This window comes from Engystomops pustulosus, chromosome 9 (assembly GCF_040894005.1).
Source record: "Engystomops pustulosus chromosome 9, aEngPut4.maternal, whole genome shotgun sequence".
NCBI lineage: Eukaryota > Metazoa > Chordata > Amphibia > Anura > Leptodactylidae > Engystomops > Engystomops pustulosus.
Genome location: NC_092419.1, coordinates 30,646,428 through 30,718,516, shown reverse-complemented (window position 1 = coordinate 30,718,516; position 72,089 = coordinate 30,646,428). Strand labels below are relative to the sequence as shown.

Sequence of the window (72,089 nt, the reverse complement as noted above, 5' to 3'; positions counted from 1 at the left end):
GTGAGACAACAACAACTGAAACAACAACTACTACACCATCAATACCAACAACAGAAACAAGTACTTTAGAAACAGTCCTTACTGAAACAATGACTATCACCACCAGCTACACTACATCAACACCTGAAACAATTGCTACAACATCAGAACCTACAACAGAAACAAGCACTTTAGCAACAATCCTTACGGAATCAACAACTACAATTCCCATCAGTGATTCTTCAACATCAGAAGCAACAACTACTACACCATCAGAAACAACAGAAACAAGCACTTTAGAAACAATCCTTACTGAATCAACAACGAACCCCACCAGCGACACTACATCAACACCTGAAACAATTACTACAACATCAGAAACTACAACAGAAACAAGCACTTTAGCAACAATTCTTACTGAATCAACAACTATGCTACCTTCTAGTGACACAACAACATCAACAACGGAAATAACAACTAGTATACCATCAGAAACAACAACAGAAACAAGTACTTTAGCAACAATCATTACCGAAACAACAACTGTCCTCACCAGTGACAATACATCAACACCTGAAACAACTACTACAACGTCAGAATCAACAACAGAAACAAGCACTGTAGCAACAATTCTTACTGAATCAGCAACTACCATTCCCATCAGTGATACAACAACAACTGATACAACAACTACTACACCATCAGAAACAACAACTGAAACAACAACTTTAGAAACAGTCCTTTCTGAAACAACGTCTGTCCTCACCAGTGAGAATACATCACCATCTGAAACAACTCTTACAACGTCTGAAACAACAACAGAAACAAGCACTTTAACAACAATATTAAGTGAATCAACAACTGCACTTCCCATCAGTTACACAACTACATCTGAAACAACAACTAGTACACTATCAGAAACAACAACAGAAACAAGTACTTTAGCAACAATCATTACCGAAACAACAACTGTCCTCACCAGTGACAATACATCAACACCTGAAACAACTACTACAATGTCAGAATCAACAACACAAACTAGCACTGTAGCAACAATTCTTACTGAATCAGCAACTACCATTCCCATCACTGATACAACAACAACTGATACAACAACTACTACACCATCAGAAACGACAACTGAAACAACAACTTTAGAAACAGTCCTTTCTGAAACAACGTCTGTCCTCACCAGTGAGAATACATCACCATCTGAAACAACTCTTACAACGTCTGAAACAACAACAGAAACAAGCACTTTAACAACAATATTAAGTGAATCAACAACTGCACTTCCCATCAGTTACACAACAACATCTGAAACAACAACTAGTACACCATCAGAAACAACAACAGAAACAAGTAGTTTAGCAACAATCCTTACCGAAACAACAACAACGATTCCCATCAGTGATACGTCAACATCAGAAGCAACAACTACTACACCATCAGAAACAACAGAAACAAGTACTTTAGAAACAATCCTTACTGAATTAACAACTAACCCCACTAGCGACACTACATCAACACCTGAAACAATTACTACAACATCAGAAACTACGAAAGAAACAAGCACTTTAGCAACAATTGTTACTGAATCAACAACTATGCTACCTTCTAGTGACACAACAACATCAACAATGGAAACAACAACTACTACACCATCAGAAACAACAACAGAAACAAGTACTTTAGCAACAATCCTTACCGAAACAACTGTCCTCACCAGTGACACTACATCTACACCTGAAACAACTACTACAACGTCAGAATCAACAACACAAACAAGCACTGTAGCAACAGTTCTTAGTGAATCAGCAACTACTATTCCCATCAGTGATACGTCAACATCAGAAGAAACAACTACTACACCATCAGAAACAACAGAAGCAAGCACATTAGAAACAGTCCTTACTGAATTAACAACTAACCCCACTAGCGACACTACATCAACACCTGAAACATCTACTACAACGTCAGAATCAACAACACAAACAAGCACTGTAGCAACAATTCTTAGTGAATCAGCAACTACAATTCCCATCAGTGATACAACAACAACTGAAACAACAACTACTACACCATCAGAAACAACAGCAGAAACAAGTACTTTAGAAACAGTCCTTACTGAAACAACGTCTGTCCTCACCAGTGACAATACATCACCATCTGAAACAACTCTTACAACGTCTGAAACAACAACAGAAACAAGCACTTTAACAACAATATTAAGTGAATCAACAACTGCACTTCCCATCAGTTACACAACAACATCTGAAACAACTACTAGTACACCATCAGAAACAACAACAGAAACAAGTAGTTTAGCAACAATCCTTACCGAAACAACAACTGTCCTCACCAGTGACAATACTTCAACACCTGAAACAACTACTACAATGTCAGAATCAACAACACAAACTAGCACTGTAGCAACAGTTCTTACTGAATCAGCAACTACCATTCCCATCAGTGAGACAACAACAACTGAAACAACAACTACTACACAATCAGAAACAACAACAGAAACAAGTACTTTAGAAACAGTCCTTACTGAAACAACGACTATCCCCACCAGCGACACTACATCAACACCTGAAACAATTGCTACAACATCAGAAACTACAACAGAAACAAGCACTTTAGCAACAATCCTTACTGAATCAACAACTACGATTCCCATCAGTGATACGTCACCATCAGAAGCAACAACTACTACACCATCAGAAACAACAGAAACAAGTACTTTAGAAACAGTCCTTACTGAATTAACAACTAACCCCACCAGCGACACTACATCAACACCTGGAACAATTACAACAACATCAGAAACTACGAAAGAAACAAGCACTTTAGCAACAATTCTTACTGAATCAACAACTATGCTACCTTCTAGTGACACAACAACATCAACAACGGAAACAACAACTACTACACCATCAGAAACACCAACAGAAACAAGTACTTTAGCAACAATCCTTACTGAAACTACAACTGTCCTCACCAGTGACACTACATCAACACCTGAAACAACTACTACAATGTCAGAATCAATAACACAAACAAGCACTGTAGCAACAATTCTTACTGAATCAGCAACTACCATTCCCATCAGTTATACAACAACAACTGAAACAACAACTACTACACCATCAGAAATAACAGCAGAAACACGTACTTTAGAAACAGTCCTTACTGAAACAACGTCTGTCCTCACCAGTGACAATACATCACCATCTGAAACAACTCTTACAACGTCTGAAACAACAACAGAAACAAGCACTTTAACTACAATTTTAACTGAATCAACAACTGCACTTCCCATCAGTTCCACAACAACATCTGAAACAACAACTAGTACACCATCAGAAACAACAACTGAAACAAGTACTTTAGCAACAATCCTTACCGAAACAATAACTGTCCTCATCAGTGACACAACTTCAACACCTGAAACAACTACTACAATGTCGGAATCAACAACAGAAACAAGTACTGTAGCAACAATTCTTACAGAATCAGCAACTACCATTCCCATCAGTGATACAACAACTGAAACAACAACTACTACACCATCAATACCAACAACAGAAACAAGTACTTTAGAAACAGTCCTTACTGAAACAATGACTATCACCACCAGCGACACTACATCAACACCTGAAACAATTGCTACAACATCAGAAACTACAACAGAAACAAGCACTTTAGCAACAATCCTTACTGAATCAACAACTACAATTCCCATCAGTGATTCTTCAACATCAGAAGCAACAACTACTACACCATCAGAAACAACAGAATCAAGCACTTTAGAAACAATCCTTACTGAATCAACAACGAACCCCACCAGCGACACTACATCAACACCTGAAACAATTACTACATCAGAAACTACAACAGAAACAAGCACTTTAGCAACAATTCTTACTGAATCAACAACTATGCTACCTTCTAGTGACACAACATCAACAACGGAAATAACAACTAGTACACCATCAGAAACAACAACAGAAACAAGTACTTTAGCAACAATCCTTACCGAAACAACAACTGTCCTCACCAGTGACTCTATATCAACACCTGAAACAACTACTACAATGTCAGAATCAACAACAGAAACAAGCACTGTAGCAACAATTCTTACTGAATCAGCAACTACCATTCCCATCAGTGATCCAAAAACAACTGATACAACTACTACACCATCAGAAACAACAACTGAAACAACAACTTTAGAAACAGTCCTTTCTGAAACAACGTCTGTCCTCACCAGTGACAATACATCACCATCTGAAACAACTCTTAGAATGTCTGAAACAACAACAGAAACAAGCACTGTAGCAACAGTTCTTACTGAATCAGCAACTACCATTCCCATCAGTGATACAACAACAACTGAAACAACAACTACTACACAATCAGAAACAACAACAGAAACAAGCACTTTAGAAACAGTCCTTACTGAATTAACAACTAACCCCACCAGCGACACTACATCAACACCTGAAACAATTACTACAACATCAGAAACTACAACAGAAACAAGCACTTTAGCAACAATCCTTACTGAATCAACAACTACGATTCCCATCAGTGATACGTCAACATCAGAAGCAACAACTACTACACCATCAGAAACAACAGAAACAAGTACTTTAGCAACAATCCTTACCGAAACAACAACTGTCCTCACCAGTGACACTACATCAACACCTGAAACAACTACTACAATGTCAGAATCAACAACACAAACAAGCACTGTAGCAACAATTCTTACTGAATCAGCAACTACGATTCCCATCAGTGATACGTCAACATCAGAAGTAACAACTACTACACCATCAGAAACAACAGAAACAAGCACTTTAGAAACAGTCCTAACTGAATTAACAACTAACCCCACTAGCGACACTACATCAACACCTGAAACAATTGCTACAACATCAGACACTACAACAGAAGTAAGCACTTTAGCAACAATTCTTACTGAATCAACAACTATGCTACCTTCTAGTGACACAACAACATCAACAACGGAAACAACAACTACTACACCATCAGAAACACCAACAGAAACAAGTACTTTAGCAACAATCCTTACCGAAACAACAACTGTCCTCACCAGTGACACCACATCAACACCTGAAAAAACTACTACAATGTCAGAATCAACAACACAAACAAGCACTGCAGCAACAATTCTTAGTGAATCAGCAACTACAATTCCCATCAGTGATACAACAACAACTGAAACAACAACTACTACACCATCAGAAACAACAGCAGAAACAAGTACTTTAGAAACAGTCCTTACTGAAACAACGTCTGTCCTCACCAGTGACAATACATCACCATCTGAAACAACTCTTACAACGTCTGAAACAACAACTAGTACACCATCAGAAACAACAACAGAAACAAGTAGTTTAGCAACAATCCTTACCGAAACAACAACTGTCCTCACCAGTGACAATACTTCAACACCTGAAACAACTACTGCAATGTCAGAATCAACAACACAAACTAGCACTGTAGCAACAGTTCTTACTGAATCAGCAACTACCATTGCCATCAGTGATACAACAACAACTGAAACAACAACTACTACACAATCAGAAACAACAACAGAAACAAGCACTTTAGAAACAGTCCTTACTGAATTAACAACTAACCCCACCAGCGACACTACATCAACACCTGAAACAATTACTACAACATCAGAAACTATAACAGAAACAAGCACTTTAGCAACAATCCTTACTGAATCAACAACTACGATTCCCATCAGTGATACGTCAACATCAGAAGCAACAACTACTACACCATCAGAAACAACAGAAACAAGTACTTTAGCAACAATCCTTACCGAAACAACAACTGTCCTCACCAGTGACACTACATCAACACCTGAAACAACTACTACAATGTCAGAATCAACAACACAAACAAGCACTGTAGCAACAATTCTTACTGAATCAGCAACTACGATTCCCATCAGTGATACGTCAACATCAGAAGTAACAACTACTACACCATCAGAAACAACAGAAACAAGCACTTTAGAAACAGGCCTAACTGAATTAACAACTAACCCCACTAGCGACACTACATCAACACCTGAAACAATTGCTACAACATCAGAAACTACAACAGAAGTAAGCACTTTAGCAACAATTCTTACTGAATCAACAACTATGCTACCTTCTAGTGACACAACAACATCAACAACGGAAACAACAACTACTACACCATCAGAAACACCAACAGAAACAAGTACTTTAGCAACAATCCTTACCGAAACAACAACTGTCCTCACCAGTGACACCACATCAACACCTGAAAAAACTACTACAATGTCAGAATCAACAACACAAACAAGCACTGTAGCAACAATTCTTAGTGAATCAGCAACTACAATTCCCATTAGTGATACAACAACAACTGAAACAACAACTACTACACCATCAGAAACAACAGCAGAAACAAGTACTTTAGAAACAGTCCTTACTGAAACAACGTCTGTCCTCACCAGTGACAATACATCACCATCTGAAACAACTCTTACAACGTCTGAAACAACAACTAGTACACCATCAGAAACAACAACAGAAACAAGTAGTTTAGCAACAATCCTTACCGAAACAACAACTGTCCTCACCAGTGACAATACTTCAACACCTGAAACAACTACTACAATGTCAGAATCAACAACACAAACTAGCACTGTAGCAACAGTTCTTACTGAATCAGCAACTACCATTGCCATCAGTGATACAACAACAACTGAAACAACAACTACTACACAATCAGAAACAACAACAGAAACAAGCACTTTAGAAACAGTCCTTACTGAATTAACAACTAACCCCACCAGCGACACTACATCAACACCTGAAACAATTACTACAACATCAGAAACTATAACAGAAACAAGCACTTTAGCAACAATCCTTACTGAATCAACAACTACGATTCCCATCAGTGATACGTCAACATCAGAAGCAACAACTACTACACCATCAGAAACAACAGAAACAAGTACTTTAGCAACAATCCTTACCGAAACAACAACTGTCCTCACCAGTGACACTACATCAACACCTGAAACAACTACTACAATGTCAGAATCAACAACACAAACAAGCACTGTAGCAACAATTCTTACTGAATCAGCAACTACGATTCCCATCAGTGATACGTCAACATCAGAAGTAACAACTACTACACCATCAGAAACAACAGAAACAAGCACTTTAGAAACAGTCCTAACTGAATTAACAACTAACCCCACTAGCGACACTACATCAACACCTGAAACAATTGCTACAACATCAGAAACTACAACAGAAGTAAGCACTTTAGCAACAATTCTTACTGAATCAACAACTATGCTACCTTCTAGTGACACAACAACATCAACAACGGAAACAACAACTACTACACCATCAGAAACACCAACAGAAACAAGTACTTTAGCAACAATCCTTACCGAAACAACAACTGTCCTCACCAGTGACACCACATCAACACCTGAAAAAACTACTACAATGTCAAAATCAACAACACAAACAAGCACTGTAGCAACAATTCTTAGTGAATCAGCAACTACAATTCCCATCAGTGATACAACAACAACTGAAACAACAACTACTACACCATCAGAAACAACAGCAGAAACAAGTACTTTAGAAACAGTCCTTACTGAAACAACGTCTGTCCTCACCAGTGACAATACATCACCATCTGAAACAACTCTTACAACGTCTGAAACAACAACAGAAACAAGCACTTTAACTACAATTTTAACTGAATCAACAACTGAACTTCCCATCAGTTCCACAACAACATCTGAAACAACAACTAGTACACCATCAGAAACAACAACTGAAACAAGTACTTTAGCAACAATCCTTACCGAAACAATAACTGTCCTCATCAGTGACACAACTTCAACACCTGAAACAACTACTACAATGTCGGAATCAACAACAGAAACAAGTAGTGTAGCAACAATTCTTACAGAATCAGCAACTACCATTCCCATCAGTGATACAACAACTAAAACAACAACTACTACACCATCAGAAACAACAACAGAAACAAGTACTTTAGAAACAGTCCTTACTGAAACAACGACTATCCCCACCAGCGACACTACATCAACATCTGAAACAATTGCTACAACATCAGAAACTACAACAGAAACAAGCACTTTAGCAACAATCCTTACTGAATCAACAACTACAATTCCCATCAGTGATTCTTCAACATCAGAAGCAACAACTACTACACCATCAGAAACAAAAGAATCAAGCACTTTAGAAACAATCCTTACTGAATCAACAACGAACCCCACCAGCGACACTACATCAACACCTGAAACAATTACTACAACATCAGAAACTACAACAGAAACAAGCACTTTAGCAACAATTCTTACTGAATCAACAACTATGCTACCTTCTAGTGACACAACAACATCGACAACGGAAATAACAACTAGTACACCATCAGAAACAACAACAGAAACAAGTACTTTAGCAACAATCCTTACCGAAACAACAACTGTCCTCACCAGTGACTCTATATCAACACCTGAAACAACTACTACAATGTCAGAATCAACAACAGAAACAAGCTCTGTAGCAACAATTCATACTGAATCAGCAACTACCATTCCCATCAGTGATACAAAAACAACTGATACAACAACTACTACACCATCAGAAACAACAACTGAAACAACAACTTTAGAAACAGTCCTTTCTGAAACAACGTCTGTCCTCACCAGTGAGAATACATCACCATCTGAAACAACTCTTAGAATGTCTGAAACAACAACAGAAACAAGCACTTTGACAACAATATTAAGTGAATCAACAACTGCACTTCCCATCAGTTACACAACAATATCTGAAACAACAACTAGTACACCATCAGAAACAACAACAGAAACAAGTAGTTTAGCAACAATCCTTACCGAAACAACAACTGTCCTCACCAGTGACAATACTTCAACACCTGAAACAACTACTACAATGTCAGAATCAACAACACAAACTAGCACTGTAGCAACAGTTCTTACTGAATCAGCAACTACCATTCCCATCAGTGATACAACAACAACTGAAACAACAACTACTACACAATCAGAAACAACAACAGAAACAAGCACTTTAGAAACAGTCCTTACTGAATTAACAACTAACCCCACCAGCGACACTACATCAACACCTGAAACAATTACTACAACATCAGAAACTACAACAGAAACAAGCACTTTAGCAACAATCCTTACTGAATCAACAACTACGATTCCCATCAGTGATACGTCAACATCAGTAGCAACAACTACTACACCATCAGAAACAACAGAAACAAGTACTTTAGCAACAATCCTTACCGAAACAACAACTGTCCTCACCAGTGACACTACATCAACACCTGAAACAACTACTACAATGTCAGAATCAACAACACAAACAAGCACTGTAGCAACAATTCTTACTGAATCAGCAACTACGATTCCCATCAGTGATACGTCAACATCAGAAACAACAACTACTACACCATCAGAAACAACAGAAACAAGCACTTTAGAAACAGTCCTAACTGAATTAACAACTAACCCCACTAGCGACACTACATCAACACCTGAAACAATTGCTACAACATCAGTAACTACAACAGAAGTAAGCACTTTAGCAACAATTCTTACTGAATCAACAACTATGCTACCTTCTAGTGACACAACAACATCAACAACGGAAACAACAACTACTACACCATCAGAAACACCAACAGAAACAAGTACTTTAGCAACAATCCTTACCGAAACAACAACTGTCCTCACCAGTGACACCACATCAACACCTGAAAAAACTACTACAATGTCAGAATCAACAACACAAACAAGCACTGTAGCAACAATTCTTAGTGAATCAGCAACTACAATTCCCATCAGTGATACAACAACAACTGAAACAACAACTACTACACCATCAGAAACAACAGCAGAAACAAGTACTTTAGAAACAGTCCTTACTGAAACAACGTCTGTCCTCACCAGTGACAATACATCACCATCTGAAACAACTCTTACAACGTCTGAAACAACAACTAGTACACCATCAGAAACAACAACAGAAACAAGTAGTTTAGCAACAATCCTTACCGAAACAACAACTGTCCTCACCAGTGACAATACTTCAACACCTGAAACAACTACTACAATGTCAGAATCAACAACACAAACTAGCACTGTAGCAACAGTTCTTACTGAATCAGCAACTACCATTGCCATCAGTGATACAACAACAACTGAAACAACAACTACTACACAATCAGAAACAACAACAGAAACAAGCACTTTAGAAACAGTCCTTACTGAATTAACAACTAACCCCACCAGCGACACTACATCAACACCTGAAACAATTACTACAACATCAGAAACTATAACAGAAACAAGCACTTTAGCAACAATCCTTACTGAATCAACAACTACGATTCCCATCAGTGATACGTCAACATCAGAAGCAACAACTACTACACCATCAGAAACAACAGAAACAAGTACTTTAGCAACAATCCTTACCGAAACAACAACTGTCCTCACCAGTGACACTACATCAACACCTGAAACAACTACTACAATGTCAGAATCAACAACACAAACAAGCACTGTAGCAACAATTCTTACTGAATCAGCAACTACGATTCCCATCAGTGATACGTCAACATCAGAAGTAACAACTACTACACCATCAGAAACAACAGAAACAAGCACTTTAGAAACAGTCCTAACTGAATTAACAACTAACCCCACTAGCGACACTACATCAACACCTGAAACAATTGCTACAACATCAGAAACTACAATAGAAGTAAGCACTTTAGCAACAATTCTTACTGAATCAACAACTATGCTACCTTCTAGTGACACAACAACATCAACAACGGAAACAACAACTACTACACCATCAGAAACACCAACAGAAACAAGTACTTTAGCAACAATCCTTACCGAAACAACAACTGTCCTCACCAGTGACACCACATCAACACCTGAAAAAACTACTACAATGTCAAAATCAACAACGCAAACAAGCACTGTAGCAACAATTCTTAGTGAATCAGCAACTACAATTCCCATCAGTGATACAACAACAACTGAAACAACAACTACTACACCATCAGAAACAACAGCAGAAACAAGTACTTTAGAAACAGTCCTTACTGAAACAACGTCTGTCCTCACCAGTGACAATACATCACCATCTGAAACAACTCTTACAACGTCTGAAACAACAACAGAAACAAGCACTTTAACTACAATTTTAACTGAATCAACAACTGAACTTCCCATCAGTTCCACAACAACATCTGAAACAACAACTAGTACACCATCAGAAACAACAACTGAAACAAGTACTTTAGCAACAATCCTTACCGAAACAATAACTGTCCTCATCAGTGACACAACTTCAACACCTGAAACAACTACTACAATGTCGGAATCAACAACAGAAACAAGTAGTGTAGCAACAATTCTTACAGAATCAGCAACTACCATTCCCATCAGTGATACAACAACTAAAACAACAACTACTACACCATCAATAACAACAACAGAAAAAAGTACTTTAGAAACAGTCCTTACTGAAACAACGACTATCCCCACCAGCGACACTACATCAACATCTGAAACAATTGCTACAACATCAGAAACTACAACAGAAACAAGCACTTTAGCAACAATCCTTACTGAATCAACAACTACAATTCCCATCAGTGATTCTTCAACATCAGAAGCAACAACTACTACACCATCAGAAACAAAAGAATCAAGCACTTTAGAAACAATCCTTACTGAATCAACAACGAACCCCACCAGCGACACTACATCAACACCTGAAACAATTACTACAACATCAGAAACTACAACAGAAACAAGCACTTTAGCAACAATTCTTACTGAATCAACAACTATGCTACCTTCTAGTGACACAACAACATCGACAACGGAAATAACAACTAGTACACCATCAGAAACAACAACAGAAACAAGTACTTTAGCAACAATCCTTACCGAAACAACAACTGTCCTCACCAGTGACTCTATATCAACACCTGAAACAACTACTACAATGTCAGAATCAACAACAGAAACAAGCTCTGTAGCAACAATTCTTACTGAATCAGCAACTACCATTCCCATCAGTGATACAAAAACAACTGATACAACAACTACTACACCATCAGAAACAACAACTGAAACAACAACTTTAGAAACAGTCCTTTCTGAAACAACGTCTGTCCTCACCAGTGAGAATACATCACCATCTGAAACAACTCTTAGAATGTCTGAAACAACAACAGAAACAAGCACTTTGACAACAATATTAAGTGAATCAACAACTGCACTTCCCATCAGTTACACAACAATATCTGAAACAACAACTAGTACACCATCAGAAACAACAACAGAAACAAGTAGTTTAGCAACAATCCTTACCGAAACAACAACTGTCCTCACCAGTGACAATACTTCAACACCTGAAACAACTACTACAATGTCAGAATCAACAACACAAACTAGCACTGTAGCAACAGTTCTTACTGAATCAGCAACTACCATTCCCATCAGTGATACAACAACAACTGAAACAACAACTACTACACAATCAGAAACAACAACAGAAACAAGCACTTTAGAAACAGTCCTTACTGAATTAACAACTAACCCCACCAGCGACACTACATCAACACCTGAAACAATTACTACAACATCAGAAACTATAACAGAAACAAGCACTTTAGCAACAATCCTTACTGAATCAACAACTACGATTCCCATCAGTGATACGTCAACATCAGTAGCAACAACTACTACACCATCAGAAACAACAGAAACAAGTACTTTAGCAACAATCCTTACCGAAACAACAACTGTCCTCACCAGTGACACTACATCAACACCTGAAACAACTACTACAATGTCAGAATCAACAACACAAACAAGCACTGTAGCAACAATTCTTACTGAATCAGCAACTACGATTCCCATCAGTGATACGTCAACATCAGAAACAACAACTACTACACCATCAGAAACAACAGAAACAAGCACTTTAGAAACAGTCCTAACTGAATTAACAACTAACCCCACCAGCGACACTACATCAACACCTGAAACAATTGCTACAACATCAGTAACTACAACAGAAGTAAGCACTTTAGCAACAATTCTTACTGAATCAACAACTATGCTACCTTCTAGTGACACAACAACATCAACAACGGAAACAACAACTACTACACCATCAGAAACACCAACAGAAACAAGTACTTTAGCAACAATCCTTACCGAAACAACAACTGTCCTCACCAGTGACACCACATCAACACCTGAAAAAACGACTACAATGTCAGAATCAACAACACAAACAAGCACTGTAGCAACAATTCTTAGTGAATCAGCAACTACAATTACCATCAGTGATACAACAACAACTGAAACAACAACTACTACACCATCAGAAACAACAGCAGAAACAAGTACTTTAGAAACAGTCCTTACTGAAACAACGTCTGTCCTCACCAGTGACAATACATCACCATCTGAAACAACTCTTACAACGTCTGAAACAACAACAGAAACAAACACTTTAACTGCAATTTTAACTGAATCAACAACTGCACTTCCCATCAGTTCCACAACAACATCTGAAACAACAACTAGTACACCATCAGAAACAACAACAGAAACAAGTACTTTATCAACAATCCTTACCGAAACAACAACTGTCCTCACCAGTGACACAACTTCAACCCCTGAAACAACCACTACAATGTCGGAATCAACAACAGAAACAAGCACTGTAGCAACAGTTGTTACTGAATCAGCAACTACCATTCCCATCAGTGATACAACAATAACTGAAACAACAACTACTACATCATCAGAAACAACAACAGAAACAAGTACTTTAGAAACAGTCCTTACTGAAACAACGACTATCTCCACCAGCGACACTACATCAACACCTGAAACAATTGCTACAACATCAGAAACTATAACAGAAACAAGCACTTTAGGAACAATCCTTACTGAATCAACAACTACAATTCCCATCAGTGATACATTATCATCAGAAGCATCAACTACTACACCATCAGAAACAACAGAAACAAGTACTTTAGAAACAGTCCTTACTGAATTAACAACTAACCCCACCAGCGACACTACATCTACATCTGAAACAATTACTACAACATCAGAAACTACAACAGAAACAAGCACTTTAGCAACAATTCTTACTGAATCAACAACTATGCTACCTTCTAGTGACACAATAACATCAACGGAAACAACAACTACTACACCATCAGAAACACCAACAGAAACAAGTACTTTAGCAACAATCCTTACCGAAACAACAACTGTCCTCACTAGTGACACTACATCAACACCTGAAAAAACTACTACAATGTCAGAATCAACAACACAAACAAGCACTGTAGCAACAATTCTTAGTGAATCAGCAACTACCATTCCCATCAGTGATACAACAACAACTGAAACAACAACTACTACACCATCAAAAACAACAACTGAAACAAGTACTTTAGAAACAGTCCTTTCTGAAACAACGTCTGTCCTCACCAGTGACAATACATCACCATTTGAAACAACTCTTACAACGTCTGAAACAACAACAGAAACAAGCACTTTAACAACAATATTAAGTGAATCAACAACTGCACTTCCCATCAGTTACACAACAACATCTGAAACAACAACTAGTAAACCATCAGAAACAACAACAGAAACAAGTACTTTAGAAACAGTCCTTACTGAATTAACAACTAACCCCACCAGCGACACTACATCAACACCTGACACAATTACTACAACATCAGAAACTACAACAGAAACAAGCACTTTAGCAACAATTCTTACTGAATCAACAACTATGCTACCTTCTAGTGACACAACAACATCAACAACGGAAACAACAACTACTACACCATCAGAAACACCAACAGAAACAAGTACTTTAGAAACAAACCTTACCGAAACAACAACTGTCGTCACCAGTGACACTACATCAACACCTGAAACAACTACTACAATGCCAGAATCAACAACACAAACAAGCACTGTAGCAACAATTCTTAGTGAATCAGCAACTACAATTCCCATCAGTGATACAACTGAAACAACAACTACTACACCATCAGAAACAACAGCAGAAAAAAGTACTTTAGAAACAGTCCTTACTGAAACAAAGTCTGTCCTCACCAGTTATAATACATCACCATCTGAAACAACTCTTACGTCTGATACAACAACAGAAAAAAGCACTTTAACAACAATATTAAGTGAATCAACAACTGCACTTCCCATCAGTTACACAAAAACATCTGAAACAACAACTAGTACACCATCAGAAACAACAACTGAAACAAGTTCTCTAGAAACAAACCTTACCGAAACAACAACTGTCCTCATCAGTGACACAACTTCCACACCTGAAACAACTACTACAATGTCAGAATCAACAACAAAAACAAGCACTGTAGCAACAATTCTTACTGAATCAGCAACTACCATTCCCATCAGTGATACAACAACAACTGAAAAAACAACTACTACACCATCAGAAACAACAGCAGAAACAAGTACTTTAGAAACAGTCCTTACCGAAACAACGACTATCCCCACCAGCGACACTACATCAACACCTGAAGCAATTACTACAACATCAGAAACTACAACAGAAACAAGTACTTTAGCAACAATTCTTACTGAATCAACAACTATGCTACCTTCTAGTGGCACAACAACATCAACAACGGAAACAATAACTAGTACACTATCAGAAACAACAACAGAAACAAGTACTTTAGCAACAATCCTTACTGAAACAATAACTGTCCTCACCAGTGACACTATATCAACACCTGAAACAACTACTACAATGTCAGAATCAACAACACAAACAAGCACTGTAGCAACAATTCTTACTGAATCAGCAACTACAATTCCCATCAGTGATACAACAACAACTGAAACAACAACTACTACACCATCAGAAACAACAACAGAAACAAGTACTTTAGAAACATTCCTTACCGAAGCAACGACTATCCCCACCAGCGACACTACATCAACACCTGAAGCAATTGCTACAACATCAGAAACTACAACAGAAAAAAGCACTTTAGCAACAATCCTTACTGAATCAACAACTACAATTCCCATCAGTGATTCTTCAACATCAGAAGCAACAACTACTACACCATCAGAAACAACAGAAACAAGTACTTTAGAAACAGTCCTTACTGAATTAACAACTAACCCCACCAGCGACACTACATCAACACCTGACACAATTACTACAACATCAGAAATTACAACAGAAACAAGCACTTTATCAACAATTCTTACTGAATCAACAACTATGCTACCTTCTAGTGACACAACAACATCAACAACGGAAACAACAACTACTACACCATCAGAAACACCAACAGAAACAAGTACTTTAGCAACAATCCTTACCGAAACAACAACTGTCGTCACCAGTGACACTACATCACCATCTGAAACAACTACTACAACGTCAGAATCAACAACACAAACAAGCATTGTAGCAACAATTCTTACTGAATCAACAACTATGCTACCTTCTAGTGACACAACAACATCAACAACGGAAACAACAACTACTACACCATCAGAAACACAAACAGAAACAAGTACTTTAGCAACAATCCTTACCGAAACAACAACTGTCCTCACCAGTGACACTACATCAATACCTGAAACAACTACTAAAATGTCAGAATCAACAACTCAAACAAGCACTGTAGAAACAATTCTTACTGAATCAGCAACTACCATTCCCATCAGTGAAACAACAACAACTGAAACAACAACTACTATACCATCAGAAACAACAGCAGAAACGAATACTTTAGAAACAGTCCTTACCGAAAATACGACTATCCCCACCAGCTACACTACATCAACACCTGAAGCAATTGCTACAACATCAGAAACTACAACAGAAACTAGTACTTTAGCAACAATTCTTACTGAATCAACAACTATGCTACCTTCTATTGGCACAACAACATCAACAACGGAAACAACAACTAGTACACTATCAGAAACAACAACAGAAACAAGTACTTTAGCAACAATCCTTACCGAAACAACAACTGTCCTCACCAGTGACTCTATATCAACACCTGAAACAACTACTACAATGTCGGAATCAACAACAGAAACAAGCACTGTAGCAACAATTCTTAGTGAATCAGAAACTACCATTTCCATCAGTGATACAACAACTGAAACAACAACTACTACACCATCAGAAACAACAACAGAAACAACAACTTTAGAAACAGTCCTTACTGAAATGACTGTCCCCAACAGCAACAATACATCAACACCTGAAACAATTGCAGCAACATCAGAAACTACAACAGAAACAAGCACTTTAGCAACAATATTAAGTGAATCAACAACTACAATTCCCATCAGTTACACAACAACATCTGAAACAACAACTACTACATCATCAGAAACAACAACTGAAATAAATACTTTAGCAACAATCCTTACCGAAACAACAACTGTCCTCACCAGTGACACTACTTCAACACCTGAAACAACTACTACAATGTCAGAATCAACAACACAAACAAGCACTGTAGCAACAATTCTTACTGAATCAGCAACTACAATTCCCATCAGTGATACAACTACGACTGGAACAACAACTACTACACCATCAGAAACAACAACAGAAACAAGTACTTTAGAAACAGTCCTTACTGAAACAACGACTATCCCCACCAGCGACACTACATCAACACCTGAAACAATTGCTACAACATCAGAAATTACAACAGAAACAAGTTTTTTAGAAACAGTCCTTACTGAAACAACGACTATCCCCACCAGCGACACTACATCAACACCAGAAACAATTGCTACAACATCAGAAATTACAACAGAAGTAAGCACTTTATCAACAATTCTTACTAAATCAACAACTATGCTACCTTCTAGTGACACAACCACATCAACAACGGAAACAACAACTACTACACCATCAGAAACATCAACAGAATCAAGTACTTTAGCAACAATCCTTACCGAAACAACAACAGTCCTCACCAGTGACACTACATCAACACCTGAAACAACTACTACAACGTCAGAATCAACAACACAAACAAGCACTGTAGCAACAATTCATAGTGAATCAGCAACTACAATTCCCATCAGTGATACAACAACAACTGAAACAACAACTACTACACCATCAGAAACAACAGCAGAAACAAGTACTTTAGAAACAGTCCTTACTGAAACAAAGTCTGTCCTCACCAGTGAGAATACATCACCATCTGAAACAACTCTTACAACGTCTGATACAACAACAGAAACAAGCACTTTAAAAACAATATTAACTGAATCAACAACTGCACTTCCCATCAGTTACACAACATCTGAAACAACAACTAGTACACCATCAGAAAGAACAACTGAAACAAGTACTTTAGCAACAATCCTTACCGAAACAACAACTGTCCTCACCAGTGACACTACATCAACACCTGAAACAACTACTACAATGTCGGAATACACAACAGAAACAAGCACTGTAGCAACAATTCTTACTGAATCAGCAACTACAATTCCCATCAGTGATAGGTCAACATCAGAAGCAACAACTATTACACCATCAGAAACAACAGAAACAAGTACTTTAGAAACAGTCCTTACTGAAACAACGACTATCCCCAGGAGCGACACTACATCAACACCAGAAACAATTGCTACAACATTAGAACCTACAACAGAAACAAGCACTTTAGCAACAATCCTTACTGAATCAACAACTACAATTCCCATCAGTGATACGTCAACATCAGAAGCAACAACTACTACACCATCAGAAACAACAGAAACAAGTACTTTATTAACAGTCCTTACCGAATTAACAACTAACCCCACCAGCGACACTACATCCACACCTGAAACAATTACTACAACATCAGAAACTACAACAGAAACAAGCACTTTAGCAACAATTCTTACTGAATCAACAACTATGCTACCTTCTAGTGACACAACAACATCAACAACGGAAACAACAACTACTACACCATCAGAAACACCAACAGAAACAAGTACTTTAGCAACAATCCTTACCGAAACAACAACTGTCCTCACCAGTGACACTACATCAACACCTGAAACAACTACTACAACGTCAGAATCAACAATACAAACAAGCACTGTAGCAACAATTCTTACTAAATCAGCAACTAGCATTCCCATCAGTGAAACAACAAAAACTGAAACAACAACTACTATACCATCTGAAACAACAACAGAAACAAGTACTTTAGACACAGTCCTCACTGAAGCAACGACTATCCCCACCAGCGACACTACATCAACACCTGAAACAATTGCTACAACGTCAGAAACTACAACAGAAACAAGCACTTTAACAACAATATTAAGTGAATCAACTGCACTTCCCATCAATTACACAACAACATCTGAAACAACAACTAGTACACCATCAGAAACAACAACTGAAACAAGTACTTTAGCAACAATCCTTACCGAAATAATAACTGTCCTCACCACTGACACTACATCAACACCTGAAACAACTACTACAATGTCAGAATCAAGAACACAAACAAGCACTGTAGCAACAATTCTTACTGAATCAGCAACTACCATTCCCATCAATGAAACAACAACAACTGAAACAACAATAGAAACAAGTACTTTAGAAACAGTCCTTACTGAAATAACGACTATCCCCACCAGCGACACTACATCAACACCTGAAACAATTGCTACAACATCAGAAACTACAACAGAAACAAGCACTGTAGCAACAATCCTTACTGAATCAACAACTACAATACCCATCAGTGATATGTCAACAACAGAAGCAACAACTACTACACCATCAGAAACAACAGAAACAAGTACTTTAGCAACAATTCTTACTGAATCAACAACTATGCTACCTTCTAGTGACACTACAACATCAACAATGGAAACAACAACTAGTACACCATCAGAAACACCAACAGAAACAAGTACTTTAGCAACAATCCTTACCAAAACAACAACTGTCCTCACCAGTGACACTACATCAACACTTGATACAATTGCGACAATATCAGAAACTACAACAGAAACAAGTACTTTAGCAACAATACTTACTGAATCAACAACTAGAATTCCCATCAGTGATACGACAACATCAGAAACACCAACAGAAACAAGTACTTTGGCAACAAGTCTTCTTGAAACAACAACTGTCCTCACCAGTGACACTACATCAACACCTGAAACAACTACTACAACATCAGAATCAACAACAGAAACAAGCACTGTAGCAACAATTCTTACTAAATCTGCAACTACCGTTCCCATCAGTGATACAACAACAACTGAAACAACAACTACTATACCATCTGAAACAACAACAGAAACAAGTACTTTAGACACAGTCCTCACTGAAGCAACGACTATCCCCACCAGCGACACTACATCAACACCTGAAACAATTGCTACAACATCAGAAACTACAACAGAAACAAGCACTTTAACAACAATATTAAGTGAATCAACTGCACTTCCCATCAATTACACAACAACACCTGAAACAACAACTACTACACCATCAGAAACTACAACAGAAACAAGCACTGTAGCAACAATCCTTACTGAATCAACAACTACAATTCCCATCAGTGATACGTCAACATCAGAAGCAACAACTCCTACACTATCAGAAACAACAGAAACAAGTACTTTAGAAACAATCCTTAGTGAATCAACAACTAACCCCACCAGCGACACTACATCAACACCTGAAACAATTACTACAACATCAGAAACCACAACAGAAACAAGCACTGTAGCAACAATTTTTACTGAATCAACAACCATGCTACCTTCTAGTGACACAACAACATCAACGGAAACATCAACTAGTACACAATCAGAAACACCAACAGGAACAAGTACTTTAGCAACAATCCTTACCGAAACAACAACTGTCCTCACCAGTGACACTACATCAACACCTGAAACAATTGCGACAACATCAGAAACTACATCAGAAACAAGCACTGTAGCAGCAATACTTACTGAATCAACAACTACAATTCCCATCAGTGATACGTCAACATCAGAAGCAACAACTACTACACCATCAGAAACACTCACAGAAACAAGTACTTTAGCAAGAAGCCTTACCGAAACAACAACTGTCCTCACCACTGACACTAGATCAACACCTGAAACAACTACTACAACGTCAGAATCAACAACAGAAACAAGCACTGTAGCAACAATTCTCACTGAATCAGCAGCTACCATTCCCATCACTGATACGACAACATCTGAAACAACTATGACACGATCAGAAACAACAACAGAAACAAGTACTTTAGAAACAGTCCTTACTGAAACATCGACTGTCCCCACCACTGACACTACATCAACACCTGAAACAATCACTACAACATCAGAAACTCCAACAGAAACAAGGACTGTGGCAATAATTCTTACTGAACCAACAACTATGCTACTTGTTAGTGACACATCAACATCAAAGGACACAACTACTACACCACCAGAAAGAGCCACAGAAACAAGTTCTTTAGCAACAATCCTTACCGAAACAACAACTGTCCCAACCAGTGACACTACATCAACACCTGAAACAACTACTAAAACATCAGAATCAACAATAGAAACAAGCACTATAGCAACAATTGAATCAGCAACTACCATTCCCATCAGTGATTCAACAATCACACTTCCCATCAGTGACACAACAACAACGCCTGAAATAACAGCTAGTGCACCGTCAGAAACAACAGAAACAAGTATTTTTGCAACAATCCTTACCGAATCAACAACTGACCCCAGCAGTTACACTACTTCAGCACCTGAAACAACTACTACAACATCAAAAACAACAACAGAAACGAGCACTTTAGCAACAATTCTAACTGAATCAACAACTAAACTTCCCATCAGTTACACAACTACAACAACACCCGAAACAACGACTACTACACCATCAGAAACAACAATAGAAACAAGTACTTTAGCAACAATCCTTACCGAAAGAATGACTGTCCCCACCAGGGACACTACAACAACACCTGAAACAACTACTACAACCTCAGAAATAACAGCAGAATCAAGCACTTTAGCAATAATTTTTAGTGAATCAGTAACTACCATTCCCATCAGTGAAGCAACAACATCTGAAACAACAACTACTACACCATCAGAAACAACAGAAAAAAGAACTTTAGCAACAATCACTAATGAACCGACTGTTCCCACCAGTGACACTACATCAACCACTGAAGGAACTGCTACAATGACAGAAACAGCATCAGGAACAAGAACATTAGCAACAATTCTTACTGAATCAACAACTACATTTCCCATCAGTGACACAAGTTCAACTGGAGCAATAACAACTGCAACATCTTTGGAAACAATAACTAATACTGCGTCAGTAACAACTATGAAAACAAGTACTTTAGCTATATCCCTTACTGAAACTACAACTACTATACTCATCAGTGAAAGTTTGTCAACTGAAACATCATCTACTACAGCATCAAAAAGAACAACAGAAACAAGCACTGTAGCAACAATTCCTACTGAATCAACAACTAATTTTCCCAACAGTGGCATTACAAGTTCACTTGAAGAAACAACTACTGCAACATCATCGGAAACAACTACTACATCAGAAACAACATCCTCACCGGAAACAACAACTATTACGGCATCAGATACCACTACAGAAACAACTTCATTAGCACCATCCCCTACTGAATCAACTATGACTGTCCCCACCAGTGCCAGAACATCAACACCTGAAACAACACCTACTACAGCATCAGAAACAACATCAGAAACAAGTACTTTAGCAATAATCGTTACAGAATCATCAACTACTCTTCCCAGCAGTGACAATACAAGTTTAACTGAAACAACAACTACTGCAACATCACTGGAAACAGCAACTACCACACCAGAAACAAGTACATTAGTAATCTCACCTGAAACGACAACTACTAGAATTTCAGAAACAACTACAGAAACAAGTACATTAGCAACAATCCCTACCGAATCAAAAACTACTCTACCCACTAGTGACACAGCAACATTATCATCGGAAATGGTAACTTCAACATCAGAAACAAGTAATTTAGCAACAATCTTTACTGAATTATCAACTACTCTTCTCAGCAGTGACAATGCTTCATTGGAAACTGCTCCTACATCAGAAACAACTACAGAAACAAATACATTAGGAACCTCAGTCAGTGAATCAACAACTACTCTTCCCATCAATGACACAACAACTAGTACAACGTCAGAAACAACTATGGAAACAAGTTCTTTAGCAACAGTCCTTATTAAATCAACCACTGCTACAAGTGACACAACAACATCACTGGAAACAAAAACAACTACAACTACTGAAACAACAACAGAGGACACAAGAACTTCAGAAGAAACAAGAATTACAAAGCCTGAAATAACAGAAACAATCACTACTAATTCAACGACTAATCTCCCCACTAGTTACACAACAACAGCGTCACCTAATACATTTGCTACATCAACAAAAACAAATACAAAAATAAGTACTTTAGCAACATCAGTTAGTGAATCAACAACTAATTTGACCACCAGTGAGCCAACAACATCGGCATTGGCACCAACAGCTACTACAGCATCAGAAACAACTACAAAGACAAGTACATTAGGAACTCCACTAACTGAATCAACAAGTTTTCTCCCGACAAGTGACACAACAACATCAGTGGAAACAACAAGTACTACAACGTCACAAACAAGATCAGAAACAAACACTTTACAAACAATCTTCGCTGAAGCAACAATTACTCTCACAACACCTGAAAAAGAAGCTACTACAAGATCAGAAACAATTACTTCTTTTCCCAACAGTAACACAACTTTACCTGAAACAACAACTACTACAATGTCTGAATTAACAGATACAGTTACATTAGCAACAATACTCACTGAATCTACAACTACTCTCACCAACAGTGACATAACATCAACGCCTGACACATCCGCTACATTCACAAAAACACATAGAGAAACAAGTACTTTAGCAACATCAGTTATTGAATCAACAATGACTTTAAACGCAACAACATCATCACTGGAAACAAAAGCTACTACAGGATTAGAAACAACTACAGAAACAAGTACATTAGCAACATTCCTTACTGATTCCATGACTACTCTATCCACCAGTGACACAACAACTTCACCAGAAACAACAACTCCTACAACATCAAGAATGACAACAGTAGCAAGTATGTTACCAACAATCCTTACTAAATCAACAACTATTCTCTCCACCAATGACACAGTAATATCATCACCAGAAACAACAACTTCTACACCAGAAAGTACATTAGAAACTTCCCTTACTGAGTCAACAACGACTCTCTCCACCAGTGACATAACAACAGCATCACCAGAATCATCTTCTACTACAGCGTCAGTAACAACCACCGATACAAGTAGCCTAGCAATAGCAGTTAGTGAATCAACAAGTACTTTAACCACCAGTGAAACATCTACTACCACATCAGATAAAACATCAGAAACAACTACTTTAGCAACAATCCTGACTAAATCTACAACGTCTCTCCCTACCACTGACACAACTACCACATTGTCAGAAACTGCGGAAAAAGGTACATTAGAAACAGTACTTACAGAATCAAAAACTACTCTCCCCACCAGTAACGCAACAACATCATCACCTGAAACAACAACTACTATAACGTCAGAAACACCTACAGACACAAGTACTGTAACAAAGGGTCTCACTGAAACAACAACTATTCTTCCCACCAATGACACATCATCAACTGAAGCAACAACTACTATAAAGTCAGAAACACCTACAGACACAAGTACTGTAACAAAGAGTCTCATTGAAACAACAACTATTCTTCCCACCAATGACACATCATCAACTGAAGCAACAACTAATACAACATCACAAACAACAACAGTAACAAGTACTTTAGCAAATTTAGTTAGTGAATCAATAACTCCTCTTCCCACCAGTGACAAAACAATATCTTCATCGGAAACAGAAAAAAGTACTTTAGCAACTATGCTTAGTGAATCAACAACTACTTTCCCCACCAGAGAAACAACATATTCACCTGAAGCAACAACTACTACAACTACTACAACAACACCAGAAACAAGTACTTTACCCACAATCCTTAAAGATTCAACAATTACTGCTCCCACCAGTGACACGAGTTCTACTGAAGCAACAATTACTATGTCACAAAGTGCAGAAATAAGCACTGCAGCAACAATCCTCACTGAATCTACAGCTACTTTATCCAACAGTGACACAACAACAACAATATCAGACATAACTACTACATCAAAAACTCTTCCCAACACTGATTCTACAAGTTCACATGAAGCAACAACTTCATCAGAAACATCAATAACTACATCAGGAGCGAGTACTTTAGCCACACCACTTAGTAAATCAATAACTAATCCCCTCACCAGCGACACAACACAGGCAGATGCAACAAGTACAGAAACAAGTCAACTAGTAACATACCTAACGGAATCAACATCAGAAACAACCACATTAAGGAATGAATCAACAACTACTGTCCCTACCGGTGACATAAAAACTGAAGCGACAACTACAATGTCAGAAACAAGTACTTTAGCTTCATCCTACAGTGAATCAACAGCTACTTTATCCACCATTGAAACAACAACATTGTTCCCTGATATATCAACTACTACATCAGAAGTAAATACAGAAACAAGTTCTGTAGAAACATCTCTTCCTGGTTCAACAACTGCTTACTCTTCCACCGACACGTCATGGTCATTTGAAACAACTACTACAATGTCAGAGACAAGTACTTTATCTACATCCATTAGTGAGACGACAACTATTCTCTCCAACAGTGAAACAACTTCTTCATCTGAAGCAACATCTACTACAATGTCAGAAACATATACTTTTTCCAAACCTACTAGTGAGTCTACAACTACTCTCTCAACCAATAAAACTGCATCTCCAACTTCACATGAAACCGTTACTACTACATCAGAAACAAGTAGAGAACCAAGTTCCTTAGCAACATCCCTTACTGGGTCTACAAATGCTCTTTCTACCATTAAAACTACATCTCCAAATTTACTGGAAACTACCAGTATTTCAAGTACAGAGACAAGTTCAATATTAAGCTCTTTAGTAACATCACTTAGTGAACCTACAACTGTTGTTTCCACCAATGACACAGCAATGTCATCACCGGAAACAACAACTTCTACACCAGAAACAAAAAAAGCACCATCTTCACCTCAAGTGACTACTACGAAAACCTCAGAAACAAGCAGAGAAGCAAGTACTTTAGCATCGTCATCTAGTGAGTTTACATTAACTATCTACACCAGTGAAAGAACTATTCCAACTTCATCCATAACAACAACTGACTTCACATCACCAACAAGCACAGAAACAAGTACTATAGCACCGAGCCATACTGAGAATACAAGTACCTTCTCCACAAGTGACACACCACAACTAACATCAACAACAACGCAAACATCACCAAGCAACCTAAGTACTATAAGTGTTGGTACTGCATCAAACTCGACTGAGACCACAGTCAAAATCACCACCACATCGGGATCCAGTACTGCCATCACTTCTGCCGGAAGCTCTAGTTCTGCAACAAGTGCTATTACTATTACTTCTACAACCGTAGCAGGTAAGATCAATACCAGTACCAAGACTACTATGGCATCTCAATCTAGTACTCCTTTAACTATTGGATTCTTTCATTCTATTGTTATAGCCATTCCTGGATCCACTACTTTTATAACATCAAACAGTTCCAGGGTTACCACCAAGTCTACTATTGCTGGGACATCTCCAAGCTCAACATCTAGTTCAGGCTCCTCTGCTGCATCGATCTGTAAGTGACACAAACTTTGGCATTATAAAATGCAACTACACACTTCTATCATTGCTTGTCTTTGTAGAAGATGAGATGCAGTTACTAGTTGTTGCTCTATCTCAATGTATTCCAAAAATGTTGCATCTCTTCTTTTTATATCTGCAGCACTAAACACAGGAGCATCTATCCAAGTTCTGTTCAACTCTACCCAAACTAATTCTGAGCAATCTGCAGGTAAATTACTAACAATAATTATTACGGTAAGGTATAAATGTGGCAACCTCACTCAACCTAGATCTCACATAGTGGCTTGTGATTTTGAAGGGTAACTTGTTTAATCTACAAAATCACATTGTTATTCCACAGCCCCAACTAGGTGACATTCCCTACAATGGATAAAGTATGGTAGAGGGATAAGGAAGACAAGAGAGGGTCAAGATAAAATCAAATCGAAGTCCAAACCAAAGTCACAAGAAAATGGCGGCATGGTACAAAATCAGTAATGCAAGGGGTAGTCTGGTAACATAGCAGATGTCAGGTAACTAGAGTCCAGGTTAGTTGGTATCTTTACACAGGAAGGTCTAACCAATAACTGGCAGGGAATTCCAGCTAGAAGGAGGTTTTATAGCTGGCTAATGAGCTTGTTGAGAGGCAGCTGAGAAAATTACTCAAGGCCTTCACCCTCACCTACCTCTCAGCCCAGCACTGCGTACAGAAGGCCTGAGAGTAGGAGACTGGTGTTGGACTTGCTAACTAGGAAGAATTCAACATTTTAAAAGTCAAACCATGAATATTCCATACATTCTAAAGATGAGAACATCCCTTTATGTCTAAATAATCAATTTGGGTCACTGCTTTTTCTCAATCAATGCCAACCCCATCCTTCTAATATATCTAGCCCTGAAAGTTCTTTTAAGGGAAACTAAGCAATTATTTGTACAGAAATGATTGATACCTCAAATTACATTACCAAGAGTACTACTGCGACTAGTACAAGTAACACATTAACACTATGGGGCAGATTTACTTACCCAGCCCATTCGCGATCCAGCGGCACCTTCTCGGCGGTGGATTCGAGTCCGGCCGGGATTCACTAAGGTAGTTCCTCCGCCGTCCACCAGGTGGCGCTGCTGCGCTGAAAAGCATCCGAATGCCCTGAAATGCACCGAGCCGGACCAAGTGAAGGTAAGCGTGTCCCAAGCGACACATTTTCCGTTTTTAAATGCGGCGGTTTTTCCGAATACGTTGGGTTTTCGTTCGACCACGCCCCCGATTTCCGTCGCGTGCATGCCGGTGCCGATGCGCCACAATCCGATCGCGTGCGCCAAAACCCCGGGGCAATTCAGGGGAAATCTGCGCAAATAGGAAATATTCGGGTAACACGTCGGGAAAACGCGAATCGGGCCCTTAGTAAATGACCCCCTATAAGTATTCATATTGCAACAAATTCAACTGGGGCCAAAATAAATACAGATGGGGCACTGCTTTTTCTCAATGGATACCAGCCCAATCCTGAGCCAATGGCCAATGAGCCTTGTATAGTGTTAGGTAAAGTCCACTGGACTTATTGATTGGATGTATTGATTTAATATTGTGAATAATTGCAATAATGTCAATATATGTCTATATAAAACTATGTTTCCTTACAGTTCCATACTGGGGAGTTATCCTCCTAGGACTGATTGCCGTCTTGGGTGTCATCTTACTTGCAGTATTAATGTTTGGGGTAAGTTCCTTCCTTGGCATTTGCTATCTCGTATTTAGTTTATTGTTAAACATGGTCAAAAGTTTATGTGGCAATACTAAAGGGGGACATTAATTGATTGCACCCAGGGTGCTGACTATTCATATCACAATTAGGATTGTGATCATGAGGTGAATCATCTCCTTCCTTGCTCCTAAACCCCTGCTAGTCCAGTACTAGCACCATGCAAGGAGCTGGGTAGAAGCACTTACCATCCGGTTATGTAACAGTGAGAAGTGTTTCAGTTATTCCTGTCGGCATCCAACAACACTATGACATGTTGCTGTCCGCAAAAGAGCCCCCAAATTCTTTCCTCACCATCTGCCTATGGGACCTTGCTAGAGGCAGGGTCTAATAGGCTGCCTCTCAGTATTACTCACACAGGTTAATACTATACAAATGATTGTATGTTAAAGTGCTTATGTGAGATTAATGATTTAAAACATTGCTTGTAGATCTTGGTCCAAGACAGACTGATCGCTAGGGGGTGGGCAAACACAAGACCTTGATGTAGACAATATTTTCCAAGTCCCTCTCCTTCATGGTGTTTCATAGATATCCTATATCCAATATCCTATAGATATTGGAATTACGTGATCGGATTAACTATGTTATGGAGCATCTACACTAAGAGGCCCATACTGTATCTTCAACAGATTCTAGGCAAAGTTTAAGACACACTCCATTCATGAGAGCTTCAGTAATATTAGACTTTACGACAAGTGTGATACTTATACCCTTCTTCTTTCAGATATTGGCTTTTTATCATTCCTCTGCCGCATTTGCCGTTTCCAGCGCTCCAAATTTTTTCCCTCACACTCGCTGGGTAAATCCGGCAAGATCATCCTTACCGACAGACGTCGAAAGAGGAATACGACTAAGTAACCATCACAGAAGACCATCAGCCTCATGAGAAGAACTGGACCAAAGATTGTGACCTTCCTAAGAAGGGCAACAAATAGAATCCCAGACTGTTGTATGTAGGCCCCAACGTTACGTCTACTGTAAAATGTCACCTACTACTTCAAGGCTGATCAAAACCGTATGAAGAAAAAATATTTAAAAAAACTTATATTTATCTTGTTCTTATTATTGTATTTTTGTATTTATCTGAAAATGTATCCCAATAATAACTTCTATTAATATCCGTATTTATCATTATAGTATAACTGGGATTTCTTATGTTAGCTAAATTAAAAAAAAAATCTTTATAAGATAAAATGAAAACAATGTCATAGCAGTTAATACTTGTTCATCTTCAAAGCTTGGACACATATAGAAGATTAAAATACTCCAAGCATTATATATAGCTATGATACTTTAAAGGGCAGCGTGTAATTCTAGATGTCACCTGCGGAGGAGCTGCAGGAAAAGTGAACACTGACTAACTACCTCTATATCTAGAAAGCACATGTACTATATATATACATATCTATGATTTTACTATGGTATATACTGCATTAGATTGATATTTATCGTGCTGAGCATAATGTGTAGATTTATTTAAGTAAATGCTATTTATTAACCTAACTGTATTAAATACTATACAAAAATAAAGCTTTATTTTCCATTCTGATGTTTTTTTTCACCATTGTTATTACTGAAAAACTTAGGTGGTCCCTTTTTGGTGCTGGGGTCGACCACAACCACCGCACCAGAAGGACTTGGCACAAGGTGTCTCAATTTCTTTCCTAGACCGAATACAAAAAAAAGAAAAAAGTTATGGGGTCAATTGGTGTAACTTTCTCATATATTTTGATGAGGTTAAATTTAGCCTTGAAGGGGTTGTATGGCACCAGGGTCTGCGAAACACAATGCCCCAAAGGGTATAAAAATAAAAGCCGGCTGTACTCACCCTCTCCAGTGGTATTGTTCATCAGGATACTGCCCATCTACACCAGTCTCTTTTTGTATACAGAAGTTCCTTGTGTACCAGCAGTTTCAGCTTGTAGTGTCTCTCTTTACAAACAGAGGCTGCAACACACTTATTTGGGGGTGTCATTTAAAGGGCATCTACCATCAGGATGAAGAACTGTATGCAAATTAGCCTGAGGGGCTCCGAGTTCCATAGGTGTTAATGAAGCCTAGAGCCCCTCAGGCTCATTTGCATACAGTCTTTTATACTGGTGGTCAATGTCCTTTAAGTTTTTTCTATATATGTATTGGAAATTATGTACTACATATACTCCAAACCTATAATAGAGAGGGGGTCGGGTGAGTTGGCCATCCCACCCTTCCAGCAATCCACACAATCATATCATCAATCTATCAACCTCATCCCTTCAATACTCACCATCAAAGAGAAGTTTAATGCAGTATTCATTCCATTCCAATGACACTTACTAGTACAGATGTAGTAAACTCAGAATAAGGGGTTGTATAAAGATTTATATTTATCCCATTTTCCTATTGACTTATATTGGACTTTAACTATCCAGAAGTCCCACTGATATCCATTAGGTTTGATGATTTCCGGTCAACCATTCTCTAGATTGAGGGGGACTTGATAGTTGGGACCCCTGAGGATTGTACATCAATTCCTTTTCTCTGGATAGGGAATAAATGTAAAACTTGATACAATCACTATAAAAAAAATCAGTAATGACTTCTCAGGATACACTACTAGGTGTTCACATGTGTTAATTCTGACCATTAAATTACTTAAATTCGGCATTTTCTATCAGTTTTCTATCAGCTTTTTCTTTGGCTTACTCCATCTCTAAGGCTACATTCACACTAAGGTGTGCGTTGGGCACACGTCGGCGCACGGGAGATGAGGAGGGGGTGAGCGCTGCTCGCCTCTGCCCCTTTCCATTTGGATATATGGCACATGGCACCATAATATGAGAAAGGATAGACCATGTCCTATCGTTTTTTCCGGGTACGGAGCGGTACTGTTCCGTACCATTTTGTGCGCCCATTGCCAGCCTATGGGGGACGTATATACAGCGGCCGTATATACATCCCCCAACGGTCGTGTGAATGAACTCGTAAGTTGTTTCAGACCTTATGGCAGGATACTTGTCCAGATATTTTTCATTAGAGGTGAATAAACTCACGTAACATCTACAGGATCATTCAGGAGACATACAGGCGGTCCCCTACTTAGGAACACCCGACTTACAGACGACCCCTAGTTACAAACAGACCTCTGGATGTTGGTAATTCACTGTACTTTAGCTCCAGGCTACAATAATCAGCTGTAGGAGTTATAAACGGTGTCTGTAATTAAGATTTATTGTTAATTCTGGGTCTTATGAAAATCCAACATTTTTTAAATCCAATTGTCACAGGGACCCAAAAAAATTCTGGCTTGGATTACAATGATAAAATATACAGTTACCTTGTGGTGGGAGTGCCCAAGGCTTCAGACTTTTTGGTCAGAGGTTTTTGGATTAATCTCCACCATGGCAGGTGAAGCTGCAGAATTATCCCCCTTACAAGCAGTTTTACATATAGGGGTTAATAAATTCCTCCCGCAATACAGAGGAGTAATAACACATACCATATATACTCAAGTATAAGCCCACCCGAGTATAAGCCGAGGCCCCTAATTTTACCACAAAAAACTTGGAAAACCTATTGACTCGAGTATAAGCCGAGGGTGGGAAATGCATTGGTCACAGCCTCTCCAGTATGTAGCCAGCCAGCCCCTGCCCCAGTGTATATAGCTAGCCAGCCCCTGCCCCAGTGTATATAGCCTGCCAGCCCCTGCCCCTGTGTATATAGCCTGACAGCTCCTGCCCCAGTGTATATAGCCTGACAGCCCCAGTGTATATAGCCTGCCAGCCCCTGCCCCAGTGTATATAGGCTGACAGCCCCTGCCCCAGTGTATATAGCCTGCCAGCCCCTGCCCCAGTGTATATAGCCCCCCCCCCTTCCCCGTCGTGCAGCACAATAATACCGGATGGATCGCACAGAAGATCTATGGGTGCCGCCAGAAAGGCGAGTTGTTATTTATTTATTTTTTTGACTCGAGTATAAGCCGAGTTTGGGGTTTTTCAGCACATTTTTTGTGCTGAAAAACTAGGCTTATACTCGAGTATATAAGGTACATTAATAGCAGCGAGACTGTGTATAGCTAGGAAATGGAAATCTATAGAAATTTCAAATATCATAGAAGTTAAGGAAAGAGTCAACGCGCAGATGCAGATGAGATAGCCCTAGCTAACGGATCACAACAATGGAAGACTAGGAAAAAGATCAGGTCCCCATGGGAGATGAGGACAGATGCCACTCCTATTATTGTGTAAACAGGGGGGAGGAAGTGAAGCAACGATCTAGGATTAAGAAACCCCAGGATTAGACACGATACGCTGCCGATTCTACACCACGAGAGAGTGTACCTGTTTTATGTAAATGTATTGTTGTATATTTGAAATTCATGTTAGATGTAAGTTTTTGTAAGTTGGTAAATATAATAAAAAAAAAAAATAAATAAAATATACAGTTACGACCTACATACAAATTCCACTTAAGAACAAACCTACGGAACCTACCGTATCTTGTATGCAACCCAGGGACTGCCCGTATAGAGAGGTAAATAAAGCACCTGAGCTAAGATAAAAATCTTCTAGCAGCAGCTGAGGTCTAAGGTGTCACGGTCTAAGTTGTCTCAGACCTTGTGGCTGGACACTTGTCCAGATCTTTTCCATTAGCGGTGAATCTTCTCACGTAACATCTCCAAGATCATTCAGAAGACATACTGTATAGAGAGGTAAATATGGCACCTGAGCTAAGATAAAAATCTTCTAGCGTCAGCTGAGGTCTCTAAGGTGTCTCTGCCTTTGCTAATTATTTCCCCCTCCCCTCTCCATGGACTGTGGGCTGCATTTGTTCTTGAGGTGGGTTTCACAAAAAACAAGTCCGTTATGCTAGGAGGTAGAAATAAGCCTGATATGAGGAGAAATAATCATTTTCCTCTAATCTCTAATATTCGTCAGTTCAGTTGATTTATGCAAAGTGACAGTCACTATTTGATGGAGTATTTCAGCTTTAGCAAATAAACCATAGAAGTGTCTAATAGTGCATGTGCGTTAATTGACAGGAATCTGGATCATCCTTTCACATAACTCAGGGTGATGCCACGACCTATATTTGTGTGTTTGCATAAGATTACATGTAAGCCTAGTGACATGACACATGTCTTTGAGTTATTATGTTCCTAAAAAAACATAAATGACAAATGTAATGTATAGTGTAGTGTAGTGTTTGCTATGTAATACATCACCCTCGCGTGGGTACCTTTTCAAATTTGCCTTAAGGGGAAATAACAAGAATTCCCACCCTCTAATTTAGTGATAGAATGCACATTTTTAATTCAATGTGCTTAATAACAACTAATGGTGACATCACTGTTGGTCATATATATACAAGTTGGATAGTGGGAGTAACAATCACTAGTAGGGCTCATTCCCCTGAACATATTGGGTACCGATATGCGGCCACAACATTTGTCATGTCCCATATTTCGACAAGTTACAGCCCCGGCTCTGTCCTACTCTATGGAGAGGGGAGAGGTGAGCAGCACTCTGGGGCTCAGCAATCCGCCCAAGTAGCCTTTCAGGCTCATTAGCATAATTTTAAAAGTTGGTGGCAGAAGAAAGAAGGGCAATGGATACCAAATATAAGAAGATTTCCACAGTCACGGTGCCTGGATCTATGACCCTCATTTATTAATAGTAAGGCAAACTGCACTACGACCTCGGCATGGTCTTCATGAATCTGGCGCACTCTGCGGGCACCCGAAGTGCCTATGTTGAGTGAATCAATTTTTTCAGGCGCACTCAGTTTAAGGGGTGTGTGCCCCAATTATTTCAGAATAACGACATAAATGTGGCGGCCAGTGCGACTACACCGGAATGCCCCTTTAGGTGCACGGTATTGTGTAGTGGCATACATGGTGCAGCTGTGACACAATACTGGGGCAAACATTTGATAAATACATGTGTGCTTGATAAATGTGAGCCAATGAGTTTATCATGCTTGATTTTGATGGCAGATTTCCTTAAAAATATAGTATAGATCCATTATCGGTCGTTGAACTTTTAAGACATCCGTTCAGAGGTGGATTGCACTTCAGTTCCTGTAACCAATAGTTCCCATTTCAGCAAATTAATGTTAAAGCTTTTTTGATAAAAAGTTATACAATTTTCCAATATACTTTCCGTAGATAATTATTATTAGTTCCTCACGGTGTTCTAGAGCTCCGCTTGCTGCCCTGCTATAGAAAGCTGTGTGATATAAGGTTAATAGGTTAATAGAGCTGTGTGATATAACGAGCCGTGCACCTACGTGACCATCGTCAGATTTCTGTCCACTGGAAGTAACACAGAAGCTTCCTATAGAAGGACAGCAAGCGGAGATATAGAAAACTGTGAGAAATTGATACAGAAAGTATATTGGAAAATTGTAAAACTTTTTATAATACAAGCAATAACATTAATTTGCTGAAGGGGAATTCCCCTTTAAACCCAGGTCCAAGGGGATCCAGGAAGGAGCCGGGCTCTAATCTATCTCCCTTTTTGACCTTACAGTGAGCCAATAAGCTTTCTGCTTCCTGCTGATCCAGCACTTGTTGGCGCATGATGCCATTACACATCACCAGTGCTGCACATCCTGGGGAAGAAGGCGCCAAGAAGTGTAAGGTAAATATTCTTTAACCCCTCCCCCCCCCTCCATTAAAGTATGGCGGCACTGTGACTACTGGGAAGGGGGTGTGATAATTAACAATAGAGACGTGTAATAAATATTGTTCTTGTCCTGTATCGATCAAGTAATCTTGGTTCTGTTCTTGTATCTATGTAATAATCTTGGTTCTGGTACTGCATCTATCCATGGTTTTGGCACAGCCCCCAATGTCAGATCGTGTAAAAACTGTAGACCATTGGGTAGGGACCCGTGATAGTCTTGAGCTTATCTTACTACCTGACATTGCAAACATAACATGTGAAACTAATGTGTACAGAGGAGGGGGCAGGGCCGGCGCTATGGGTAGGCAAAGGTGGCAATTGCCCAGGGCCCCCAGGGAGAAACGGGAGAATCTCTTCTTTCAAATGAATCTTGAATTGTGTTTCTAGGTGCCATGGATCCAGAGATATTCAGGTTTAAAGTGAGAATATCAGGTGCCATTTTTATATATAAATATCTCTGTTTTCCTACATTTTAGAAACAAAATTTAGAAGAGGAGACTCTCTTCTTTCATAGGAAAAAAGAAGTGAGGTTCTATGAGTCACAGAACCAGAGATACAGCCCCCTGAAGTGTCTCCCCCATCTCCAGATTCTTAGCCATCAGGCTGCGGGAGCATTTGCTGCACACAGGAGCTGCTGCATCTCACAGATAATGGAAGTAATCACTGTATGTTACTAGTACTACATTTTGAGAAGGGATAATATCAACTAATATTCATGTTTTTAACCCTTTTCTATGCAAATCTAAGAACACACTTTGGGCCACATGTATCAATCGTTTTTTTCTGTTGTTTTTGCACCTTTTCATTCAGGCGCACCATTTTTGTGCCATTTTTGCAACTAAATGCCAAACTAGCTGCGCAGCAAAAATAACCAGCTTTCCCTCATTTATCCTAGCAATCCAGATGTTTTGATGCGCCTAATGATATTCATCACTTGCAACTTTTCATTTTCAAACGGGCGGAAATACACTCCAGCCCGAAGGTGGCGTTATCTGAGAAGAAAGCACTGAGCCCCTTTGCAGAAGAGCTCATTTCTAGCAGCAAAGCTCAGCCAGACACTAGAACAGATAATAGATACATTAGATACATTACAGTCAGGAGCTGCAGACTCTATTTACAGTTCATCACCTTCTATTTACAAAACATTCTGCAGAATCCTGAGCTCACAGCAAGAGAGAAGAGAACGTTACAGAATGTTGCACATAGTACTGACAAGTGTCCCCCATGTAATTCTGCACAGTATCACCAGTGTGTCTGAGGGGGATACTGTGCAGAATTACAGGGGTGCAGCAGGAGACCAGCACTGGGGGATCCCCTCCAGGAGAAGCCACTGCTGTGGAGGTCACTGGGTGCTGGGTGTCACACACCTGGGTGCTGCTGTGAGTGTTATCTTCATTCTGAGCTGTGGGAGAAGCAGAGAGGAGCTTGTAGCAGGATCACATGTAAGTGCCCAAATCTAACATTGCGCCTAAACTGCGCCTAAACTGCGCCTAAACTGTGTTAAAGTAAAGTGATTAATAAGAGGCAGGAAATTAACTTATCACAGATGGTTGTAGCTTGTGATAATTCTGGAAAACAGTGTGCCAGAATTTAGGCGCAACTACTACTCTTAGGCGCACAAAAGTGATAAATGTGGCCCTTTCTCTTATTCCCTTTTATTTTGTGAGTTTTTTTTTGTTGGGAAAATTGACTGATACGATGAACATTCAATCCTCTTCGCTTAGTGTGACTACACCGCGACCAGAACATGTCCATAAAGTTATATGTAACACCAAAAACACACACATGTCCTGGTATAAAGTTTTTATTTCCCATCATCCTCCATTATTTACACCTATGTTATGACGTTCTCACTCTCATTCCTATGAAGCGCAGAGGGTTCTGTTATTGTGCGGATAATACAATGGCGCACATCTAATAGTGACTTTTATTATCTCATTAGAGAGTTTTATGGATATATAGTTATTTATTTGGGTTACCATTGTGTAAGGAACAGATAATGATACATCTGTGTGAATTTTCTGCAGTTTCCTTTGCTGGATATTTTGGTGAATATACACATGTGGGGTCTGTATGCTCTCCTCACATCTTACTGTTTTAGGAAAGTATATTTTCTATATATAAGTATCTGGATTTGTACATATTTTAGAGGAAATTTTGAATGTTAATTGCCAAATGCATCGCCTGGTTGTCTGCTTTAAAAATTCTATAGGTTTTATGGTGCATTTACTTTTTATTCTGTTTTATTGCTATATTTTGCAGGTTGTGACTGTCTAAAAATGTCTAGCTGAAAAGCAGATCTCTAGTTATTACGCCTATGTCTATAAAATCTTTGATGCAATTTTGAAAATGGGGCAAATGTCTGCTTTCAGAAAATATCGGTCCCTCTCCCCAATGGGCCTCACAGTTTAATCAACCTACCAGTAATTTTTTGGAGTGTGGGAAGAAACCGGAGGACCCGGAGGAAACCCACACAGACACAGAGAGAACATACAAAATCTTTGCAGATGTTGACTAGCGCTGCAAGGCTGTAGTGCTAATCATGTAGCCACCATACTGCCCATAAATCTCCCTATCATTTATCATCTCCTATAAAATTCTCCCATATTACAGTTTGTTTTACCATACTAAAGGAGCCTCTTGCTGACTGTGACTGGTCATAAAATAGTTTTATTTTGGGGCCCCACTTTTAGTTTTGCCCAGGGCCCCACTTTGTCTAGAACCGGCCCTGGGAGGGGGGGGGCACAGAATTTACAAGTTAGGAGCCCCTAGATGCAGCCAAGATAGGGGTCTACCAGTGCACATTTATACAATTTACAGGGTTTATAGGGCATATACTGTAGGCAATAGACTGTACAGATGAAGAGTGTGTGGAGCATAGAGTGTATTGTATATAGGCAGTATAGGGATAGCTTAAGGTATATCATGTTATGTATATAGGCAGTATAGGGTATATAGCTTAAGGTATATCATGTATAGGGTGTATTGGATAAACACAGAGGCGGTAAATATTTACTGCACAATAAATTGAGGATTATTACAACATAATTATCATATTTACTGAACACATCTTCCACCTTTCATTTCTCGCATATATTATGTGTCGCTATTGTGTCTTATGCAACTTTTGATTATGGCCCCTAGATGTCAGCACCAAACTAATAAAAAGGATGTAGTGGAAAACTAAACCATTCGAGCTCCATTACTTAGTACCTACCTGTAATAGTACCATGCACTGCCTCCAGCCACTTGGCTGCTATGAGGTTGTATGGTCATTGTAATTTCAATATAAGTTCTACCTTTCCATCTGTAGCAGTAATAAAAGTAAGATGTAAAATATATAACTTTAAATTATGCTTTTAAAATTTGTATTGCTATGGAGATGTCTTGTTACCAAGCAGGTGCAACATCCCCCACTGTGACCTAGCCTTTTCTTGGGGCCTGGAGACAGCTGGGGCCCAGAATACAAGAGTGGCTGACGGTTGCTGCCTAGGCACGCTAGTGTCACGGGGACTGGAGGGCTGTCCTTCAGCCTGGCAGGTGGTGTGTGCAAGAAATATGGAGGGAGAGGCTGAAGTTCTGGTTCTCCCTGGGGCAAATCCTGAGTGTCTGTAAGATAGGTGCCTGGGTAATGGCTGGGGGAGCCCGTGGTGGTAGACAGCCGTATCCAGGGATCAGATGGAGGCAAAGTTGTGCAAGTCAGCTCACAGTTCTTTATTGAACAACAGGTAACAGGCAACGGCCTAAATAATCCAAAAGCAGATCTGGATGCTAGTACTGGAGGGGTTGGGGAGAGTGGTCCTCAGGAATAAAGCACCAGCCTGCTAGTAGAATCAGGCTGGAATAATTGAGATGACCAATTTGACCAATTTTCTTTTAACTAACTTGAATTACATAGAGAGATGCTAGAATCATCCAGTAAGATTTGGGAATTTAATAAATCGTGAAAATTGGAAAAAAAATCCCACCACCATTTGTGACTTTAGAGGAATGATCACATGACATCAGGTTGTGACCAGACAGGCTTTCCCAAAATGCCTTGAACACATCTTTCAGCCAATCCAGAGGCAGTACAGATGACTTACTGACAGTATGAAAGATCTGACACATGAAGATCAGCCATTTTGTGTAGTGGTTATGGAGGGGGCGAGTGTGTAAAATTGATGTCCAATGTTTGGTTTCCACTGCTTTTTCTCTTCCTCCTAATTTGTAGGCTGCTTTAAACCCATTGGGTCTTATTTACTAAGGGTCCCGGGGCCGCATTTCCGTTGGGTTTTCCGACTTTCGGGGATCGCGCCGCCTGGACAGGCATTTAGAAGGGGATTGTGTCGCACACAATCAGATTTTGGTGCATCGGCGCATCGCTTTCATGCGACAGAATTAGGGGGGGGGGCGGGACATTTAAATTGTGTCGCAAGATAATGCACTTTACATGCACCAGGAAGAAGAAGGGGAACTGAGCGGAGAAGCGACACATGCAGGAAACCGGGTGCACGATCTTAGTGAATTGCATCGGAGTCCATGATCGTCGGACAACGCACAGCGGGAATTGCGGGTAAGTAAATGTGCCCCATTGTTTCTTATGATACCTACGTATGCGTAGAAACACCAACACGCATCTAACTTCATGAATGGAACGTTTTCGGATAGTTTCCTTACTTTACAATGCTCTGTGTACCTTTGCACATAGTTGCCGCAAATTGAAGTAACTGTCTGTCCAAATCACAGTTGCAGCCCTTGTTAAAGTTGTTGACCACTTTACTTCATGTTTTGTCTAATGTCAGTGTGAGGGGGCGGGATATTAGGTACCAAAATGCATCTATTTAAAGTTCTGCACCACCTTCTTGAAATGTAAACTAAATCCCCGGTTCAGAACAGGAATCAGCTGTCATTCCTGTCCATAAAATGGTGGGAGATGGATGGTCATGTGGACTGTCCCTGACTACTCCATCTTCTATTGCTTTAAGCTCCTGGAAAGGCAATTGGTCATGAACAGTAAGGATCACATGATCCATTTTGTGGACCAGAATGTCTGGTTGATGAGGAAGAAAACATTTTTGAATCAGGGGCTTTCAAGAAAGTGGAGCAGAACTATTAATAGATGTATATTGCTAAATTACCAAAAAATATGCAATGAGGCAGCACTCCAGTAAGTATAAAGGTGATCTTTATTCACCCATGGCAAAATAAGGTGCAACGTTTCAGCTCATTCATAGAGCCATTATTAAGCATGTATACTGGATAATGGCTCTATGGATGAGCTGATATGTTGCACCTTATTTTGCCATGGGTGAATAAAGATCACCTTTATACTTACTGGAGTGCTGCCTCATTGCATTTTTCTGGATATTTGATCTTACAAACCAGTGGATCGGGTTTGTTGGAGGCGTGCAAAAACCATTGGACTTGATCCATTATACTCGTTGTGCTGCTCCACAATCGGACTGTTTGGTAAATTACCTAATATCCTGCCACCCACACACTTACACATTACAAAAACATGAGGTAAATGAGGTAATAACACAGGAGCCTAGCATTATCAAAAAGCTGGGTTTTTCCGCTAACATTTGTGGTCATGGTTAATGTGCTGTAACCCTTTAGATATGAACCCATTAATAATTCATCAATTGGAAAAAGTGAGGACTTCAGCTTCATAATTTCCGCAATGTGATTGCAATTCGTAAATAGTTGTTGTGGCACCTGGAAGCCTCATGTAGGTCCCTAGAGCTGCCTAGGGTCTTACATGAATGTCTACTTGGACGTGCCAGAGGCTGCCGGACAGTTCAATGAGAACTATTCATGGGTATACTAAGTATAGCAATAGATTATGGTCCATCCCAATTGATGTCCCCTACTGGAACTTAAAAAAAGGGAACTGTTAGTAGTAAAAAAAATAAAAACACAGACGTTACAAAAAAAACCCTTTTTTAAATTAAAAAAAATGTCATATTTTGTAAAATAAAACAATGTATGTTTGATATAAACGGCATCGGTATCATAACTTTCCCCTCAAAACGCATCTTGTCCTCAAAAAAGCAAAGGCCTAATACATTGTCCACCATTTACAAATCAAAAACCAATAAGTGAAAAACATGTAAAAGAGGAGCTTGGTCCTATGATCAAAAATAGGCCGGAAATAACCCACAAATTACCACCCCCGGTTGGTTAGCTGTATACATATTCAAAGCAGTTACTGAAAGTATACGAATCAATGGGGGGGGATTTAACAATGTGTCTCAGGTTCTGCCAGTTTCTAGCTGGAAAACACTTGTCTTTTGCTGCGCCAGATTTATCACTGTGATGATCAATTCTGCTGCAGGATAAGACTGCCAGATCCTACTTTAGACCTACTTTTATTTGGTCTAAATTGTGCGGCAGAATTTTGGGTGCATGGACGATTTCCTGCAAGCCACACCTCTTTCTCACGAGGTCACGCCTTTTTCCCAAAGGTCACACCCCTTAATCGAACAAGTCGGAAAAGTGCCAAAAAAAGGTCTAAAAGCCTTGATAACTGAGGTGCAAGGCATTTTAGACAGTGTTTTTGGCACAAAACCACCAGAATTGTGGCGCAACTGTGTTTATAAATCTCCCCCAATGTTTTGAAAGTTAGAAAGTGGCTGGATGCTCGAAAGCACCTCGGGTGGGGTCATGACCATTGCCAGAAAAACAGTGTAATCACAACTTTAATCTGCCATAATGAGGATTAGAATAAAACTAATATAAAGATACCAAGATCTAAGTGTTTTAATCTGGGAATCCAGAATGTTCCGAAAGGAATACTTATCTTCCGGACAAGATTATAAACTTGAGCTACTTATTTTGACATTGTTTTTTTAGGTACATGAACTTTTTTTTAAAGCACAGCGGGAGATACTTTTCCACCAACCCCTGCATCGGATGGAATCGGGCCTAATTGATTCAGAGGTTCATGCCTTCAGCAGAATTAGTATTATCTTCTCCCCCAGAAACTCAGATTTGAACTATAATTGTAAAGTAATTTATCATAAATATTTTGGCTCCCCTTCCCTGGCCATTTTTGTTTTGGATCCGTGTGCTTTCATGTAGCTGCTCATGAAATATTTGTGTAATATATAACTAATTAGTAATCACTAATTTTACGGAAGCAAACATTTAGTTCATGCTGGACCCTGATCAAAGCTTTGTAGCTCAAGTACATAACAGTTTAATAAGTTCCTTGTTTCTGTGTAGTCTGGGGGATCTAGAGGGTCACATCCATAGGCTTCTTCATGGGGTCAAGCAACTTGAGGCTTTACATAAAATCTTGGTTCTCATCATTATAAAGTTCTCATGAGTTTTCTTTCCAACATCTAAACCGAAAGTAGCCGTCCGTGTAAACATCTGATTAAATGTGTTTATTTTGTATTGAAGCGACGCGATGCAAGAAATACTTTAATAACTTATAATGGAGGAGTCTGGAGATACTTTCTTGAGTTATTTGTGAGATCTGCCATGTTCCCACAGATTCAGCTTGATGTTAATGTAGTATATGTTTATGTAAATTGTAGTCAACACAGCAGCATAGCCGGGGGTGCGACTAGGGCATGAGGGGTAAGTGTGAGTTGATGTGGGTTTTGAAAAAAAAACCCACAGGTTTAAGGGGGTTAATCAGGTCTGCTGGGTCAGACCCAGTACAGCTCTGATCAACAATGGGCTTCGCAGGGGGTCATTTCCCCCTGTAACTGGGGCTCTTATAGATGTCCTAGTTACAGGACAAAACTTGTAAAAGAAAAAAAAATTAAGTCAAATTTTCTTTTTAAAAAAGGGAAAATGTCCCCAGGGGTCTATTATGATCTTATAAAGTAAAAACACACACGCAAAATATTAATAAATATTCATAAAAATACATCTCATTTCCCAATACAGGGAGTCCCCGACTTATCTGAGGTACGAACGACCCCTATATATGAACAACATTCTCACCTGCGCATGCGCTGCCCCGTTACTCAGAGCACTGTTACTGCGCTTCTCTGCCCTAAGTATAGAAAGGATACTATGCCTGATAGAAACGCTGCACACCTCATGCTGTGTGCCACTGGTATCAGTGCCTCCTTAGCGATACAAGTGGAGGATGGAGATAACTAAGGGCGCAGTTGCGCTATACCACCGGCTTTTTCTTTATACACATGGAAGCACTGTACAAGTCGCTGGCATTGAGCAACTGCATCCTTAGTGATACCAGCGGAGGGTGGAGATAACTAAGGACGTGGTCATGTGATACCAGCTGCTTGTTCATTATGCGCTGTACAAGCCACAGGTGTCCATAGTGAGACCAGCAGAGGGAGAATGTAACTAAGGGCAAATACAGCGCTTCTCCTTAATACCAGCGTAGTACAAGCCACTGGTAGCAAATAAGAACTGGAGGATGCGGGTAACTGAGGATGCAACCCAAAAAAAGGCTGCAGGGATCTAGCCATAGGAGGGCGAGGATCTTGCATGGGAGGCTGCAATGTCTGGAGTGACTGTACATTTATAAAATATACCAAATCCGACTTACGTAGTTAAGTACGAACCTACAGTCCATTGTATCTTGTACATAACCCGTATAATAAAAAACATCCCCCACTACACTCCAAAAAACATTGCCATAGTCGCACTGTTTGCCCGAAACTCCATATTAAATATCAAAACCACCGTAACAAAATGTTCATTTTCAGTCAATTTGAAAATCAAAAAGAAAAATACACTATAAATTACAAAATAAAAGTATTTTTTTCCCACTTGTAACCCCAAATAAAACTAAAAATGAAAAACCTTTATTAACAAGTTTCCTTAAAAAAAAAAAAAAGCACACAAAAAGAAGTTATGGCTCGTAAACTGCCACATTCAAAAATTTGCTAAAAATGCCCCGGTCATCAAAGCCTTTTCTGGCCGCATCATTAAGGGGTTTAAAAGGCAATAGAAAAAACACACACCTCTCCTCTCACCGTGGTTAAAATGATGGATTTCAATTGTGAAGCTAGATCTTATGGAATTTGGCAGTCTAAATTCTGAAACCAGCAAATGCAGAATTTTTAAAAGTCAAAATTTTGAATGTAGCAACTGCAGAATTTAACAGATTTCAAATTTTTAATCCAATGTGGTTGAGGTCTGGAAGATTGCTACACCCTTGGTCTGTCAGAGCTTGTCTGATGGGCCAGGCAGATATAGAGAGGATAAAGGAGAGACAGGAGGCGCTGACCTCGTAAAATGTGTAATAAAATAGGTAAAATACGGTGGTTTTAGCTGCTCACCTTGTTGGAAATTGAAACGAGTATACTGTATATGGTCTCATGTAGCAGCCGATGGTCCCCTGGTTGTCAGCAGTTCCCGATCCAGAATGCGGGGTTGCAGAGAGTTGTTGGGAGTACCCGGTGAAAGACAGGAGAGAGTCCGGCACCTCAGGAAAAACCCCTAGGAACCAGCGTGAACAGCTCCAAAGTGGAAGGTTTCATCCTTTGCTCCTTCATCTGTCGAAGGTCCGTGGGATGAAACTTTCCACTTTGGAGCTGTTCACGCTGGTTCCAAGGGTTTTTTCCTGAGGCGCCGGACTCTCTCCTGTCTTTCACCGGGTACTCCCAAAAATTTTGAATCCAGGGAATGCAGACAGTTTGACAGTTTGAATTTTGAATGCAGAGAATGCAGAATTTTTAAAAGTTTAAATTTTCAGTCCAGTAAGTGCGGAATTCAATAGCGGAATTCAAATTTTGAATCGAGCGAATGCAGAATCTCTAACCATTCACTCAGGTGCTGGAACAACCAAGTCGTGTCATGTTTGCCTGGTTCATCTTAATGAAAGTGGTGATGTCCATGTTGGCTGTGGACAGGCGGTTCCTCTTGTTGGTGATGTGATCCCTGGCAGTGTGGAACACCCACTCTCCATGGGGTAGAGGGCAAAGTTTGGCCATGAGTCTTATTTTACAACCCAGAAATTGAAAGGGGAGGACCCATTCTTCAGTACCAGTGAGAGTCATAGTCTGCCTCTTGCGACTAAGTGTCATATCCAGTGGTGGTGCAGGTTTAGGAGAATTGAACACAGCTTTCCACATTTCGGCCATGCTAACTCTCCCTTCCAAGGTGCTGCTGGTGTCCCTGCTGCGTTGGCTACGTCCTCTTCCTTATGCTGCTACTAAGCTCTCAATGTTGGATGGGAACTCCACCGTTAGTGTCCTCACTGCTGCCTACCTTGCGCTCCTACAAATCACAGAAAGCCACAGTAGTTTCATCATCATCATAAATCTCTTCTGATTGCCCATCGTCCACACTCTCATCCTCGAACACAAGTTCTTCGGAATCATGCAACTCTATCACCACCATCAGCAGCAGCACAATCACTGCCAGATCCCTGTTCCTTAATTCCTGATTTCCTCATTGTAAAACATCTACAGTACCATATGAGGAGGTGAAATTAGTAATAACAATGACACTACAATGCAGTACAATATGAGGATATGGATGAAATTAGTACCATGACTAACACTGAAGCACTGTATTATGCAAATTGTATCAAGGCAAGTACTGTAAGGTAATTCTGATGTACACTGTTATAATACTGGTAGTGCAAGGTATCAATGAACCAAATACTTCTAAGTTTGGTAGTGTAAGGAAACCTTAATGCAAATACTACTTAGACTAAGTTGTAGCGTAAGGTAACACTGATTCAAATACTCCCACAACCAGTAGGGTAGGATAACACTGACAGTCACTTCTAAAACGGGTAGTGTAAGGTAACACTGATGCAAATACTTCTAAAAATGGTAGCATATAGTAATATTGATACAAATACTAACATGACTAGAAGTGAAAGGTAACACTGATGCAAATATTTCTAAGACTGGTAGTTAAACTTAACACTGTATGATGCTGTAAATGCAAATAGTACTAAAACTTCTCCTTAAAGATATTGCTGTAGGACACTTGAACCCTTGTTCCAAGGGTTTGCAAGTTATCCCCTGTCCAAAGGATAGGGGAGCACAAGCTGTTTGGTGAGGTTTTGACTGCTATGATCATCACCAAACACGAGGATAGGACACCCAGTAATCCAGAGATCACTGGTCCTGTTCTTCATAATGGGTGGCTGTCAAGGATGTTTCCTGCTACTCCATTCAATACTGAGGGAGTGTCAGAAATTGCTAAACACAGCACTCCCCTATTTTCGTCACTCAGTGCTTAGGATAGCCAGGTGCTGTGCTTGGCCATTTCCAATTCCAACAATTCCAACATCTGAGGGGGAAGGAGATTGACAGACTGAGCACCTAGTGGGGGCGAAATACACCGCTGTCAGAGGGGGAAGGTGACTGATAACATATTGGGGACAAATTTACAGATTTTGTAATTTGTTGGTAGAGAACAGGGTTTTTTTCTAAAAGGGAGACAAAGGAGAGAAAAGTGCACATTAGTTAAAATGACTGTTACATCTTTTAGAACTTTTTACTTTATAAACTTCCTTAACTGTTATTCTTAAGGTATGTCAGGAAGCTTGGAAAACAATGCAAGTAATTTTGAAGATGATATTGCATGCAGCCATTTTCTGGCATTTATGTCATTTCCTGCCTTTGTTTGCTTAGCAGGTTTCTATAACCCCAAATCCCAAATGAGTTGGTTTTATACATGGCATGTGCTTTCAGCCTATGATGATAATGTGTTGTTAGGAATTAATTATCCGGTATCAGGCTTGACAAAAACAAAGAATGTTTTTCTTGGCTGTAAAACAGAATTGCAAGTGACAGAAGAACAATTACAAGTATCATGTGCAAAATTCTGAAAACACTAAAGGGGATGTTATAGAGGGGGCCAAATATTTAGCAGTTTTGCTGTACTAGACAAACTAGAGAGTTTAAAGGACATCTGCCATCAGATTTACTGATGTCCCAAACTTACTTGCTCTGTCTATCAGAGGATGACCTCGCTTTTCTCATATCCAGGCACATCGGCATTCTTGTAAAACCCAATATTCAAATGACACGGAAGGGCTCCAGCCTACGTCACCCAAGCTCGTCTCAGTCCCACCAGCCTTAATTTATGCACGCCCCCTCTGTGTTCAGTGTAGCCTGGTCCGCCCACCGATCATGGCATCACCGAGAGTCGCTTGGATGGCATAGCTACGTATACTACATAAAGCTTCTGCTTTGTGTGTTTTAACTGCTGATGTTTATTAAAAGCAAAATATTTGGCCACATTTGGATCATCAGGCAGAAGATTTCTTGGATAACAAAATAAGGAAATTGCTTACTGTGGCTTATAAAAGGCGGCAATAATTTTGACAACCCTATATTACACGGTGGCCCTACATCTACCCACTGATAACAATAGAGGGGGTCATTTACTAAGGGCCTGATTCGTGTTTTCCCGACGTGTTACCCGAATATTTCCGATTTGCGCCGAATGTACCTGAATTGCCCCGGGATTGTGGCGCACGCGATCGGATTGTGGCGCATCGGCGCCGGCATGCGCGCAACGGAAATCGGGGGGCGTGGCCGAACGAAAACCCGACGTATTCGGAAAAACCGCCGCATTTAAAAACCGAAAAAGTGTCGCTTGGGGAGCGCTTACCTTCACCTGGTCCGAGGTGGTGCATTCCGGCGCGATGAGATGACTTTCAGCGCAGCAGCGCCACCTGGTGGACGGCGGAGGAACTACCTTCATAAATCCCGGCCGGACCCGAATCCAGAGTAGAGAACGCGCCGCTGGATCGCGACTGGACCGGGTAAGTAAATGTGTCCCAGAATGTTTCGTCACATTTGTATCATCCCTGATTTGTAGAATGTCTTAAAATTACGGAATTGCATATTCTAGTTTTGAAATGCTTCTTGACAACCCTATATATGATATGATGGTCCGTTTATCTGATAGTTTCTGCTGACCTGCTTTTTACCTACTGATAAATAGTACAGAGTGAAAATTTATAAAGTGAATTTATAAAACCTAACTTTTATAAATACGTTAAAAACGGCAAAAAGGTATCAGGAAACATAAGAGACCATACTCCCATGAAGGAGACCAGGGGTTGAGTAAAAAATCTACATATGTATGAAAACAAAGAACGGTCTTACCGGTCTGTCAATTTGTAACACTTGTAGAAGACTTTACAGTCAGTTCAGGGGGGGGGGGGGGGCTGTGCAATTGCCAACATTTCTCCACTACTGTATTAGTATCTTACCTACTGATAACAGTGACACTTTCTGTTCCATTTAGATTTGGCAACATTTAAGGAAATGAGTAAATTGCTTACATTGGCTTATAAATAGTTACAGATTATACACGGATCACACATGCCAACCAAACCACTGGCAGATAACGTGATGGCAAGAAGTTCAGGGAAATACACAGGCTTGGCATAGCTCCTATGTAAGCAATTGCACTTAATCCAAGTCAGCAAGTATTTGTTTATGAGCAGTTCTGAATATTAAGTGTTTCGATGCATGCAGTTTCTATCTCGACTTTCACACGATATGTGTAATGGCTAGAGGACTTGGTCCAAAAGGTCAGGTAATTTCCAGTGTTTCTAGCATGCAGTAGCCACTTTCTTAAAACTGATCCCAAAATCAGTGGACCGATTCAGTGGACCGATTCTCGACCGAACCCGCTGTGTACCAAACCTGAATGCTCACCTCCACTGCTAACACCGGGTACCGATGCTGGCATGGTCACTGGCAGCATCTTAATCTTGGCGGCGTGTGCGCACCGGAATTTGAATCCAGAGGGGGCAACACACATGCGCTTTTTGAAGAATTAACACCTGTGATCATTGACAGCATTGATCCGAAGGGATGGGGGTGGAGCTTTAATGGCGAACCCAGTCTTCTGGCTGAGACGTGATTTAGGGACCCAAACCTGCAATGTGCGGGTCCACTCATCACTAGTTATAAAGCATTTGGGTGCCCTTCCTCAGATTACAAAAATTAAAAAGGAAGCCTAAAGGAAATCAGGCTCCCCATTTCATTTTTAATCTGACAATGAGCTACATGCCCAAAATCCATTATTTTAATGTGTATAAAATTCACTTTATTGTGAAGTGTATAAAAAAGCCAAGTTTTGGGGATACACTTTGCTTTGGGTTTTTTGGTCAGCAACACCAATAAATGAAGCCCAATTTTAATTTTTATTGCCCCTGTTCTATATGTGAGCTTGTAAGGTTACCACAGGGTGCCAGGTCAGCAGCTGCTTTCATCAGTTTTATTCATGAGACTCTAAAACCTAAAGGGTTTACAAGGTGATTAAGTGTGTCAACACAACCTAATGATATCATCTAAGGCCTCCCTGATTCCTCCTGTTGCTATTCATGAAAATGTGAACTTTTTTCTTTAAATTAGAAATTATTTTACATGTGATGTTTATAATAATGATCATAAAAGATATTAAGAATTCTTCTCATTTTTAGCATGGGCAGCACGTCCCATCCGGGTCAACATCTGCAAAGAGTTTGTATGTTTTCTTTGTGTTTGCGTGGGTTTCCTCCGGGTCCTCCGGTTTCCTCCCACACTCCAAAACATACTGGTAGGTTGATTAGATTGTGAGCCCCATTGGGGACAGGGACTGATTTGGCAAACTCTGTGCAGCGCTGCGGAATATGTGTGCGCTATATAAATAAAAAGTCATATAAAACCTACTATAAACGTCTCATATATTATGAGGCATAGGGTCAGCTCACCTTTCAGTCCCGTCATAATGTATACTGGATCTTCACATTTTTCCAGTTGATAAGCTAGATTCTTACAGACGGAAAGGAGTACGAAGAAACAAAAGGGTTTCCAGAAATGATAAAGTTTTAATTTGGATATATAAAGCATATATGTATTTACAATAAATTACATAATTTATATAGACATTACAATAAACTAACACAAGTCACCTGAGCATACTTTAGGATCTTGTCAGACGAATAGTACAAGTATCTGTACGCAAAGTGGATTACACACAGATTTTGTTGAAGGAAATCATCAGCGTAACACAGTAAAATTAACGTGAATGTGTTTGGGAAAAACTCACGAAGATGATGCATTTTTTTCTCCGTGCTCCATGCGGAAAATTTTGGAAAAATAAAATAATGTCACTTTTTTGTGCGTTCCTATGGATTTTTTGCCTTTGTATTTTGTTATATTCAAGTCTATTGGCATGGGAAAATTGGCATTAAACCCACACCTTGATGCAGATTTTACCCTTACTCTACCTTTCAACTGTGCCAAACTATGTACAGTATAACATCCTATAAAGCATCCTATACTCGCAGACATAGTCATGAGAATTCCCTCCTAGACTTTTATGATAGATTGTTTGCTACTAGTAACTTAGATGGGTTTTCTGAGAATTTTGGAAAACCCTGTGGGTGTAAATTAAATATAAATTAAGTAAATTTACCCGTGTTTCAGTGTTACAGCTCCTGTCGTGCCACAGACACTCATAGCCAATCACTGGGGCTTATGATGGGAGCAGTGAACCAAAACAGGGCAAGTATACTCTATCTTTCCCAGTCCCCTCTATAATACATTCTGTAAGGGGGGATATACCCAACCATTTTATCAACATTAGCTACTCATATTTAATGGGGTTTTCCAAGAACATAGAAAACCTCCTTGGATGTTCCAGGTCGTCATGGGACCAACTTCATCCAATGACTGGGCTCCTCAAAGCAGTGACATCACAGGAAGTGAAGTCCTCTCGAAAATGGAAGTGACACCCCATAGTCCAAGGAGGTCACTCCTTGGATGAAGCCGGTCCCAATGACCCTGCAGAGCTTCTGGATGGATGCAAGACCTAGCAAAATTCCTGGAAAATCCATTTAATCACAATATCATAAAAAATAAAAATCTGCTAACATCTACACCTAAAGTGCAGCCACATCACCCAACCCTGGTACACACACACATTACATAAAATTACACAATACATTTTTCTTCATTTTATACTTTTCTGTGTTTTTTTTTAACAAAAATGTATACAAAAATAAGTTAACTCTTTTAGTCCTGCAATAAATGGTAAGCATTAGCCACAAATATATTGCAAACCACAACATTTATTTAAGCAATACTGTACAGTAACGGGTTAATGTAAAAGTGCACACAGTAACAGGCGGAGCATAACATCTCTCTCTCCCCTGAAGGATTTGGGGCTCTAGGTTGCTTATACTATATAGGACCCCTCACCAAAATACCTTCCCCTGAGAAAAATTGAAACTTAAAGAACACTAGACGTATCTGTAGGCACAACTACATGTGTATTCCACATTATATGACATGTTTTCTGGGTGTTACTAGTTGGGGGTTTGTCCGTACACACCGTAGCATTGCCCAATCAGTAATAATAATGTCTGTGTAGAACACTCCTCTTTTTTTTTTTTTTTTTACAAAGAATGACAATACCCAGTGGTGAATCCATCCTCTCAAAGTGCTTCTTAAAGGGGTTGTCTATAAATTTTGATCAATGACCAATCCTCAGTATAAGTCATCAATTTCTGAGTGGCCCATACCCAATCTCTGTACCAAACCATTGATCCCTTAAATAAATATCACATGAAGCTTTGTGCTAATACTGCTGTATGAAAGTTGCCTTAGGTTATCCAAGGAGGGCAAATAACTTGTCTCAGGCCACACCTCCTGTTAGATGAATGACAGTTTGAAGCCCCTGAGGGTCACTTGTCCAAAACTTTGCCCCTCTGTCTAAAACTGGCCCTGATTACAATTACGTTATTGAGAGAGGCAAAGTTGGGCCTCCAAAAAAAAACTATTTTATGAACAGGACTCCTTTAGCCCTGCACAGTAATAACACTTTGTAGTTACACACAGTAGTATGGTAAGGAAATGTGTAATATGGGACTGTCGGAGAATGTAATAGGAGAGACCGATGATAGAAGATTAATATGAAAGATGATACAGATTTCTAGATGATAGATAGATATGAGAGATGGATAGAATGTAAAAATTGCAAAAAAAACACTACAAACGATCAATTATGAAAAAAATCAAGTGGATTTATTCCATAATAGCAACAACATTTCGACTCAAGGTGTGAGCCTTTCTCATGGCGAAATGTTGTTGCTATTATGGAACAAATCCACTTGATTTTTTCACAATTGATCGTCTGTAGTGCTTTTTCCTTTCTACATTCTAAGTTTGGAGGACATGTTGCCTGGCCATGGTTAGCGTGCACCCATTACCTGTTTTTTTTAGATTTTTAAAAACTTTTTGTGCTGCTTGGATTATCTTTTTGTATGAGAGATAGATACAGTAAAAGAGAGAAAGAAGATCGATCTATAGATGGATAAATAATAGATATGAGATATATAGATGAACAGACAAAAACCTGATACATAAATGGTTATATGGACAGCTATATAGAGGAAATAGACAAATGATAGGAGATGGATAACTAGACAGAAAGATAGTAAGCTAATAAGCATCTTCACCTGGGCATTCAACCATGGGGTATTAAAGGAACAATACATCCTCTGCTCAAGAAAGTTAACATGCAGGAGGGCCCTTTAGGACAGGGGGCCCTGGGCAAATGCCCAGTTTGACAACACCTAACGCAGGCCCTTATTGTAGGGGACTGGCTGTCTATACAATTGTGAAGCCAGTTCCCTACAATGATTTGATAGAGAGAGAAAGGGGGACCAAAGTATCAGACACAGAAGTCCAGAGTCATTTCCCTACATTGGTTTTTTAATAGGTTCAGTAATAAATGACATGAGATTGTAGAGGATCATGATAGGCTGCAGCAGCTACTTAGGTATATAGTATGTATACACAATAAATTGGATGGGGTATAAAATATATCCAGAAATTTTACATCTGTCTTTCTCTATGAATTGCTGTATATAGTATATAGGGAGGATTGAGTGGTGGTACTCTAGAGGGAGATTTAAGTCTTCTTGAATAATCTTACAGATTATAGTGGATTAAATTGAGTCCCAGTTACAGGGCACCTTGTAACAAAGAGGACAGCCCCCTGGTTAGGGCATCAAGACATCAAAGTGAGCGGTTACCTACTTTAAGGGCACCTCTGGGAGCCATTGGCATCAAGATATCCGTGTTCTAGCACTGCCAATATCTACTATTAGACTAATTACAAATGAGCAAATAAAGAAATGAGAACATTTTCTGCACTAGACCTGTACATAAGATACTCGGGAGAACAGAAAATGCATTGTTCCTGCTAATCTCTCCATGTTTGTGTATAAACATTGCCTAATTTGATCTCTTAGTTCCGCATGTCTCCTATATTGCAAAATAAGAGAATAGAAAAGGAAGTGAAGGTTATTCCAATAAGTCATTCAGGATTTTCTAGGTCAGGAGGTTTCACTTTTCGCTTTGGCTCGGCTAACAAAAACACAATTTATAAGTTCCTAGATTGGTTATAGTAAGACAAACTAACATTAATGTATATGCTCTTTTAGGACATATGGATAGGTTGGAAAAAGGGTCCCTTGGATTCATCATGATTGATGGTTTATATGTTAAAGGGGTTGTCCAAAGACTGCAATTGACTGGAGCTGCTCTGTCCATAAATCAAATAAACAAAAAAAATGAAGTTGGAACCGGTGAGCTCATAGTTCATTAATAAAAAAAATATCCTAGAAAACATCTTTAAAGGGAACCTGTCATTAGGTGTTCTCTGTTAAACTTTATGATAGGTTCACAAAGAAGTCTTCATGTTATGCCCTGTGTTTTTTTTTTTAATAAAAAAATTGGGGCAAATTTACTTACTCGGTCCGTTCGCGATCCAGCGGCGCGTTCTCTGCGCTGGATTTGGGTCCGGCCGGGATTCATAAAGGTAGTTCCTCCGACGTCCACCAGGTGGCGCTGCTGCGCTGACAAGCATCGGAACACACTCAAATACACCGGCCTATCCTGGATGAAGGTAAGTGCTCGCTCCGCGACACTTTCGGTTTTTTAAATGCGGGTTTTTTCCGAATCCGTCAGGTTTTCGTTCGGCCATGCCCCCGATTTCCGTCGCGTGCATGCCAGCGCTGATGCGCCAAAATCCGATCGCGTGCGCCAAAAACCCGGGGTAATACAGGGAAAATCGGAAATATTCGGGTAACACGTCGGGAAAACGCGAATCAGGCCCTTAGTAAATGACCCCCATTGTGTCACTAGGCTCTGCTCCTCAACCTCCCCCCCCCCATACCTCAGGAATGAGGGAGGGGGAAATGAGGGAGTTGAGTGAAACCGGCTGTGTGCGACTCACTGAAGAGAAATGAGCTCCCTCATTCCACTATCTTTAAGGAATTCTCTTTTGCATGTCACACACAGCCAATGTCTCTCTCAACCTCCTGAGCCGTGTCACACAGCTGGATAGAAAATACGCCCCATACGACTCTTTTGGCAAGGGTTAAAAGTGATTTTTGCTAGATCTGGACTATGGGTTTTTTATTCAAAAAGAAAGCATGGAGCACAGTATGGAGTCTTCAGTGGGAACCTGTTGTTAGGTTTAATGGTAAGAACCTGATGACAGGTTCCCTGTAAGGAGGTTGGCTGAGGAAAAAAAACAAACACATTAAAAAAAAAATAAATTAAATTTAAACAAACTCAAAACTCCTATAATAAAAAAAATCCATGACACTAATTTAACAAATTCTACTGGAACCTGTAAACACAATACTGCAGCATAAATGCGCCCATATATCACTGCTAAGAAACTGCCTGGCTTTGTAATTGAAACACGACAGATAAGAGGACGATGTGGGTGAAGCCTGACCCCGTTATAAGTTCAAATGCTGCCGAGCCTTGTGGTCACCAGTGTATATGGAAACCACATCTCACATATAAACAGAATCTTTTATCTCACACCAAAAAGGTCATTATTCTAACACAGGAAACACAATGAAAGCCTGGTCTTTATGTGCACAAAAGAGGTAAAAAAAACAAAAAAAAAATTATAAAAATAATATATGCTATGTTTAGATCATTGTCCTTTGTCTTTTAAAGAAACATCCACTTCTCTTCTTGTGTAGGGAGACAGCTTTGCTTGTGTTTTGTTTCCTTTATGTAAGAAAACCAACCCCCTTGAGGACATGATGTGTTCGGACAAAGTTGACAAAAAAAGCATTTATGTTGTTATTTTTAGATTTTTTTTCTGCAGCCTTTACCAAGTGTTGAGGGTAACAATCTGATCACTGCAGGTCTGAGCACTAGAACCATCATGGATCATAAGAACTGAGGGGTCGAGTTGTTATAAATAAATGGAGAGGAAGGAGCAGGTCTCCTGCGGCCCAATTTACCGTCTATGGAACTGCTGGGAAGTGCGGGGCGCATGGATCACAAGTCTGCCTGTTTTTTGGGACTTTTCTTGGCTTTTCTGCTGGTCTGATGTATCTTAGCAGTTTTTCCTTAGTGATACATGTGGCGATTGGCCTTTAGTGAATTTGCGACTTTTTAAAACAAAAGTTGCAAAAAGTCTCCAAAAGTCGCAATCAGCTCTAAGCTGTTTTCTACACCTGGTCAGGGGCAGACTTAGATTTGCGCCTTTTTAAAAAAAAGTTGCAACTTTCACATCTGGATTCAGGTGATAACTCATGGAACACTATGGAAAACTAGACAATAACAAACTTTGAAAGGAGACTGTCTCAAATGAGCACGAGCACCATGAAAAGTCTCAAAAATGCGAGAAAAGGGTGAGCCAAAAGTTTGGTACATGTCCCAAAGGGAATCAAAGTGTTGGAGATACCCATAAGCTGTCCTCAGCAATTTCAGATACTTTTAGTATTAAATAGAGCAGCAGGATGTATGCCCAACCTGCTCCTCCATAAGATAATGAGAACAGGACCGCCATTTTTATAATTTTCCTGGTTTAGAAACCCACTGTTTGGGGTCCATTTTTGTTTTGATTATGCACTGTACACAAATTTTTTATTTGGTCACATAGCCACTTTGCCTCATGTTTTTTGTTATGTAGATCTGTTCCGCTTTCTTGATATGTAAAGTGAAGCCTCCTGTCTTGTACCTCACCAGCCACACATCCTACCTATAAAATTACCACAGAGGGAGGGTCATGTGATCTCTAACTGTTCATGAGCAATCGCCCTGTCTGTACCTTATGATCGTATACATGAATATAAGATCCTGGCAGGGCGATTGTTCATGTACAGATAAGATCACATGACTCTTCATCTACAGCCATTTTATAATCAGGAATGTCTGACTGACGAGGTAAAAGACAGGGGGATTCACTTTACATATCAAGAAAGCAGAGAAGAGCTATAAATAGATGAGTTGAGGTGGCCAATCCCTTTAATACTCATAATGAATTTACTAAACAAGACCATGCCACTTACATTGTTTGTCAGATGAGTTACTTTTGTCCATTTCAAACCTTTCCAATATTCTTATTCTAACTCCCAATTATAACAGAAATTTGTATTAATAATTCAGTCTGTAGGACCAGGAAGAACAGGTAGGTTGAACATCACCCATACACATTTTTTGGTAGTTTCAGAGAACTAAAAATAAAATGGCTAAAGCAGTGAGTTGTGCTTGTGCATAACCACAAGGACCTGAGAATATTTACCATACATTAATTTGCATAGAAAAAAAATAGAATTAGCAGTAACATAAGGCGAGTCCATTGTTCCTTTGAAGAACTCTTTATGGCGTGACATTCCATAGAACAAAACAATAATTACCTCTGCCAGAGTCTCTGTCGAACAGCACCAGTTCTTTAGTAACTGGTAAAACACGTTCAGTGGTCCATCATTGGCTCAATCATCCAGTGCTACATCTGTACATTGTACCCAAGACAACAAAGAAGTAGGCATAACATGGGGCCATAAAAATAGGCCAATCAAGATAAAGCTCACTGAAAGCAAAAATATATAAAGGTAGATGTTGGTGTCCACCATCATCATCCACAAGTAGCTTTAAAGTACATCCATACGATTGTCTAATAGACAATACTTCTTATCAGCAGTAAGACGAGGATTTACAGCAATGGACATCTATAAAAAACGTATATGTTGAAGTACAGAAGTTTCCTTCTTCTTTTCGCAACACCAGAGGCTTTTCACGGAAGAAGCTACACATGACTTTCTATAAGATTGAAACAAGAACCTAACTTTCATTACTATCCTGTTTCTCCAAGGCAGGGAAGACCTCAGACCGGTCATGTAAGCTTTCTGACCTTTTCTTTTTACCCTCGGGTGCCATACTTGAAATGGATTGCTTCCTGAAGGTCGAGAGTCTCCTTCGAAAGTTTTCTCCCGAGAAAAAGTAGAGCATTGGGTCAAAGCAACAATTACAGGCTGCAAGGGTCAATGTGATGACTACCTTCTTCTGCTCCCATATCTGCTCATTACAGTCCTTGCTCTTGTTGACCGTGTGGAGGTGTATCGCCCGTTGGATATGATACGGCATAAAACTTAGGAAGAACACAGTCATGACTATGACAATCATACGAATGGCCTTCTTCCTGGAAGTCTGGTGTTTGGTCATCGTGTTCTTGAGCAAAGTCTTTATAATCATGGTATAGCACACCAAGATTACAATAAACGGAATGATGAAGCCGATGATGAAGGCGATGTAGTTGAGAACAAGCACCATTTTTATTTTACCTTCGGAAGGTGGTGGCTCAAAACACTTGGTTATATTGGTTTGGGGATCTTTGTACGACCCAGTCATTAAAAATGGTGAGCTTATTATAGTGACGAAGAGCCATATTCCTGCACATGCCCACTTTGCTCTTTTTATGGATACCAATCTGAGATTTTTAACGGGATAGACAATCGCCAAAAACCGTGTGACACTCATAGCCGTCAGGATGAAAATACTGCAGTATAAGTTAACATAGAAGACGTAAGAACTAATTCGACAAAGGAAACTACCAAAGTACCAAGTCCCTTTACTGACGTAATAGGCCACTCTAAATGGCAGGGTGCAGATGAAGAGCAGATCAGAGATGGCAAGGTTGACCATGTAGATATGGAAAGCTGTTCTCTGGCTGTAGGTTTTTATCAGAACAAATAAAGCAAAGCTATTGCCGATGAGACCAAAGACTGTAAACATTGAGTATGCAGTAGAGTAGACCTTGTTCCGAAAATCATCAATGCTGCAGGTTGATGCATCATAATACGGGGTTGTTGAGTTCGACATGTCCTGCATCTATAAAAAAAAAGCACAGTAAAATATATAAAAGTCTAAACTGAAGGATTAGGGGAATAGATACATAAATTCAAGCAGCAAAATTATTTATTAAATTATTTTATACTATTCCCTTATAAAGAATGGCTGGTATTCAAGAGGTATACAAGCTCTTATACCTCTTGTGTCACCCCCTCATCCTCATAGACTCTGAGGGGAGTGAGGGCCCTGTATTTGTATATGTCCCCTATGATTTGTAAATCGCTGCAGAATATGGCGCAATTTTATATGGCGCCATATAAATAGAGATTATTATATTATTTAAAAAGTTGATTTTAGAAGGAGTTAGGCAATGGGTAACAAATATAAGTAGATTACTACTTTAGGGTTGACACCAGCACTGCCCAATCCTCAGGATCAGAGGACGTCATTCAAAACTTTAATATAACCTTTAGCGATATTGGGGCATCGGCACGGGCTTGCATGCGACACAAATCGGGGGGCCTGGACGTCGGACAACCCGACCGATTCGGACAAACCGCAGAATTTAAAAACCAAATTGTGTCGCAAGAGCAGCACTCACATGCACTGGGAAGAAGAAGGTGAACTCCGGCTGACCTCAGCAGGGGAAGCGACACATACAGGAAATGGGACGCACGATCTTAGTGAATCACGGCAGCTCTGAATCCTTGTCGGACATTCCGGATCGGCAGCTTCAACGGGACGAGTAAGTAAATGTGCCCCATTATCTCCTACTTCTCTACCTCCAGAATGTGGAGCATGTGTTTATGTCCTTCCCATATAGATTGTGAGCCCTCACAGGCAGGGTACTCCTCCCACTTGTTTTAGATTTCTGTAGTTTTGTATTTGTACTTGCATTTCTTCTTTCTCTTCCTCTAATGTACGTGAACCCCTTATTGATTGTACAGCACCATGGAATTAATAGTGATCTATAAATAATAATATTTTTTTTCAGATATCGGGTGTAACTACAGCTTAGCAGCCAATGCGGCTTCTATGGGGCCCGCAATGTCAGGGGGCCCCAGCATCCGAACGGACACACTAGAGAATGGAGGATGTGCACCATTATATACATATTCTGCAGGGAGGCACAAGTCTGCTATGGGGTCATGTCTCTAATAGTTATGCCCCTGCAGTTTATCTTTCAAGACCTATTACTTCAATTTTATAAGAACTGACCATATTCTCAGTAGAAATAATCTTATGTACCTGACTGGTGACCGGTAACATCTGCATCCTTACAGAGGTTGTGCAGGAACTGCTACTAAATCTTCTAAAAGTTCTTGTTTTCCTTTTAGACTGTAAACTTCAATCAGGCTCCAAAATCCTAGAATTAAAGAAAATAAGGATATGATTTTTACATTCATTACAAATATATTGTGGGCAGAGAACCTTTGGGATTTTCCACATTTACTTATGTTTAGGCCCCCCAAAAATTCAGTGTATATTCAAAGATTTAATGTGTGCATACTTTGTACTAAATTAGTGTCAGGTTCGCTAGGGAGAATGCTGGGACTTCTGGTGGTGCCAGCAGCGTTCTCCGAACCCCGGCGCGTGTCCGCGCAAACTCCACCTCTCGTCCTGAGCAGCGGCTGCTAAGATCTCGCGCTGTCTAGGAGTGGCTGGGACTTTGAACCTCTGCTTGGTGCCTGTTGTTCTGCACCGTGAGGGGTTAATTCCCAGATGCTGTCCAGCTCCTATCAGGTTCTGGAGGTGGAGTTCTGGCTGCATAAATTGCAGCTTCACTAGTCACCTGTGCCAGTGTTTGAAAATCCCTTTCTCCACTCGCTGCTCTAGGTTGTATTGCTCAGTATCTTTATCTGTATTGTTGTTACCTCGGCTAGTTTTTGACTTTGACTCTTTGCTTACTGATTTTGCTATTGACGTACCCTCTCGTTGTGATTCCGGCTTGTTTACGATTCTTTTGTGTTTTATGTTGTCAGTCTGTTTGTGTTTTCCTTCCCACACTTATTCCAGTGTATCTCGAAGTCTTCAAGTAGTCGCCCCACGGTTTAGCGTGGGGGGGCTATAGGAAGGGACAGAGGTTGGGGCAAGCTCAGGGCTCACTATCCCCTGTCTTTTGTGTACCAATCTTAACAGAAACACTGGCCACACATAGGTCTGCATCCTGTATCCGACCTGCTACATTCTCTCCTTCCATGGAGCCTTTGTCAGCTGTGGTCGCTCAGGTTCAGACCCTAACTCAGCTTGTTCAGGATCTAGCTTTCCGTCTCCAAATTCAGGAATCTATGCAGGTTCCACGACAGACATCACCGCAGGATCCACTGCCACCCACACCTGAACCTAAGGTTCCTCTCCCTGACGTGTTTTTTGGTGACCGTAAGAAATTTTTTTCATTTCGGGAGGGCTGTAAACTTTACTTTTCTTTACGCCCTCGTTCATCGGGCACAGAGATTCAAAGGGTGGGCGTGGTAATTTCCCTGTTGCGTGGGGATCCGCAAAATTGGGCCTTTTCTCTCCCACCTGACTCTCCATCCCGTTCTTCTCTTGACGCTTTTTTTTCTGCTTTAGGCCAGATTTATGACGAACCTGACCGCCGAGCACTTGCAGTTTCCCACCTTAGATCTCTGTGTCAGGGAAAACGGACAGCAGAAGATTATTGTGCCCAGTTCAGACAGTATGTGACTGACTCGCAATGGAATGACTGCGCCCTAAAAGACCAATTTATGTCCGGACTGTCAGACCGAGTACAGGACTTAGTCTTAGCTTATGCCGAGCCTCAGACATTAGATGATGCTATGACTCTGGTCATCCGAGTTGATCGTCGCCTAAGATCCAGGCGATCACCTCGGGTGTCCTCTGACTGTCAGCCAGTGGCCAATCTGTCTCCGGGTAGTCCAGAATTGGAATCCATGGAGCTGGATAGCATCTCTCCTGCACAGCGGAAGCAACATCGAATAAGACGTCATCTTTGTTTCTACTGTGGAAGTCCTGATCATCAGGTCAACACCTGTTCCAAGAGGCAGCAGCAGGAAAACTTCCGCTCCTAAGCAGTAGTCGGGGGGACTGCTTAGGAGCTCAGGTACTCCCAATTGTGTCTAGAATGTATTTACCTTGTACTATTAAGTTTCAGTCTGTTTCCTGCACTGGTCGCGCCTTTTTGGATTCAGGTGCGGCGTCTAATTTAATTGATTATAGTTTTGTCTCTCAGTTTCGCATGTCATTGATTCCATTGCCCACTCCTATTCAGATGTCGGGTGCGGATTTGACCCCTCTACAGGCAGGGTTGATTAAATTCCGAACCCCGCAGATAAAACTTATGGTAGGAGCTATGCATGTAGAATGGTGTTCTTTCCTAGTTATGGAAAACCTGTCTGAAAATGTCATTCTTGGTCTACCCTGGCTCCGGATCCATAATCCGGTAATTAATTGGGAAACTCTGGAGCTGGTTCACTGGGGTCCTCACTGTAAGGATCACCTGTCCAGAGTTTCATTATGTACAGTAGTGGCGGAAGATCAGAGTCTTCCAGGTTTTCTCTCTGATTACTCAGATGTGTTTTCAAAACCCTTATCCCAAGTACTTCCTCCTCACAGGGAGTTTGATTGTAAAATTGACCTTCTTCCTGATGCTAGATTGCCAAAGGGTCGTATATATAACCTGTCAGTACCAGAACGGGAGGCACTGAAGAGTTATATTGATGAGAGTTTGGCAATCGGACATATCCGTCCTTCTGAGTCGCCCACTGGGGCCGGGTTCTTTTTTGTTGAGAAAAAAGATGGTGGTCTACGGCCGTGTATTGATTATCGAGAATTAAACAAGATAACGGTAAAAAACTCAGGTCCTCTCCCCTTGATCCCGGATCTCTTAAATCAGGTTTCTGGGGCCCAAGTTTTCTCTAAATTAGATCTCAGAGGGGCTTATAACCTGATTCGGATCCGGGAAGGGGATGAGTGGAAAACCGCATTTAATACACCTTTGGGGTACTTTGAATACCTGGTTATGCCCTTTGGTTTGAGTAATGCCCCAGCGGTTTTTCAAGGGTTTATGAACTCCATCTTTCATGATTACATCGGTGTGTTTATGGTGGTTTATCTAGACGATATTTTGATTTTCTCTCCTGATATGGTTTCTCACCAGCAACACCTCCGCCAAGTACTTACCAGGTTGCGCAAAAACCACCTTTTCGCTAAGCTAGAAAAGTGTGTTTTTTGCGTCCAGAAGGTTTCCTTCTTAGGTTATGTTGTGACTCCCTCTGATGTACAGATGGATCCGAGTAAGGTTCAGGCGCTCACGGACTGGGTTCGGCCTACCAATCTTAAGGCCCTACAACGTTTTTTAGGTTTCGCTAATTATTATCGGAACTTTATAAAGAACTTCTCCGTGATCGCCAAACCCCTCACGGATCTAACCCGTAAGGGTGCTGATCCGAACAATTGGTCCCCTGCCGCTTGCTCAGCGTTTGAAACTTTAAAAGCGGCATTCTCGTCAGCCCCAGTCTTGGTTCAACCTGACCTCTCTCTACCGTTTGTTGTGGAGGTGGATGCCTCCGAGGTAGGAGTTGGTGCAGTGTTGTCTCAGGGGTCCTCCACTCTCACCAGACTTAGGCCCTGTGCATATTTCTCTAGAAAGTTTTCCTCTTGTGAGAGGAATTATGATATTGGTAATCGAGAGCTCCTTGCCATTAAGTGGGCATTTGAAGTCTGGCGACACTTTTTGGAGGGAGCTCTTCATTCGATCACTGTGCTCACGGATCATAAGAACTTAGTATATTTGGATACTGCTAAACGTTTGAACTCACGTCAGGCTAGGTGGGCCTTGTTTTTTTCTCGCTTCAATTTTGTGGTCACCTACCGACCTGGGTCAAAAAACGTGAAGGCTGATGCCTTGTCCCGTAGCTTCGGGACTCCTGAGCTTCCAGAGGCTACTGACAGTAATATTTTGTCTCCAGGGGTTGTGCTGGCAGCTGTCTCCTCCCACCTCTCCTCTCAAATTTTAGCAGGACAAAGATCTGCACCTAAAGACCTTCCGGAAGGCAAATTATTTGTTCCTCTTTCTTGTCGTTTGAGAGTGTTGGAGGAGACGCATTGCTCGGTACTGGCTGGTCATCCGGGAATGCGGAGTACCTTGGATCTCTTGAAGAGAAGTTACTGGTGGCCTCACATGACTAAGGATGTGCACGCATTTGTCCAAGCCTGTCAGGTCTGTGCGCGAGGAAAGACTCCCAGGAGACGTCCTGAGGGGCCTCTTCTTCCGCTTCCAGTTCCCACCAGGCCGTGGTCTAAAGTGTCTATGGATTTTGTCACTGATCTGCCAGCATCTCAAGGCTGTACAGTGGTTTGGGTAGTAGTGGACCGTTTCTCTAAAATGGGACACTTTGTTCCATTAAAAAAGTTACCTTCAGCTGAAGAATTAGCTGAATTGTTTATACAGAATATTGTACGCCTCCATGGTATACCAGATGATATTGTGTCAGATAGGGGCGTACAATTTGTTTCCAAATTTTGGCGAGCATTTTGTTCTAGACTGGAAGTTAGTTTATCGTTCTCGTCGGCATTTCACCCTGAGTCTAATGGTCAGTCCGAGAGGATGAATCAGGAGATGATTCAATATCTGCGACTCTTTGTCTCGGACAGTCAGGACCAGTGGGTGAAATTCCTTCCGTTGGCAGAATTTGCTATTAATAACCACAGTAGTTCGTCCACACAGGTATCTCCGTTTTTCTGCAATTATGGTTTTCATCCTCGTTTCTCTTTTTCATCTGTGCCTGTCTCTAATATTCCTCGAGCGGAAGCGATTACATCCAAGTTGCGCTCACTCTGGTCACAGGTTCGGCACAAAATTCTATGGTCCAACAAACTGAAAGAAGGCGCACTAACTCCGATACGTTTGTGGTGGGGGATAAAGTGTGGTTATCCACGAAAAACCTTAAATTGAAGGTCCCCTCTTTGAAGTTTGCACCCAGGTTTGTGGGTCCGTTTGTTGTTACGCATATTGTTAACCCGGTTTCCTTCAAGATTACACTTCCAGCAGGGTGGCGGGTCCATAACACCTTCCATAAGAGCCTTCTGAAGCGCTATGTTGAGCCTGTTTTGCCTCTTTCTGACCCTCCTTCTCCATCTATTGTGGAGGGGAATCTGGAATTTGAGGTAGAAAAAATTGTGAATTCCAGATGGGTAGGTAACTCCCTGCAGTACCTGGTCCATTGGAAAGGTTTTGGTCCTGAGGATAGGTCTTGGGTTCCAGCTAGAGATGTTCATGCTCCACGGTTACTCAGGTTGTTTCATCAGACCTACCCTCAGAAGCCATCTTTAAGATCTAGGGGTCCGAAGGCCCCCCTTCAGGGGGGGGGGGTACTGTCAGGTTCGCTAGGGAGAATGCTGGGACTTCTGGTGGTGCCAGCAGCGTTCTCCGAACCCCGGCGCGTGTCCGCGCAAACTCCACCTCTCGTCCTGAGCAGCGGCTGCTAAGATCTCGCGCTGTCTAGGAGTGGCTGGGACTTTGAACCTCTGCTTGGTGCCTGTTGTTCTGCACCGTGAGGGGTTAATTCCCAGATGCTGTCCAGCTCCTATCAGGTTCTGGAGGTGGAGTTCTGGCTGCATAAATTGCAGCTTCACTAGTCACCTGTGCCAGTGTTTGAAAATCCCTTTCTCCACTCGCTGCTCTAGGTTGTATTGCTCAGTATCTTTATCTGTATTGTTGTTTACCTCGGCTAGTTTTTGACTTTGACTCTTTGCTTACTGATTTTGCTATTGACGTACCCTCTCGTTGTGATTCCGGCTTGTTTACGATTCTTTTGTGTTTTATGTTGTCAGTCTGTTTGTGTTTTCCTTCCCACACTTATTCCAGTGTATCTCGAAGTCTTCAAGTAGTCGCCCCACGGTTTAGCGTGGGGGGGCTATAGGAAGGGACAGAGGTTGGGGCAAGCTCAGGGCTCACTATCCCCTGTCTTTTGTGTACCAATCTTAACAATTAGCAAACCAATATATATTTCTATACTTCAGAAATGGACCTTTCAGTGTAAGAAGACAAGAAGGACAACCTTGGGGCAAGCGATTCTCCTGCACTGCCTCCTCAGGTAAAATGAAGTACTACACGACATCCAATGAAATTATTTGTGCTACTTCTGGGTCCTCCGGAGATGTAGAGACTTTCTCTAGTGACTATTCATTGCATTTATTTGAATTCTCTAGTAGGATGAGTTTTCTGTGCTGGACATAGAAATTTCTCCCCATGGAGAACCATCTCATAATGACATCTCGCTCTCCTCAGGATGCTACGTGCATGTGCAGCAATATGTTACGTGTCATATTTTTTAAGAGGGGAAAAGTATGGGGAAATGGCCTAAAGCTTTACTGGAAAAGGGATGTCTGACACTTTTAACAGGAAATCTTTGTATTTTGTGTTACTTCTATTTTTGACTCTATTGCTGGCAGGTCCGAAAGAGGCATTTTTATACCATAGGCAGACAAGCAAAATTGCACCCCCCCTCCCTTTAAAATTTTAGCAAAAACTCAGCAGGACCATGGCCAATCCTGAGAGGTAAAATTAAATAGCCCCCCCCCCCCCCTGATTAAACATCATAAGAATGAAATCTAAGAGGCCAACTGATATGGGATCATCTACAACAAGACCTGCCAGCAGGACATGTAAGACAAATAGAGAAACATGTCCCTCCACATATACTACACATATTGTCATACATACCTGACATACCTGACTTGTATATACCACAAATATAATTCTAATATATACTACTGTATAGTTTTCCCCTTATTCATTCATATTTAACACCAGCGCCTCCTCAATAAATTTAGATAGCACAGCTTCACAATGTATATGGAGCCCAGAACATGCCCCTGTATATAGGTAGTGCATCACATGCCTCCAATATATAGGAAGCCCAGCACATGCCCCTGTATATAGGTAGTGCATCACATGCCTCCAATATATAGGAAGCCCAGCACATGCCCCTGTATATAGGTAGTCCATCACATGCCTCCAATATATAGAAAGCCCAGCACATGCCCATGTATATAGGTAGTGCATCACATGCCTCCAATATATAGAAAGCCCAGCACATGCCCATGTATATAGGTAGTGCATCACATGCCTCCAATATATAGAAAGCCCAGCACATGCCCATGTATATAGGTAGTCCATCACATGCCCCCCCTGTAAATAGGAAGCCCAGATACACCCCCCCCCTGTATATAGGTAGCCCAAAACATGCCCCTCAATATATGTAGCACAGAACTGTCCTGAAAGCTCCAATCTCTTATAAAGGCGGTCGGTTACCCCAGATCTTTTCTACATCCACTTTCATTCTTATGTCCACATCCATACTTAGGTCCAGAACAAATACACAGACTCAGGTGTTATGTGGTTATGATTGTGTTTTCATTGTTTACGTTGTATTATTCTATAATCTTAAATTTTGTCTCCAGTAATTGTTAAGTCAGGCGATGTCTGTTCAATGTAACTTTTTCTTTAGCCACAGACTCTAATAATGTAATAGAAAATGCTCTGGATTAAGACCATGATCATCATTTATACACTGGGGCTCATTTACTAAGGGTCCAAATGCCGCACTTTCGTTGGGTTTACCGAATATTTCTGTTTTGCGCTGAATTGCCCAGGGATTTTGCCGCATGTGATCGGATTGTGGCGCATCAGCGCCGAATTGCATGCGACAGAAATCGGGGGGGGGGGCATGGCCGTTGGACAACCCAATGGATTCGGAAGAACCGCAGAATTTAAAAAAAACGATTTGTGTCGCAATATCAAGCACTCACATGCACCGTGAAGAAGAAGGTGAACTCCGACGGGCCTCAGCGGGGGAAGCGACACATGCAGGATATCGGGCGCACGACCTTAGTGAATCCTGGCAGACCCGAATCCTCGTCGGACAACGTGCCGCGGGATCGCGACTGGACCGGGTAAGTAAATGTGCCCCACTGTCTGGAATTTTTCGACAGTCTTATGTACGGATTGCTTTATTGTCTGTGATTGGCATGAACATGGAATGTACTGAAGTTTTTTCCCTTGATTCTCAATAAAACACATTCGCAATTAAAACATTAGAGCACAAAACCCCATCACTTGTCTGCTCTTTCTATCCTGGAATTATTATACAATTTAATAGGAAAAGAACCAAGGCCAAAGAATTTTTTTTAAATCTGATATCTCTAACGATGTGTTGTCTCTAATGTTTAGACTGTAAGGGACTTCTTATGTAGGTGTGACCTCAGAGCTAAAGCCAGCTTTGCTCTTAGATCCTGTGTTAACATGCCAGGAAATCATTATCTTATGTAAACCTTACCATACAGATAATCTGCCCTGTTGCACAATATACATTTTTTACTGTCTCTGAAACTTCTCTTCCTAAAACACTCAAACCAAACAAAAAGCACTGCAATAACATAACGTGAAGTAGTGTAAAAACATAGAGCTACAAATCCCCTACATAGCCACAAATGAGCAAATAATGTCTAAACACAGCCTCCACTAGAGGGAGCACATCAGCCAGAATATTATGTAACTGGATTTCTAGGCAGGGAATTTGGGATTCTGTATGGATGTCAGAATGCTGTACATTCAGATATGTATAAGACTACAAGCCCAACATGTAAAACAGAAATGTATAGACCATCGCATTAGCTTTTCATTCCCTTTTCCCAACAATGTGACATTTTACAGAAATTTCTTTTTCATCGTAACGCAAGTGACCTACTCGGACTTGAAGCAGGTCTTTGTTTGGCCACACACCAGGTTTCTTATTTCTACACTATCCAAAACACCTGACATTGACATCCACCTCTGAAAACAGATGTAAAAAGAAGAAAACGGGTGTTTCGGTAGACATGACTCCGCCCCCGGTGTACCAAGCAGCTAGTTTACAAATATTTGAGTTTTCTCTAAAATTAGATTACTGTAAAACAGGGAAGGTATGTCCATGAGTGCTCCACACAATGTTGGTTCCAGTTGTGGATGATTTGGAAGCTGGAAGACTCACACAGAATATTAACCCTTTAACTCAATGATTGTAAAAGTGAAATCAATCTGTATAAACAGTACATTCTGCAAGTAACAGAATAATAATGTTAATAAGTAAACAGGATCTGAAACCAATTATTAGGTAGATATTTACTGCTAAATATAGAATCCGTAGAAATGGTCACCATATGGTGAGTTTCCCATCTATCGCCGGACATGTCAGTAGAGTCATTAGTATTCATATGTTAACCACACACTGTACATGTGATATCGCAACTGATCAAACATGAAGCATGAGAACAAAATATCACAACATGGTAACATATACACAAAGTTATCTTAGGGTGGGGTGGAGGCAGGTTAGCCACAGCAGAATGGTCTGCAGCTAACCCACAATGCTTTACATTGACCAGGGTCGATGCCAGCACTGGGCATACTAGGGCAAGTGCTGGGGGCCCATAGCTGCAGGGGGGGCCCACATAAGACTGTACATAAGGAATCCATAGGGATGAAGGGGGCTGTATCTAATGAATCCATAGGGTGTGAGGGGGGCTTATATAAAATAACCATGAGGGGGCTGTTCGGTATGATAAACTATGGAATATTTTAGGGAACAGGAGACTATTTTCATTCGTAAATTTTAAATGCTGCCACATGAGTTAAATGCAAAGAGGCCTACTGAGGCTCTGTCGCCCAGCGGCATACTGAAACCTGGAACCGATTCTGACATTGACCATCCACATGCTGCAACTAATACACAGCTTTTTGATGGTTACTGATATTCCGGCAGCACAACATACAAGGACACCAGGGTTGTGATGGAAATCTTATTCCATCATCTGGGTAAGGTCATTTTGGCTCTAATACTTGAGCCTTTCTCGAAAAAGGCTCATGAATTAGAGTGGAAGCATTGCTTAAATGATGGAATGAAAGTTAATCTGTAATTTTTTCAGCACAACCCTTTTGTGCTGCTGTTTGACTGTTTAAGGTATATACTCAAGTAGAAGCTGAATTTTTTAGCACAAAAAAGGTTTTGAAAAACTTCACCTCGGCTTATACTCGAGTCAAGAAAAAAACCCACACAGTGTTCCAACGCCCCCCAGCAGGTCCTCTTCTGTACCGGGATCGGCACACACTATGATGTCAGCAAGAGGATGACATCATGGTGCCTGCGACGGACGGCGCAGGGACATGGATCCGATGCATCGCTGTATAGAAGAGGACCTGCTGGGGGGGCATGGGAAGGTGGGTACACTGTTTTTTTTTTTTCTTACATTATATTGGGAGAAGAGGTTGTAGGCTATATACTAGGGGGCTGGCAGGCTATATATTACAGGCGGGTGGCAGTCTATATGCTCCAGGGGTGTGACAGGCTATATGCTACAAGGGGCTGGCAGGCTATATACTCCAGGAGGCTGGCAGGCTATATATACTTCAGGGGGCCAGCAGGCTATATACTACAGTGGGCCGGCAGGCTATATACTACAGGGGGCCAGCAGGCTATATACTACAGGGGGCTGTCAGGCTATATACTACAGGAGGCTGGCAGGCTATATACTACAGGGGGCCGGCAGGCTATATACTACAGGGGGCTGGCTATATACTACAAGGGGACGGCAGGCTATATACAACAGTGGGCCGGCAGGCTATATACTACAGGGGGCCGGCAGGCTATATACTACAGGGGGCTGGCTATATACTACAGGGGGCCGGCAGGCTATATACTACAGGGGGCTGGCTATATACTACAGGGGGCCGGCAGGCTATATACTACAGGGGGCTGGCAGGCTATATACTACAGGAGGCCGGCAGGCTATATACTACAGGAGGCCGGCAGGCTATATATACTTCAGGGGGCCGGCAGGCTATATACTACAGGGGGCCGGCAGGCTATATACTACAGGGGGCCGGCAGGATATATACTACAGGGGGCCGGCAGGCTATATACTACAGGGGGCCGGCAGGCTATATACTACAGGGGGCCGGCAGGCTATATACTACAGGAGGCCGGCAGGCTATATATACTTCAGGGGGCCGGCAGGCTATATACTACAGGGGGCCGGCAGGCAATATACTACAGGGGGCCGGCAGGCTATATACTACAGGGGGCCGGCAGGCTATATACTGGGGAGGCTGTGACCAATGCATTTCTCACCCTCGGCTTATACTCAAGTCAATAGGTTTTTCCAGTTTTTTGTGTTAAAATTAGGGGTCTCGGCTTATATTCGGTTGGCTTATACTCGAATAAATATGGTATCTATCCAAATACTGTACATATATATATATAAGCTTCTAGATACCCTATAAAAACTAGTTCTCTGTCTTCTGATAGTTGATAGCTATGCTAGTGAAGTGCTGGCATACAGAACCACATGAGAAAGTAGAGGGTAAATATTTATAGAAGTCATTAAATATTTTCCCGGTTTATGACAGATATGATACTACCGCTTCAAGATCTGGACATGATCCTGAATAGCAGGAGTGATCCTTGCTGCAAGATGATGTAAACAGTCTATTTGGTAGATTTTCTTAGAATTTTATTTATAAGTGACAATAAAATATCTTTATCTCATATACTGTTCTGACTGGTTAATAAGATGGTGACGCTAATATTAGATATACTAGAACATCTAGTGAAGTTTGAGTTATTTTCACTGGAGAAATAGGGTGTGTTTGAGGATTGTGTCTCTAGAGAACATTTCTCTAGTTTTTCAGCCAACTCGGTTGTACCAGACTGGATTAGGTTAAAGGGAACCTGTCACCAGGGACTTCATTTTCAGTAAAGACAGGTTGCTGTAGACTACTCAGCTCTCAGCCCCCACCTTTGTGCTCCTGTACAGCTCCTCCTTGTCCCACTGATGTCAGATCACCAGGCTGTGAGCTCTGTGAAGAAGCAGGAGCTGTACAGGGGGCTGAGAGCTGAGGAGTCTGCAGCACAGACAGGTCACATGTTTTTTTAAATACATCCAAACCAAAGACCAACCCCAGGGACTACACCGAGGATTCTGTCAGGGTGCAAGGTAAGTTACACAATTATATTGCAATACAGGGTACATGTCAGTCTTAATCTGCCCATGATTGTACACTCTGGTTGTCCCCATAATAACAAGCAGTACTCTACCCATCTTCATTGCATTACAAATGCCCAGGAGTATACCTGGCTACACTATAACAATCCTTTTACTAAGTAATAGAAACCATTATACAGGGAGTCCACCAGCAGTCAGTTGCAGATAATGTTAAGTATTGACACCTATGTGTTAGTTGTTAGTAGCAGCAGGACTTTATTAACTTCCAGGATTGTAGCTGGACTTGGAATATGGAGGTGGGGTTATTTGATCTCTGCATTCAAACTGCTCTCTAGCCCCTCCTCTCTGCTGTAATATCTAATCAGAAACCTGCCATCATTCTTACTAGGAGCAAATGGGGGGGGGGGGGGGCTGCACATCTTTGCACCAAGTTCTGGAATGTAAATTAATTTTCACAGTCATGCTGCTAATAACACACACACCCAAAAGCTATGGTTA

General features: G+C 40.5%; 2 protein-coding genes across 2 annotated transcripts; one reads left to right on the top strand and one right to left on the bottom strand.

Moving 5' to 3' along the window:
* Positions 1-23,258: 23,258 nt before the first annotated feature.
* Positions 23,259-30,404, top strand: LOC140076442 (uncharacterized). The gene is made up of 5 exons (XM_072122970.1): positions 23,259-26,895; positions 26,983-27,102; positions 27,250-27,318; positions 28,734-28,810; positions 29,580-30,404. The coding sequence occupies exons 1-5, from the start codon at positions 23,259-23,261 to the stop codon at positions 29,739-29,741; spliced, it is 4,065 nt and encodes a 1,354-aa protein (XP_071979071.1). The 3' UTR covers positions 29,742-30,404.
* Positions 30,405-52,594: 22,190 nt separating this feature from the next.
* On the bottom strand, positions 52,595-59,895 carry CYSLTR1 (cysteinyl leukotriene receptor 1). Its single transcript, XM_072123760.1, has 2 exons — positions 59,817-59,895; positions 52,595-58,607 (listed from the first exon to the last, which is right to left on the bottom strand). Exons 1-2 carry the CDS (start codon positions 59,841-59,843, stop codon positions 57,561-57,563), a joined length of 1,074 nt encoding a protein of 357 aa, XP_071979861.1. The 5' UTR covers positions 59,844-59,895; the 3' UTR covers positions 52,595-57,560.
* Between the last annotated feature and the right edge of the window lie 12,194 nt (positions 59,896-72,089).

Bases quoted from the DNA above. Each gene is read 5' to 3' on its own strand.
- LOC140076442 (XM_072122970.1), top strand. From the start codon at position 23,259: ATGGTAACTTCAACATCAGAAACAAGTAATTTAGCAACAATCTTTACT. The intron at 27,103-27,249 runs GTAAGTGACACA...TTATATCTGCAG, and splicing joins CTCCTCTGCTGCATCGATCT to CACTAAACACAGGAGCATCT. The intron at 28,811-29,579 runs GTAAGTTCCTTC...TTCTTCTTTCAG, and splicing joins TTGCAGTATTAATGTTTGGG to ATATTGGCTTTTTATCATTC.
- CYSLTR1 (XM_072123760.1), bottom strand. From the start codon at position 59,843: ATGCAGATGTTACCGGTCACCAGTCAG. The intron at 58,608-59,816 runs GTACATAAGATT...TTTTTTTTATAG, and splicing joins TGTTACCGGTCACCAGTCAG to ATGCAGGACATGTCGAACTC.